The 72,089-nt window shown below is 41.8% G+C and overlaps 6 protein-coding genes and 1 pseudogene across 7 annotated transcripts; all 7 read left to right on the top strand.

Moving 5' to 3' along the window:
• Positions 1–10,241: 10,241 nt before the first annotated feature.
• LOC308155850 (protocadherin alpha-4-like) lies at positions 10,242–13,244 on the top strand (the record flags this gene model as incomplete). The annotated part of the gene is made up of 2 exons (XM_080529220.1): positions 10,242–10,925; positions 11,508–13,244. The coding sequence occupies 2 exons, from the start codon at positions 10,242–10,244 to the stop codon at positions 13,242–13,244; spliced, it is 2,421 nt and encodes an 806-aa protein (XP_080385346.1).
• Positions 13,245–14,350: 1,106 nt separating this feature from the next.
• On the top strand, positions 14,351–22,433 carry LOC308155848 (protocadherin alpha-3-like; the record flags this gene model as incomplete). The annotated part of the gene is made up of 2 exons (XM_080529218.1): positions 14,351–14,467; positions 20,580–22,433. 2 exons carry the CDS (start codon positions 14,351–14,353, stop codon positions 22,431–22,433), a joined length of 1,971 nt encoding a protein of 656 aa, XP_080385344.1.
• Positions 22,434–24,292: 1,859 nt separating this feature from the next.
• Positions 24,293–26,945, top strand: LOC308155847 (protocadherin alpha-2-like; annotated as a pseudogene). The gene is made up of 2 exons: positions 24,293–24,837; positions 25,079–26,945. The product of its transcript is annotated as a protocadherin alpha-2-like (transcript).
• A 1,180-nt stretch (positions 26,946–28,125) lies between these two features.
• LOC308155846 (protocadherin alpha-2-like) lies at positions 28,126–30,519 on the top strand (the record flags this gene model as incomplete). Its single annotated transcript, XM_080529217.1, has 1 exon — positions 28,126–30,519. One exon carries the CDS (start codon positions 28,126–28,128, stop codon positions 30,517–30,519), a length of 2,394 nt encoding a protein of 797 aa, XP_080385343.1.
• An 853-nt stretch (positions 30,520–31,372) lies between these two features.
• On the top strand, positions 31,373–40,738 carry LOC308155845 (protocadherin alpha-2-like; the record flags this gene model as incomplete). Its single annotated transcript, XM_080529216.1, has 4 exons — positions 31,373–31,382; positions 31,729–31,847; positions 32,094–32,168; positions 38,882–40,738. 4 exons carry the CDS (start codon positions 31,373–31,375, stop codon positions 40,736–40,738), a joined length of 2,061 nt encoding a protein of 686 aa, XP_080385342.1.
• A 2,246-nt stretch (positions 40,739–42,984) lies between these two features.
• Positions 42,985–45,372, top strand: LOC308155844 (protocadherin alpha-2-like; the record flags this gene model as incomplete). Its single annotated transcript, XM_080529215.1, has 1 exon — positions 42,985–45,372. One exon carries the CDS (start codon positions 42,985–42,987, stop codon positions 45,370–45,372), a length of 2,388 nt encoding a protein of 795 aa, XP_080385341.1.
• Positions 45,373–46,520: 1,148 nt separating this feature from the next.
• LOC308155843 (protocadherin alpha-2-like) lies at positions 46,521–48,905 on the top strand (the record flags this gene model as incomplete). Its single annotated transcript, XM_080529214.1, has 1 exon — positions 46,521–48,905. One exon carries the CDS (start codon positions 46,521–46,523, stop codon positions 48,903–48,905), a length of 2,385 nt encoding a protein of 794 aa, XP_080385340.1.
• Between the last annotated feature and the right edge of the window lie 23,184 nt (positions 48,906–72,089).

The raw sequence follows: 72,089 nt of genomic DNA, 5'->3' as shown, positions 1-72,089 counted from the left end.
TTCAAATCAGCCCTCAAAACCCATCTGTTCACCAAGGCCCATAGTTTAGTTTTGTCGCTGTCTCTGTGTTTTCTGTTTTGTCTGTTTTCCTGTGAATTTGTAAAGCGACCTTGGGTTCTGTGAAAGGCGCAATATAAAACCAAGATATTATTATTATTATTATTATTATTATTATTATTATTATTATTATTATTATGCTGTTGGGTGACTTTATGCCACTCCTGGCGCAAAAAATCAAGCAGCTCAGCTTTGTTTGATGGCTTGTGACCACCTTCCTCTTGACATCACAAGAGCCAGAGGTTTTCAATGGGGTTCAAGTCTGCCATTCTTTTTGTAGGTGATTTGATGTCATCCTATGGTTGTTGAGTGACATTCGAATGATTGGCGGTCATCCCGGTCAGTGGAGAGTTGTTTTCGCCCTCTGCTGGTCTGGAGCTTTGTTGTCCTGACCTTGTTCTTATGAACCACCATCTTTGACATGTTAAGGATGGAATCCTGATGCTCACTGTATCCCTCTGCCAGTAAAGCCATGGAAGCATCCTGATGCTCACTGTATCCCTCTGCCAGTAATCCTGATGCTCACTGTATCCCTCTGCCAGTAAAGCCAGAATTGAACTTATCTTCCTCACTCAAAACTTTGCTTTTCAACACTTTTGACATGATCAATAGTTCTTTTTTTTTATTTCAACTACTTTTGAGATACTACTAGTTCTGTTTTTGCCATCCAGCTGGTCGTATTGCAAGAGGATAGTGATGACCACAGCAGTGGTTATTATACTTTTCCTTGTTAAATAAGATTTGGTTCAGGTGATCACCTAATCAGTACCTCACTAAGTAGAACTATGGGTGCAAGGACTGACCATTCCTGTTCAAAATCATAGTTTTAACCATGTTTTGAAGCTAAAGTTTACAATAGTTTATAGCTATAGTTTAGAACAACACGCTTATATGTAAGAGCCTGATGGGGTATGACAGTTCAACTAAGCTCATGAGGCATTCATGAGTTATATTCTGCAATAATCAATGGCTATAAGTAAAGTAAAATACTTTTTGCAGCCTGTTCATGTGATACATTTACCCTTTACTGAGTTGTATCAGTTGAACATACAGTATTTTATAGCAGACTAAATGCTGGTACAGCACAACCCATGGATGTAGCACTCATACCTCTTCACTCTGTCGTCCATAAAGCTTTCACCTGATGACTCACATTGCAGAAATCAATACTAAATGGCCTTGGAGAGGGTTAGAGTTTTGATGTTACAGACAAATTAGACCATAAGTATAGAAGATGCACTATTATATACAGTGCCTTGCAAAAGTATTCACCGCCCTTGGCTTTTTACCTATTTTATTACATCAAATAAAAACGTGTACTTCTCAACAACTTTGTCCCGGACTTGTTTGGAGAGTTCCTTGGTCTTCATGGCAGTGTTTGGTTGGTGGTGCCTCTTGCTTAGGTGTTGCAGCCTCTGGGGCCTTTCAGAAAAGGTGTGTATATACTGACAGATCATGTGACACTTAGATTGCATACAAGTGGACTTCATTTCACTAATTATGTGACTTCTGAAGGTAATTGGTTGCACCAGAAGTTTTTAGGGGCTTCATAACAAAGGGGGTGAATACATATGCACATGCCAATTTTCAGTTCTTTATTTTTTTAAATTCTTTTTTAATATATATATATATTTCTCATTTCATTTAAAAACTAACATTATTTTGTGCAGATTCATGAAATAAAATTCTGATTAAAAAAATGTTTAAATTACAGGTTGTAATGTAATAAAATAGGTAAAAAGCCAAGGGGGGTGAATACTTTTGCAAGGCACTGTACATGTCCATTACCGTTTAGACCTAGATATTACAGTAAACAGATAACTAGATTCAAAATCTGATGTAACTGCTTCACATTGTCAGTAAGTTATAATTTGACGCATTGCTAATTTCTTGGTTCCTACCTATTATTCTTATTATTCCTACCAATTAGCGGAACTAATCTGCCACTCCAATGTTCTGCACGTAATTAATAATCAGAAGCACCTTACAAGAAAAGCGCCAAAGTAAATTGTACAAGAAAAGGCTAAGAAAGAATGTTCGGAATGGCATACTAGCATACTACTCATGCTAGATATGACGTAGATTTTTAGTATGCAGTGCGTTCACACTGTACAGTATGCAACATTTTAGTATGCAAGAAATCTAGTATGGATACTAGATTTTCCAGAATCCTTGAGTATGCCTTGACAGCACACTATTCAGCTACTCAATCCCCAAAATGCATTGCATGTCTCTTCAGTCTTGTCAAACTGCGTCATACAAACTCGTCATACAGCTGTTGTTTACATGATCCGAGAGCCTGGAGACCGAAAGCTCGCAATAAACATCATTTCTTGCACAGATTTGAGTGTGCAGATGCTGCATTTTTCCACTCTATTTGATACTCTAAGTCTGATCACGGCTGAGCGGTGGTATTTTCACTATATTGGGAATTTACATGGTGAAATGCATTCTTAGACATGACTACGTCGTCATGATTACAAAGATACCACTTGAAATGCATGAAATCCAAGTTTATTCGTGTCTTACACCCACGTTCACCAAGTATTTGACTGCCTGCAGCCCAGCCATGGATGGGTTAGGGTTAGGGTCCCAGTATTGTAGCTTCAGACGGAGCAAGTTGGTGTTGTATTGTGCTTGCTGTAGCAAGCCCACGATATGTTATTGTCATATATTTATAGAAAAATATATTTTGGGAATATATATGGTTACTTTTTACCTTGCCTGAAAACATATTAAAACTTCATGTTAACAATTTTTTTCAGATTTTTGCCAATGGAGGTTTAAAATTGAGGATTTAAAATCCCTGCTGCCGGCCAGTGTGAAATGCACTCTGGGATGCAGTAAACGGTCGGCTGGTATTGGCATACTTATTATGAATTTAGTAGGCAGTATGCAGTATGCTAGTATGCCATTTCGAACACAGACAATGTCATAAAGGTTTAATCATCAATTATTAGTGTAGCCGGTTAGTTAGGCGACTAGTGAAGACAAGAGCATAACTTAGAGCGTAGATACTACGTTCCGAGAGCATAGTTTAGACCGAGAGGAATAGGCAGGAGCACACCTATTCACAGGCTCGTGTTGGAAATGTTTGGTAAGCAAATATATATTTTAATCTACCTTATTTTAATGGTCTGTAAACTGTGTCAGCCATGCAATAAGGTGCTTTGTTTTTCAGTGCTTGGTTGAAGTCGTCTTGCAGCGTTTCACTGAACTGTGTCGCCAGGGGTATGCTTTTGTGTTTGGCATAGCAGGTACGCAAGTTTTAATATTTGATTGAATACATTACATCTTATTTGTCAAGGGGAAGATGAGAGACACCAGACCCAACAATGCAGACGAGCTGAAGGCCGCTATCAAAGCAACCCGGGCTTCCATAACACCTCAGCAGTGCCACAGGCTGATTGCCTCCATGCCACACCACATTGATGCAGTAATTCGTGCAAAAGGAGCCCAGACCAAGTATTGTATTGAGTGCATAAATTAACATACTTTTCAGAAGGTCAACATTTCTGTTTTATAGATCCTTTTTTTGATTGGTCTTTTATGTAATATTCAAATATTTTGAGATATTGGATTTTTGATTTTCATGACCTGTAATCCATAATAATCAACATTAAAACAAAGAATGCATGAAATATTTCACCTTGTGTAATGAATCTAGAGAATTAAATTACAGAAAATAATGAACTTTTACACGATATTCACGTTTTTTGAGATGCACCTGTACATACATGCATTTCATTTCTTCATTTTTTGTCTCTTAACGCAGTTCTCACGGGTTGGTGTAGGAATAAAGCCCTGTAATTTAAACATGATCTTGTGTCTATTGCTGGAGGGAGCTACATCTGAGATAAAAAAATAAATATTTAAAAATAATACATACATATACTGTATGGTTCTTAGTCAAGTATTTGTTTAATGTTTTAAGGTGTTTATAACAACAGTATAATAACTGCATTATGCTATGCCCATGGATGTTGGATATCTCTGAGATATCAGCAGTGGAGAAGTTAAAGCAAAGATATGGTAAAGGGTCATGTTAAGGTGAGGAGAACTACTGAGCTTCTCTCTTTCTCCCATCTCTTTCCCATTGCTCTTCCTTCCTTCCTGCCTCCCTCAACTGTACTTTCTTTATCTCCACTCTATGACATAATTAGGTAATTTACTGTGTCAAAACTAGACACTATTATATTCCCATCATGATGTAGCTATAATCACTATGCCTGTCATGCAACTATGTTTGAGTATGGCTGTGTGTGGCTTATGAGTTGTGTTTTCTATGCAAACAATGTACCACTTGGGGGAGCTCTTAAGCTGTCTATCACCAAGTGTAGTAGGATGAAACATTCATTCAGTGCTGTAGGCTGTAGTCAGTGCAGTCTGGACTAAGTGTGAATGATTATACCCCCCATAGCTGGCAAAGCTAAATGAATGACTGTTAGCCTACTAGGTTTGTGGTTCAGGTCCATCATGCCCATACTTGACACACATCATCTAAAGGCATGACACAATCTAAAGGCAGATTAGTCAATTTATTGACAACTTTATTTGACTTCTCATGTTTATTTATATATATATATATAATATATATATATACAGTATATATACACACACACACACACACACACACACACACACACACACACACACACACACACACACACACACACACAAGAAAAACACTGAGAATATATATATCGGCTTCCCTCTCCTCTTTCGGTGTATTCTCAGTTATGTGCGACCAGATGTAGCTCTTAATTATAATATTAAAATAAAAATCTGTTTTATGTGTCCATCTCCCCCTTTTAGATGAGCCTCTGTTTTGTCACCCCACAGAATTGTATAACAGCTGAATGCTGCTCTCTATAGGCCTGTAAGTCTTTCTTTCTATGGCTCTTCTCTCTCTCTGCCTATATACAGTGAGCAGGAAGCAGCCAGGATAGAAAGTCTACCCTGAGGAAATGCTGAACACTGCTGATACTGTGCTTTGCTACATGATCATGGCAAATGTGGGCAGATGCAACTTTTGAATATTCCCTGCAGTGCAGACCTGTTGGTGCCTTGTTTCTTTTTATCTGGATATTCACAGCAGGGCCATGTTGACCATGTGATTACAATGATCATAATGTGTGTAATGCCCATTGGAGGCTCTAACTCTAAGCCTGAGCTGGTATGTGCTCGCTACTGTAGCCATTGTTCAGCAGGTTTAGTATTAGGGACACATTCTCAGGTAGACACTGCAGGTTTACTTGAGGGGCCAGAATAGCTGATTTCTGGTTGTTTATTTGCTGGTGTTAGGACCTTTTAGTGTAAAGTGTACCCGAAAGTACCCGAAAACTGCTAACACGACAAAAAGCTTTTTTTTTAAACTGGGCGGATGACAGGTTGGAATTTCGAGTGAAGCAGTCTCGCTGAAATGAATGGAAATCGATGATACAATTTATCAAGCCATTTCATAATCTCCTTTCAATAGTATTTTGGCTGTGGCTTAGGACTTAGAGCGTCTAATGGTGGCAAGGTCAGCGGTTCGATCCCCGGCTGGCTACGTGTTGAGTGTCCCTGGGCAAGACACTGAACCCCAAAATTGCTCCCAATGAGCAGGCCGGCACCTTTTAGTACCTTGCAGCCATTGGTGAGTGTGTGAATGGATAAATGAGAGGCCATTGTAAAGTATTGTATTTTGAAATATCAACTGAAAATATGATTTGCATTACAGAGGCATTAGATCCTGCATGCATATTGGGAGTATCTTGAATAGTAGCCGACTGACTCACTTGTGCACACACATTCACACACGAGCCTGCACACACGAGTGTTGCCCCTCTCAGACAGCGAAGTGAATTCTCCCAACCGTTTATGCTTGTCAACAGATGCTAACTGCATATACACTATTGTTTCTAAGAAGAAAACACAGTTTTCTGCAGCAAGTGTAATGATAACATGAATTAACAGGTAAATGTACACAATGTTGCATTATTTGGGATATTTTGAACAGTTTAATAAATCCAGATCTTATCCACCTCATTTTTCTGGTTTTCTGCTCGAAATGACATGCCCACAGTGAATATAGAATATCTCCACAATCACAAGGGCCTTCATAATGATCTTGTTATCAAATGAAAGCTAACACCTGTGGGGTGGCTGTAGAAGTGTCAGAATCAAAATCTATGTTACTGTGTCAGAGTAAATAGAGCTAGAACATTATAAAACATCTCAAATTCAGTCTCCGCCTAAAAAACAACAGCTTTTACAGTGAATATCACCTTGGAAACCTGATAACCAAGCCCAAATCATCTAGGAATCAGTACTCCAGGGTCTTATTAGTACTTGTGCCAAAGTCGATGCTAGTAATGTGAGCAAATGCAACTTTGTACCTGTTTTAGTACAGGTATGTTTAGGCGGACACCTATATGTTTAGGCCATTTGGAGATATTTTGGCACCATCTTTGACCTTTGACCTTTCTCATGTATCAGATTTCTTTTTTGGGGGGGGATTTTTGGGGGTTGGCCGACCAATGGTATGGAAATTCGGCGTTGAAACCGGACATGACACATTCTCCAGTTGGAGAAAACCGGATGTGACTTAGGCCGTGTTTACCGTCTCTGAAAAAAAATGGTGGCATCGTATAGCATGCAAAGTTGTGAAAAAAATTTGATATCGATGAAGAGAATTGATCGAGGTAAGCTCTTTATATCACTTTCCAACATGGCTATTTTGCCAGACTTAGAACTTTCAACTCGTCCCCATAAAGATAGTATTGCGGCCATAACATTTGACCACGCTACCCTGTGTGCACGCTTTGGTCACCTGACTTCCTGTTTGCCAAAGGTCTCACTTCAGTCGCTTCCCGTTTGGGCCAGAAGTATGTTGTAGTATTCTTGCTGCTCATTCTTTAGGTGTGTTAGTTGCAGCTACAACCTTGTATTTCATCACAAACAGGTATGTTACACTCATAAAAGGGCCATTCCCTAGGCAAGTGAATACTCTGCATTTTACACGTGTTAAAAGGGTACACACATAAACCAGATGAATGCACGGCACTCTAATATCATGTCAAGGGCTTCACACAACGCCCATATTATACATCGTGACGGATGTCATTAGTATGGCATTCTCTATCTGTCTGTCTGTGTGTGTGTGTGTGTGTGTGTGTGTGTGTGTGTGTGTGTGTGTGTGTGTCTCTCTCTCTCTGTTTTCTGCACTCTCTATGTTTTCAACCAGGAGAAACATCTTCCTAGTCCGGGGGCTCCACCCACTTTGGTAATTGGAAATACACCACCAAGCAGCAGGGGTCACCTGGACTAGTGACAGCCAATCCCCAGAGACAGCATGCCTGAGTACCGATCATCTGCAGCTGTTGTGATTATCACATAGTTCCCACCATTTAGGTTTCTGAGCCATGCTGGTGGTTTCGTTTGTTAGTTGTTACTTTGTTTCAGTGATTTAGTTGATACTTTGTGCTATGATTTAGTTGTTACTTTGACTCTGTGATTTAGTAGTCACCTTTATACTTTGAAATTCTGATATGGTGACCCTTTGATTTGTTTAGGAACACATCCTTTGATTTTGTATGAGGCGTTTGTTTGTTATTTCTATTTCTATTCCAATTATTGCAAAAAAAGACCTTAAATTCTCATGGCAAATAAAATACCATTAATGTTTATCTTTTACAACTGTGTAATTTGTTACTACTTTGGTCCCTAGCAAAAAAAACAAAAAAAAACTGTGTGTGGTTCTCCAGCTGCACAGCCGCAGAGAGGAATGCGCTACAGAGAGTCGTGAGATCGGCCCAGAAGATCACCGGCGCCCCCCTCCCCTCTCTGGAAGAGCTGTACAACACACGCTGCCTCAGGAAGGCCTCCAAGATCTCCAGAGACCCATCCCACCCTGGGTACGAACACTTTGCTCGGCTGCCCTCGGACAGGCGGTTCAGGACCATGTTCGCAAGGACAAACAGACTGAAGCTCAGCTTCTACCCCAGGGCCATTCAGGCCCTGAACACAGCAAATACCTAGGTTATAGGCCCTGGACAATCTAGACAATTTGATGGCAGCTACTAGATTGAAATCAAGTGCAACACTGAAACACAACTGTGAACATTTCAAACCTGCAAACTGCGACACTTTAAATGAATGTGCAATAACACTATGTGCAATATGACAACCCTCGGGTACATAAGGTTCAGAGATAGGAAATGTTAGAATAGGTATAGCATAGCATAGAGTACAGCACAGTGTTTTATTTGTATAGTATAGTATAGTGGATAGTGTACATAGCCTTTATTTATGTAAACCAGCTCTTTTCCCTTCTTGTTTTTAGTTTTTTTTTTTCCTAGCACCAGGGGAGCCCCCCCTCCCAAATTTCGTTGTTTGGTACCTGTACTATATCAATGACAATAAAGACCATTCATTTCATTCATAGCAAACAGAACGTAACATACATTCAAACAGGGGCAGGGTTATGAACTCCCACTCTAGCGTAGTTAAGACGCCCACAGAACTCTCACGAATGTCCCCTCCCACAACAGGTTCAGGTTTATGGTGAATGTGAATAAAGGGTGTTGCAAAATTAAGTCATGGATTAATTAATAAAATTAAGTTTATTTTTCATTTTTACACCTGTTAAATGTGAGTGTTTTCAACACTAGATCCGTGTTCATTTCAATTTCCAAAGACTTGACCAGTACAATGGTGTTGAATTCAACACTGGTGTTGATTTTCAGATTTGCTGATGGATTTATTCTCACTCAAACAAATGTGTTTGTGGAAATACATTCACTGGAATGTTGTATTACTGCACCCACTTTGATTAATGATTCAACCGTGTTACGGCTTGTGACATTGATACATATGCAATTTCATAGTTTCAGTTAATACGTTTGTCTGTCTTGATCCACCCAGAAGGAAAAGGGGAATCAGAAAGGCATATCAATTGATTCGTTCCAAACAACCGTATACCAATGTCAAGTTCGTTGTCTTAATATTATATTCATGGTGTGTTAATGACGTGTGTGACTGCAAAACATACAAATTAGGAGGACATAATGGGGGTCGATTGATGATGGCCGTGTGTACCTCGCTGTCGGATGACAATTATACATGTTCGTCATGGATGTGGATGTTCCCCTGTCTGACTCTGGCTGACTGAGTATGTTCCAGTCCGCTACTGTAAATCAATGGCAGGATCATTTTCGCCTCTGCGTGCCGCTCCTGTCTCCGCTGTCGACAGATCGTGTGAATCCTGCGAAATGACGAACATTTGGGCAGCGTTCAACAGCACACAACGTTTTGCAACGTTTAATGAACGAAAACCAGATTGTTTTGAACAACCAGTTGGGAACCGCTAGTAGCGGTTGCCTATGAGCTGCACTATGCATGTCGCCAGCTGTTAAAGCTACAACACCGCCACCAAACGTGAGCAAACAGTTGAAGAGAGAACGCACAGTTAACAGAGACAGAACGTCCTTCAGTTACAAAACGTAGCACAACGTTGGGCCAGCTGAAAGTGGCCCAGATGTCTGTATGGAGCTCTCCATGGTTCTGAAATAGTTAGACTGTATGCTGCCGAGATGTCTCCGTCATTCCCGTTTCGTTTATTAAAGTTAGTCTTTTTTTAATTCTCCTTGATATTTTCTCCTTATATATTTCTATAAAATAATGCATGAAGAAATGTTAAAATCAAATAGATTTCAAGGGATGACAACAGCATTGGATATTAACACCTTAGGCTAATTCACAGTCATGTGAACATAAATCAAACGTAGGCCTAGCCCTGGATAGGCATACTTTCCACTTTAGTTTCAAATGTGTCTGTTGATAAGGGAATGTTAATTTGATCAATGCTATAGCCACCGCGTTTTAGCTAAATGCAGACACTGTTTTTGTTTGCGCTCTTCCGTTCCTTCTCCTGGTCCAGTTCTTATCCACAAGATGTCAGTATCTACCAGCAAAACACAGGCTCACTCTGGAACTCCACCTACGACTAAAGGCCATCCATCGCTGTCTTTCAGTAAAGTCGAAGTGAGGTGGCTGACGGGCAGCTGATATATTTGTCATTTTATACAATGTTAGGCGTTGCTATATCTAGGGTTTGTGTTGCTTAGCCTACTTGTAACGCTGCTACGGTCTTTCTCCGTGTCACCGTGCGTTGGCTACATTCTAAAATGGATTACAAAGCAATGGTTGCGTTCGAGAACCGCAGATGGAGTTGGATTGTGAATCTATTATTTCTGTCTCTTTGTCTTCGGGATGCAGAGTCTGGGCAAATAATCTATTCTGTCTCCGAGGAGGTAAGCCAAGGAACCTTTGTTGGGAATTTGGCTAAGGATTTGAATCTTAAAGTGACTGAATTGGAGACACGAATGTTCCAGATTGAATCAGGATCGTCTAAGAAACACTTTGAGGTGAATTTGAGCACCGGAGTCCTCTTCGTCAGCGAGGCTATAGACCGAGAGGGGCTTTGCTCCAACAGTCTTGTTTGTACTGAAAGCTTGGAAGCCATTGTTAATCACCCGTTAAGAATGTACAGTTTTGAAGTTAATATACTGGACGTTAACGACAATGCACCACTTTTTCCTACAACATCCCAGGTTATTCGTATTGCTGAGCATACTTCACCAGGAGCCAAATTTCCTCTGCCAACAGCTGACGATCCAGATGTAGGGAGCAATTCTGTTGATTCATATAGACTCTCCCCAAATGCTTTTTTCAACCTAGACCAATCGGCCAATCAAGGTTCGTCAGCGGAGTTAGTGCTACAGAAAGCGTTAGACCGAGAGAAACAGGCCGTGATTACGTTGATACTGACTGCTATTGATGGTGGAAAGCCTCCGAGATCAGGGACCATCGAAATAATTGTCAACGTGTTGTGCCTCCTATTCTGACACGCCCCCGTGAGCCTCGTTCTGGCGCCCCCTCCCGGCCGGATTGAGTGGGCCGGATCTCTGGCTCTGTTTGCAGCAGGTGTGGGCTATTACCGTTCAGCCCAGCTGTTCCCAATCACCACCTGGACAGCCGCCTACTTAACCCTGCTACAGACAGAGATCCAACGCTTGAACATAACTTTCTGTATGGACCCCTCTGACTTCTCTCATTTGGATTTCTCTCCCTGGCTCGACCCCTGGACTCCCCTCTGGACTACTCTCTCATGGATCACTCTCCCTGACCCGAAAAGGATCTCGGACTTTGCTCACTAGGGTAGTATCGCAGCACATAATACAACACCCCTGACCTCATACACGCACACACACATAGTATAATTACACACCCCATAACTATCGCCTGCATCACACCTTTTGTTTGTTTTTCCACTAGTTAGTGTAGGGCCTATTTCTTTGTTTATATTTTCCATAATAAATCATTATATATTCTCCTGGCCTCTGTCTCTGTTTCTCTGGGGTTCCACCACATTTGGCTTTCCAGTTTCAAGGTGTGCATAACACAACGTACTCGATGCCAACGATAATGCCCCAGTGTTTTCCAAGGCTCTGTATAAGGCAATGGTCTCAGAGACTGCGCCGATTGGCACTGCTATTATACAACTTAATGCAGCAGACCTAGACGAGGGCGTGAACGGTGAAATACTGTATTTGTTGAGCAAACAGGGACAACGTGGAGTTCAAGATAGATTTGCAATTAACCAGACTACTGGGGAAATAACAGTGGCAGGGTCTTTAGATTATGAGGAGACCGGTGCGTATGAGATCCGTATAGAGGCTCAGGACCGTGGCAGCACGCCTTTGGCCTCACATTGCAAGGTGTTAGTTGAGGTAGTTGACGAGAATGACAACGCTCCAGACATCAAACTATCCTCTCTTTTGGAGAGTGTGAGGGAAGACGCGAAGAAGGGTACGGCAATTGCGCTTATCACGGTTATTGATAAGGATGGTGGTAAAAACGGGAATGTACATTGTACAATGTCCGGCGGGACACCGTTTATTCTGGAATCATCCCAGGGTAAATACTATTCTTTGGTCCTTGGAGCAATGCTTGATAGGGAAATCAACTCTCAGTATAACGTGACTATTATAGCTATAGACGAAGGAAATCCTCCTCTATCAAGTAGCATCGTTATTACTGTTCATGTTTCTGATATAAATGATAATGCACCGTGGTTTCCAGAACCTGTGATTAACGTATTCTTAAAAGAAAACAGTCCAACAGGATCTGTGATATGTAATGTTGTCGCGATTGATCCAGATTCAGAAGCGAATGCTCAAATAGCATATTCTATACTAGAGCCAATAAATGCAGCTGCGCAATTGTCTGTAAATATGAACTCTGTCAAAGGTGAAATACATATCATGCAGTCAGTTAATTATGAAGAGGTAAAAAAGTTCCAGTTCCAAGTTCAGGCCACAGACTCTGGTGTTCCTCCACTAAGCAGCAACGTGACTGTGAACGTTTTTATCCTGGATGAGAATGACAACAGTCCTGTTATTCTCCCGCCCTATTCTGACCACGGCTCCGTTAATTCTGAGAACATTCCCTATTCTGCTGAAGCGGGCTACTATGTGGCCAAGATCAGGGCTGTAGACGCCGACTCTGGTTATAATGCGCTGCTGTCTTATCACATCTCTGAACCGAAGGGGACCAATCTCTTCAGAATTGGAACCAGCAACGGAGAGATCAGGACTAAGAGACGCATGAGTGACAATGACTTAAAAACTCACCCGTTGATCATTCTGGTGTCTGATAATGGAGAACCTTCCCTGTCTGCGACTGTGTCTGTTGATGTTGTGGTTGTTGAAAATACAGGTGACATGCAGACAACTTTCAGACAACTTCCAGTGAAGGAAGAGAGTTTTTCGGATTTAAATCTGTATTTGCTCATCGCCATTGTGTCAGTATCAGTGATATTTCTACTGAGTCTCATAATTTTGATCGCTGTAAAATGCCACAGGACCGACGGCAGTTTCAGCAGGTACAGCGCCCCAATGATCACCACACACCCTGACGGGAGCTGGTCTTACTCCAAATCTACTCAGCAGTATGACGTGTGTTTTAGCTCCGACACAATGAAGAGTGACGTAGTGATGTTTCCTACACCGTATCCACCTGCTGATGCGGAGCTGATCAGTATTAACGGAAGAGACACTTTTAATAGGACGAGAACTCTTCCCAACACTGACAAGGTAAGAAAAACAGCCATACATTTTTTTTTTACAAACAAATATTGGTGAGCAGCCTTAATCCAAAAGAATTCCACCAAGGGCCGGTTTCACAAACAATGATTAAACCTAGTCCTGGGCTAAATCACAGTTTCAATGTACAATCTCCATTGAAAATGCTTTTTAGTCTAGGATTAGGCTCAAGCCTTGTCTGTGAAACCAGTCCTGTATGCCTATTTTTTTTTAGCTAATGCTATTGGCACACTGACCTTCAGTATAGGACATTCATCAAAAGAAAAACCAAGTTGTAACTCCTATCAAATCCGTTTCGACTGTTTTCAGCACCTCACTGGTGGACAGCGACACCGCGACACAGGCGCGTAGACTATTCGGATTTGTATCGGCTACTTGTTTTGTGATAGCCTATAGTAGGCTTGCCATGATTCGCATAAAAATCGTGTTTAGCAATGATGCATTGATTATATTTCTCGTTAAGTTGTTGGGTCACTATCCCACTTGTTAGCACAAGATGTCGCTGTAGACCGTGATTATGAAACGTTTAATTTCTGCGGACTCCTCCTTTCTTGTCTGGCACAGGCATTGCGGGAAGGGTTTTGTCAGTGCTATAGCCTACCTTAATTCGTATAGGAACGATTTGAATTATATAATGGGACTTGCTCTCATCGCCTGCTGAAACTATTTTTTTAAATTCCTTATACTTTCCTATTTTGTGAACATTGGACGTTTCACATGAACCGTGTATAGAAATGGGCCTCCATGGATGTATCTTGTTTCGGATTTCGCTGCTTCTTTGTTTATGGGATTTATCTTCCGGTCAGATTGCTTATTCCGTGTCTGAGGAGGTGAACAAGGGAACCGTTGTTGGGAATCTAGCAAAGGATCTACATCTCAATGTTCAGGAACTGGAGTCCCGTATGTTTCAAATATCCGGATCCAACAAGAAGTACTTTGAGGTAAATCTGAAGACCGGTATTCTGTTTGTGAATGAGAGAATCGATCGGGAGGAGCTCTGCTCAAATACTCCAAAATGCTCCATTTATTTAGAGGCCATTGCTCACAATCCTGTGAGGCTTTACCGTGTTGAAATAATGATTGTAGATGTCAATGATAATTCACCATCATTTCCGCTGAAAGAACACATTTTGAATATAACTGAAATGTCAACTGCAGGAGAGAGATTCTCTCTTCCTATGGCCAGTGACTTTGATGTTGACAGCAATACAGTGAAAACATACAAGCTGAGCCCAAATCAACACTTCTCTCTGGATGTACAAAGCGGTGGAGAGCAGAGTGTATCTGCGGAGTTGGTGTTGCAAAAAGCTTTAGACCGAGAGAAAGAGGCTGTGATCAAACTTACATTGACTGCTGCTGATGGAGGAAAACCTCCCAGATCTGGGACATTAGAGATAATAGTGAATGTTATGGATTTCAATGACAATACTCCAGTTTTTATAAAACCACTCTACAAAGTGAAGGTGAAAGAGAATGTTTCGTTTGGCACACATTTGATTACTCTCTCTGCAACGGATTTAGACGAGGGTCTGAATAGAGACATTGTATATTCTATCATAGGTCACGGAAATAGCAAAGTAAACGAAATATTCTTGATTGATGCCGACACTGGGGTTCTTAAAGTGAAGGGTGCTCTTGATTATGAAGAAACCCCAGCTGTTGAGTTGCGTGTCTGTCACGAGATGAAAATGGGACTAATCAGGGGAGGTTCGCGGGAAATGTTTATGGGCACAGCTGCCCTGGGTTTTGCGATTGACCGCACTAACGAGCGGATTGGCTGCTGCGCCCTTTAAAAACCCTGGACTTTAGAAGAGAAGGAAGGGAGACATGGGGGTCGTATTGTCGTGAGTGGACACATACTGTTTCATATATGACAAACCGATATTGCAGTTAGTGGAGTGCCTGTGTGGCGGATTGACTGCCTGGTCGAGTGGTGGCTGCCGACGGCGGACTACTCGGTGGAGCCGAGCCGACGGTGGTTGCTGACGGGGGACTAGCCGAGCCGAGGACCAGGACTAGCCGAGCCGACGGTGGTTGCTGGCGGGGGGGGGACTCTACTGGGAAATCGCTGGGGAAAATCACTCTACTGCCGAGTCGCTCTGGATACCAGTGAGCTTGGGGATTCTCGGAGGCGGAGCCCCGCCGACGTCACGACGACAGGCCTCGTTTCAACCTCAGGCAAATAGAGACTCTTTGTTTATTTCTTTGGTTTGATTTTTGTGGGGTAGCGTTGAGGAGGAGAGCCTACCCCACGCACCTGAACTGTTGTCGGTCATGTGCGCCTTCCCCCAAACCCTCATTTTAAAGTAGTTAATTTATATAGATTTTAGCAATGTGTAATAGGAAATTTGTAATAAAGATGATTGTTTTCATACGCTCGTCTTGGTCTTCTGTGTGAGGGTGTGTGTTGGAGAATTACATATTCTGTGCCGGGAAGGTTTAGGGGTGTTCACTCTAAACTGTGACATCTCTTTGGGTGGAACAATAACGTTGGATGTGGCCTGGCTGTCCACACTGTAGGCAGATTGGCCTGCCCTGTCGGTCCCATTGGAACGGCCTCCTATTATTGGGAGCAGGGTGATACTGTCCTCTAATTACCTCTCCTCTTGGCCCAGGTCTCGGTGGGGGAAGGGCCTCGGAGCTGATGGTGGTTTGTCTGACTTCTCTCACTAAGGTCTCCGTCAGTGCGGTCAACTGTTCCTTCATCTCTTGCCTTAGCTCAGCCCGCATGGTCTCCTTCCATCTCTCCAAATCGACAACCGTTGGAGCAGCAGCTGTAGGGGGAACAACAACACGACAGGTCTGACAGTCCCGGGACCTCCCCCCTTTGTCCAATGCCTCAGCCTCCGCACTCACTTCCCGAAAAGTTGCCCCCGGCTGACGCCGTACCAACGTCATGAGCTCTCTCTTTACCTCACCCTCTTTTAGGTTCCTAATGAACTGGTCCTGTAGGGTGGATTCATTCTTAGCCGATCCATCTGGCTCTGCCCTTCGCCACCGGGAGAACAGCTCCCGAGATCGGAGGAGGTACTCCGGCACGGACTCGTCTCCCCTCTGGACACAGTTGAAAAAGCGGGACCGGGCCTCAGCTGCCGGGGTAAGGGCCCCAAACCGTTCCTGTAATACCGTCCACAAAGCAGCAGGGGACGCCCTCTGGCCATCACTACCCAACAGGGCTTCCCTCTTAGCGCGGCCATCCAGTGCACTCATGATAAAGTCCACCTGCTGTCTTTCTGTTAATCCTTGGGCCCTCAGTATTGCCTCCATCTGTGCCTGCCATTCCCCAAACCTAACTTCTCCCTCACCAGTAAACTTGGGGACCCAGGGTGAACACATAAACCATGGCATAGTTACTGGGGTGGACTGGGGTAAGCTCATCCCTACTGAACTAGAGCTCCCTGCTGGCTGTTCTGTTCTATTCTCTTCATCCATGATCACTTGTGTAGGAATGTGTGTTAGGAGAATCCTGCCGACAAACGCCAAAAGAGATGTCACAGTTTAGAGTGAACACCCCTAAACCTTCCCGGCACAGAATATGTAATTCTCCAACACACACCCTCACACAGAAGACCAAGACGAGCGTATGAAAACAATCATCTTTATTACAAATTTCCTATTACACATTGCTAAAATCTATATAAATTAACTACTTTAAAATGAGGGTTTGGGGGAAGGCGCACATGACCGACAACAGTTCAGGTGCGTGGGGTAGGCTCTCCTCCTCAACGCTACCCCACAAAAATCAAACCAAAGAAATAAACAAAGAGTCTCTATTTGCCTGAGGTTGAAACGAGGCCTGTCGTCGTGACGTCGGCGGGGCTCCGCCTCCGAGAATCCCCAAGCTCACTGGTATCCAGAGCGACTCGGCAGTAGAGTGATTTTCCCCAGCGATTTCCCAGTAGAGTCCCCCCCCCGCCAGCAACCACCGTCGGCTCGGCTAGTCCTGGTCCTCGGCTCGGCTAGTCCCCCGTCAGCAACCACCGTCGGCTCGGCTCCACCGAGTAGTCCGCCGTCGGCAGCCACCACTCGACCAGGCAGTCAATCCGCCACACAGGCACTCCACTAACTGCAATATCGGTTTGTCATATATGAAACAGTATGTGTCCACTCACGACAATACGACCCCCATGTCTCCCTTCCTTCTCTTCTAAAGTCCAGGGTTTTTAAAGGGCGCAGCAGCCAATCCGCTCGTTAGTGCGGTCAATCGCAAAACCCAGGGCAGCTGTGCCCATAAACATTTCCCGCGAACCTCCCCTGATTAGTCCCATTTTCATCTCGTGACATGTCCAAGCGAAAGATAAAGGCCAACCTGCAAAAAGTACGCAATGTAAAGTCTTAATCGAAGTTATTGATATGAATGACAATGTTCCAGAAATATCAGTGACTACAGTTAATGACATTGTTAAAGAGGACACTAAGCCTGGTGCTGCTATTGCTTTGATTACTGTCTCTGATAAAGATGGCGGTAAAAACGGATTGGTAGATTGTCACATTTCCGATTCAGTTCCGTTCAGATTAGAATCCTCCTACAAAAACTATTATTCGTTAGTAGTGGACGGACCACTGGACAGGGAGATAGCTTCTCAATACAATGTCACAATTACTGCGACAGATGAGGGGAGCCCGCCCCTCTCTAGTGCGAGTGTTATTACTGTACACATTTCTGATGTTAATGACAACCCACCTCGCTTCTCAGAGCCTGTTATGAATGTGTATTTGACAGAGAATAGTCCCGTGGGAGTTCTGGTAGTTCGTGTAAATGCGCATGATTCAGATGAAAAGAATAATGCTCATGTATCATATTCTCTATTAGAAAAAGGCAATGATTATAGGCTTACATCACTCTCCACAATGCTCAACATAAACTCTTTAACAGGTGAAATATACAGTTTGCAGTCATTTAATTACGAGGAGGTGAAAGCCTTCCACTTCCAAGTTCGGGCAACAGACTCTGGCGTTCCTCCACTAAGCAGCAACGTGACTGTGAACGTTTTTATCCTGGATGAGAATGACAACAGTCCTGTTATTCTCCCGCCCTATTCTGACCACGGCTCTGTTAATTCTGAGAACATTCCCTATTCTGCTGAAGCGGGCTACTATGTGGCCAAGATCAGGGCTGTAGACGCCGACTCTGGTTATAATGCGCTGCTGTCTTATCACATCTCTGAACCGAAGGGGACCAATCTCTTCAGAATTGGAACCAGCAACGGAGAGATCAGGACTAAGAGACGCATGAGTGACAATGACTTAAAAACTCACCCGTTGATCATTCTGGTGTCTGATAATGGAGAACCTGTCCTGTCTACGACTGTGTCTGTTGATGTTGTGGTTGTTGAAAGTACAGGTGACATGCAAACAACTTTCAGACAACTTCCTGTAAAGGAGGAGAGTTTTTCAGATTTAAATCTGTATTTGCTCATCGGCATTGTGTCAGTATCAGTGATCTTTCTACTGAGTCTCATCATTTTGATCGCTGTAAAATGCCACAGGACAGACGGCAGTTTCAGCAGGTACAGCGCCCCAATGATCACCACACACCCTGATGGGAGCTGGTCTTACTCCAAATCTACTCAGCAGTATGACGTGTGTTTTAGCTCCGACACAATGAAGAGTGACGTAGTGATGTTTCCTACACCGTATCCACCTGCTGATGCGGAGCTGATCAGTATTAACGGAGGAGACACTTTTAATAGGACGAGAACTCTACCCAACACTGACAAGGTAAGAAAAACAGCCATTTAAAATGTACTAATGAATAGAATTTTGGGGGGATATCAACTATGGAAATTCTTTCCTTTATTTTAAGCTTTTACTGATAACAAGGCTTTATTTCATTTTAATAATCAATCCACACTATCAATCACTTCTAGATAGAATTAGTACAATACATTTCCTACCACTCTCAAACAAACCACTCAATTAGTATGTTTATTGATAAACGATGTGCTCACTCACTGGCACTGTAGATTAGCACGACTTCATGAAACCCGTTTCGTCTCGTTCATCAATCTACAGCGACATCACGAGATAGTCCCTCCAGTAAGTATTCACCCCCTGGATTTAAAAAAATAGTTGGTTGTAATTAACCTGACTTTAAAATAGATGTATGCTCATGGTTAGGGTAACGGTTAAGCTTACGTAGATCATTGCAATGACCTGCTCATAAGGGGCAATCCCAAGAAATGCACATAGCCTACTCTTTATATTATTTTCGGATAGTGTTAATAAATGTCCTCATCGGAGGGAATTAAGCAGGTTCACACGCGATTGCTTATGAAATCAACAGTGCAACAGTACGAGTTTTGTCTTTATTGTCGACTATGATTTACGTTCTCTCGAATATATTTAAGAAACAATACATGAGATGCCATTATTACTTTTTTCTTCTTTCTGTTTAATCATGGCTGTGACGTGGCCATAGCCATTGGGCGAAGGTGCTAAATTAACGTACCAACTTCTTAAACAGCTATCCCATTGTTGTGCGATGTAAAACGTAGACTTCCAGGGATGTGTCTGTGCAAAAACGTTTGGTGGTATTAGGAATGATGCATTGGTTCTGTTTCTCATGGGTCAATATCATGTCCACTAGTAAACACAAGGTGTCGCCGTAGACCATGATTACGAAAATGTAATATAATTTTCACAAAGTCCTCCTTCATTGTCTGGCCCTGGCATCCATTGCGCAGAGGGTTTTGTCAGTGCCATACCGACTTTAATTCGTTACGAAACGTTTGGAATGGTATAAGGGAAGTTGATCTCAATGCCTGTTGAAATGCAATATATGTTTTTTCATATATTCACCTAAGGTGCACATTGGACGTTTCAGATGAACCGTGGATAACAATGGGCCTCCATGGATGTATTTTGTTTCGGATTCTGTTGTTTCTTTGTTCATGGGATTTATCTTCCGGTCAGATTGTTTATTCTGTGTCAGAGGAGGTGAACAAGGGAACCGTTGTTGGGAATATAGCAAAGGATCTACATCTCAATGTTCAGGAGCTGGAGTCCCGTATGTTTCAGATTGTATCTGGATCCAACAAGAAATATTTCGAGGTAAATCTCAAAACAGGTGCTCTGTTCGTCAGTGAGAGAATTGACCGAGAGGAGCTATGTGTGACAAGCAAGACATGTGCCTTAAAACTAGAGGCTCTTGCACACAACCCTCATAGTCTTTATCGAATTGAAATAAATATCTTAGACATAAATGACAACTCGCCATCTTTCTCAGTGAAAACACTTACATTGAATATAAGAGAGCATGTCATTGCAGGAGAGACATTCTATTTGCCTATTTCAAAGGATCTGGATTCTGGCAGTAATTCTGTGAAAACGTACAAGTTGAGCCAAAATGAACACTTTTCTCTCGAAGTACAGAGTGGTGGAGATCAGAGTGTGTCTGCTGAGTTGGTGCTACAGAAATCTTTAGACCGGGAGAAACAGGCTGTGATTAATCTTATACTAACTGCTGTTGATGGCGGAAAACCTCCCAGGACTGGGACTTTGCAGATCACTGTGAATGTGATTGACGTTAATGACAATAGTCCTGTTTTCAGCAAACCTCTTTATAAAGTAAAGGTGAATGAGAATGCCCCAATGGGTACAAAAGTAATTGCCCTTTCTGCTACGGATTTCGATGAAGGAGTAAATGGTGAAATACAATATTCTCTAGTCGGACAAGGAGCTGAAAATGAAGCTAATGTATTCGCAATTGTTCCTGAGACAGGTGTGATTGAGGTAAAGGGACCTATTGATCATGAAGAAAATGCAGCGATTGAATTAAGGGTCCAAGCAAAAGATAAGGGTCTTCCGCCAAGGAGTACACATTGCAAAGTTTTAGTTGAAGTCGTTGATGAGAATGATAACGCTCCAGAAATATCAGTGACGTCACTCATTGACACGGTTCGGGAGGACATGAAAACAGGCACCGCTGTTGCCTTGGTCACAGTTACTGATAAAGATGGTGGCAAAAATGGAATAGTGCAGTGTAACATTGCTGCCTCAGTTCCTTTCAAGTTGCAGCCTTCATATAAGAATTACTACTCTCTATTAGTAGATGGTCCACTGGACAGAGAGCTCGCTTCACTTTATAACGTCACCATCATCGCTACAGATGAAGGGACTCCACCTCTCTCCAGCACCAGTGTTATTACCGTTCATGTTTCTGATGTGAATGACAACGCGCCTGACTTTTCAGAACCAGTTTTTAATGCGTATTTAAAGGAGAATAGTCCCGTTGGAGATCGTATTGCCAGTGTGACTGCGCATGATTCAGACACAAATGAAAATGCTCAGATGTCTTATTCATTGCTCGAAATGAAGAATGGTTTACCCTTGCCTGCAATGATAAACATAAACTCTTTAACTGGGGAAATATACAGCCTGCAATCGTTCAACTACGAAGAGGTGAAACAATTCCAACTCCAAGTTCAGGCCACAGACTCTGGTCTTCCTCCACTAAGCAATAACGTGTCTGTGAACGTTTTTATCCTGGATGAGAATGACAACAGTCCTGTTATTCTCCCGCCTTATTCTGACCATGGCTCTCTTAATTCTGAAAATATTCCCTATTCTGCTGAAGCGGGCTACTATGTGGCCAAGATCAGGGCTGTAGACGCCGACTCTGGTTATAATGCGCTGCTGTCTTATCACATCTCTGAACCGAAGGGGACCAATCTCTTCAGAATTGGAACCAGCAACGGAGAAATAAGGACTAAGAGACGCATGAGTGACAATGACTTAAAAACTCACCCGTTGATCATTCTGGTGTCTGACAACGGAGAACCTTCCCACTCTGCGACTGTGTCTATTGATGTTGTGGTTGTTGAAAGCACAGGTGACATGCAGACAACTTTTAGACAACTGCCTGTAAAGGAGGATATTTTTTCAGATTTAAATCTGTATTTGCTCATCGCCATTGTCTCAGTATCAGTGATCTTTCTACTGAGTCTCATCATTTTGATCGCTGTAAAATGCCACAGGACAGACGGCAGTTTCAGCAGGTACAGCGCCCCAATGATCACCACACACCCTGACGGGAGCTGGTCTTACTCCAAATCTACTCAGCAGTATGACGTGTGTTTTAGCTCCGACACAATGAAGAGTGACGTAGTGGTTTTCCCGACGTCATGTCCACCTGCTGATGCGGAGCTGATCAGTATTAATGGAGGAGACACTTTTAATAGGACGAGAACTCTGCCCAACACTGACAAGGTAAGAAAACAACCATAACAAGTTTACCATCAAACATCATCCTATGCTAGATGGCAGTTCTTTGTGGCACTCCCTTTAAAGCTTATACTGATAACTTTTAATCATAAATCCACTCGCTGTCATTAAAATCTTAGTCGTACAATCAGTAAAAAATAAAAATAAAAATCACTTACTCTGTATATGTGTTCCATAAACTATTTACAGACTCTGACTTTGTACATTATAATACGTGAGTTAAAACCCCAAGTCGAGCATCCTCCTATCAAATCCATTTCCTCCATGTTCAGCACCTCAACAGTGGACAGCGACAACAATGTTTCCATTGGATTGCAATGCAGTAAACTCAGATCATACAATATTAAAATATTAAGAGTGACGTAGTGATTTTCCCGACATCATTTCCATCAGATTTTGCAGAGCAAAAATTTGCCATCCCAATATCATTGTTTTGAAAGTCACCTTTTACGGTACGAGTTAGTTTTTTCCATTTTGTCTTAAGCTTTTACTGATAACCAGCCTTGTAATTTCCTTTTAATAATCAAACCTTACTCCCTATCTTTCGCTAATCTAATTCTGTCACTACATTTCCTTCCACTATCTAAAACACATTTATTCACTTAGTGTGAGTATAATTGAACTATTTGCACACTGACTTTGTAGAGTACCACGTCTTGGCATGAGTCACGTTTTCTCTTATCAAATGTGTTCCGTCTGTGTTCGATCCCTCTTCACTGGACAGCGACACTACGATATAATAGTCGTCACCATTGGTTTGCACTGGAGTAAGCTTCGATCATTGGCTCGTGTATTGGAAAGATAAGTAACGATACCAATAAATTAGTTCACTCCTTCTCTTGTCTTGGAGAGTATAGTCGAACAAGTCCGTTACCAATAACCTCATCTCGGAGGCAATTAAACATGTAAGGATGTTTACATGCTTGCTTACTAAAGCAACAGTGCAGCAATATGCTTTTTGTCTATCTTGTTTAATGTGATTGACTTTCTCTCGAATCTATTAGGCTAGTAATTTAACCCAAACATTATTCTTGAACAGCTATCACATTGTTATGCTACTGATGTAGAATGCTGACTTTTTCAGAGATGTGTGTACATTTGTCAAGCGATTTCCCCCCACATTCAGAGGCCTAAGGCAATGGTTTGTTTCTTACTGTATGCGTTTGATTTGAGTTTTTTTGTAATTCATATCCTATTAATATTTTGCAAAGGGTCCTTTCTCTGAAACAGAGTCTTATGCTATTAGGATTTGTATGCATATGCTACTTGTATCATAATAATCTGGTTCGGTGTAGCACTTTCAGTTTTGTGGATCATTTATCGTCGAATATGATACATTTCTCTCGAATCCACTCCTTTTTTAACCCAAATAATCTTCTTAAAAAGCTATCCTTTTGTTGCTTTTTCAGGGACATTTTCCCCCATCCCAATGATTTCGAAATTCATATTCTACTGATGTTATGTATAAATAGCCCCTTCTCTGAAACCGTCCCCTAGGCTTTTGAGATGTGTATGCTAGGCTACTTGTGTTGTTGTATTAGTTGTGTTAGTTGATTCAATCTGGTTTGTTCGTTTTAGGAATAATGCAATGGTTCTGTTTCTCATCGGGACATTATCGTAGCCAGTAGTCAGGACATGATGTCGCTGTTGACCGTGGTTATGAAACTATAATATACTTTTCACGAACTCCTCCTTCATTGTCTGGCTCTGGCATCCATTGCGGGCAGGGTTTTGCCAGTACTCTACCTCCTTGAAATAATAAAGGAACGTTTGGAATGATATCCCGGCCAACTGAAACATATGTTTTAAAAACATTTCGTATTTTGTGAACACTGGACGTTTCACATTAACCGTGTATAGCAATGGGCCTCCATGGATGTATCTTGTTTCGGATTTTGCTGCTCTTTTGTTTATGGGATTTATCTTCCGGTCAGATTGCTTATTCTGTGTCAGAGGAGGTGAACAAGGGAACCATTGTTGGGAATATAGCAAAGGATCTACATCTCAATGTTCAGGAACTGGAGTCCCGTATGTTTCAGATTGTATCTGGATCCAACAAGAAATATTTCGAGGTAAATCTCAAAACAGGTGCTCTGTTTGTGAGTGAGAGAATTGACCGAGAGGAGCTATGTGTGACAAACAAGAAATGTTCCTTAAATCTCGAGGCTCTTGCACACAACCCTCATAGTCTTTATAGAATTGAGATAAATATATTAGACATAAATGACAACTCTCCATCATTCTCAGTGAAAACACTTACATTGAATATAACAGAGAATGCCATTGCAGCAGAGACATTCTATTTGCCTATTTCAGAGGATCTGGATTCTGGCAGTAACTCTGTGAACACGTAGAAGCTGAACCCAAATGAACATTTCTCTCTCGAAGTACAGAGTGGTGGAGATCAGTAGGGATGCTCCGATTTATCGGCCACCGATTTAAATCGGCCGATTTCACTCCAAATGACTCGATCGGTGATCGGCAAAAATGGCCGATCGCAAAAAAAAAGCTAAAAATATGTAGGCTATCCAGTCAGTAGGCCTACAGTTATGTATTTTTTTTAAAATCGGTATCGGTATCGGTTGATCTTGAGGAAAAAAATCGGTGATCGGTATCGGCCCCAAAAATCCAGATCGGAGCATCCCTAGAGATCAGAGTGTGTCTGCTGAGTTGGTGCTACAGAAATCTTTAGACCGAGAGAAACAGGCGGTGATTAATCTTATCCCAACTGCTGTTGATGGAGGAAAACCTCCACGGACCGGGACGTTACAGATCACTGTAAATGTGATTGATGTTAATGACAATAGTCCCGTTTTCAGCAAACCTCTTTATAAAGTAAAGGTGAATGAGAATGCCCCGATGGGTACAAAGGTAATTGCCCTTTCTGCAACGGATTTCGATGAAGGAGTAAATAGTGAAATACAATATTCTCTAGTCGGACAAGGAGCTGAAAATGAAGCTAATGTATTCGCTATTATTCCCGAGACAGGTGTGATTGAGGTAAAGGGGCCTATTGATCATGAAGAAATTGCAGCGATTGAATTAAGGGTCCAAGCAAAAGATAAGGGTCTTCCGCCCAGGAGTACACATTGCAAAGTTTTAGTTGAAGTCGTTGATGAGAATGATAACGCTCCTGAAATATCAGTGACGTCACTCATTGACACGGTTCGTGAGGACATGAAAACAGGCACCGCTGTTGCCTTGGTCACAGTTACTGATAAAGATGGTGGCAAAAATGGAATGGTGCAGTGTAACATTGCTGCCTCAGTTCCCTTCAAATTGGCGCCTTCATATAAGAATTACTACTCTCTATTAGTAGATGGTCCACTGGACAGAGAGCTCGCTTCACTTTATAACATCACCATCATCGCTACAGATGAAGGGACTCCACCTCTGTCCAGCACCAGTGTTATTACGGTCCATGTTTCTGATGTGAATGACAACGCGCCTCACTTTTCAGAACCCGTTTTTAACGTGTATTTATAGGAGAATAGTCCCGTTGGATCTCGTATTGCCAGTGTAACTGCACATGATTCAGACACAAATGAAAATGCTCAAACTTATTATTCATTGCTCGAAATGAAGAATGGTTTACCCTTGTCTGCGATGATAAACATCAACTCTTTAACTGGTGAAATATACAGCATGCAATCGTTCAACTATGAAGAGGTGAAACAATTCAAGTTCCAAGTTCAGGCCACAGACTCTGGCGTTCCTCCACTAAGCAGCAACGTGACTGTGAACGTTTTTATCCTGGATGAGAATGACAACAGTCCTGTTATTCTCCCGTCCTATTCTGACCACGGCTCTATTAATTCTGAGAACATTCCCTATTCTGCTGAAGCGGGCTACTATGTGGCCAAGATCAGGGCTGTAGACGCTGACTCTGGTTATAATGCGCTACTGTCTTATCACATCTCTGAACCGAAGGGGACCAATCTCTTCAGGATTGGAACCAGCAACGGAGAAATAAGGACTAAGAGACGCATGAGTGACAATGACTTAAAAACTCACCCGTTGATCATTCTGGTGTCTGACAATGGAGAACCTTCACTGTCTGTGACTGTATCTATTGATGTTGTGGTTGTTGAAAGTACAGGTGACATGCAGACAAGTTTCAGACAACTTCCTGTAAAGGAGGAGAGTTTTTCAGATTTCAATCTGTATTTGCTCATCGCCATTGTCTCAGTATCATTGATCTTTCTACTGAGTCTCATCAGTTTGATCGCTGTAAAATGCCACAGGACAGACGGCAGTTTCAGCAGGTACAGCGCCCCAATGATCACCACACACCCTGACGGGAGCTGGTCTTACTCCAAATCTACTCAGCAGTATGACGTGTGTTTTAGCTCCGACACAATGAAGAGTGACGTAGTGATGTTTCCTACACCGTATCCACCTGCTGATGCGGAGCTGATCAGTATTAATGGAGGAGACACTTTTAATAGGACAATAACTCTACCCAACACTGACAAGGTAAGAAAAACAGCCATACTTTTTTTTTTTTACAAATAAATAGATCTTTGGAAAGCAGCCTTAATCCAAAAGAATTCCACCAAGGGCCGGTTTCACAAACAATGATTAAACCTAGTCCTTGGCTAAATCACACTTCCAATGTAAAATCTCCATTGAAAATGCTTTTTAGTCTAGGATTAGGCTCAAGCCTGGTCTGTGAAACCGGTCCTGTATGCCTATTTGTTTAGCTAATGCTATTGGCACACTGACCTTCTAGAGTAGGAGATTCTTTAAAAGAAAAAACAAGTTGTAACTCCTCCTATCAAATCCGTTTCGACTGTTTCCAGCACCTCACTGGTGGACAGCGACACCGCGAGATAACTGATCTCCATTGGTTTGCACTGCAGTAAATTCAGACCAAATAGGAAAGACCAGTTAATGGAAAAACGAGAAAATGCACCTACTCTTTCACTTGGATTCTTGTCGTGGCTATCATGAAACTATGTCCATTTCTAATGCGATTATTTCAGATGGGAATTAAGCAAGTAACATGTGTCTCATATGCTTGCTTGCTTACTGAAGCAACAGCAGAGCTATAAGTTGGATCTATAAGGTACTATGGAATATGATTTATTCTCTCTCGAATCTATTGTAACGGAAACATCCTTAAAGAGTATTGTTAAATTATGTAGAACAGTTGCTTTTTTGGGGAAGTGCGATGTCCAGAGACATATGGCAATAGCTTGTATCATGTATTTATGTGTTTGATTTTAGCCCCCATGCCCGAGGTTTTTATAATTCTTGTTCTATTCATGTTTTATAATGGGCCTTGTGTCTCTGAAACAGGCGCGTAGGCTATTTGGATTTGTATCGGCTACTTGTTTTGTGATAGCCTATAGTAGGCTTGCCATGGTTCGTATCAAAATTGTGTTTAGCAATGATGTATTGCTTATGTTTCTCGTGAAGTTATTGGGTCACTATCCCACTTGTTAGCACAAGATGTCGCTGTAGACCATGATTATGAAACGTTTAATTTCTGCGGACTCCTCCTTTCTTGTCTGGTACAGGCATTGGGGGAAGGGTTTTGTCAGTGCTATAGCCTACCTACTTTAATTCGTATATGAACGATTTGAATTATATTATGGGACTTGCTCTCATCGTCTGCTGAAACTATCTTTTAAATTCCTTATACTTTCCTATTTTGTGAACACTGGACGTTTCACATGAACCGTGTATAGAAATGGGCCTCCATGGATGTATCTTGTTTCGGATTTTGCTGCTTCTTTGTTTATGGGATTTATCTTCCGGTCAGATTGCTTATTCTGTGTCAGAGGAGGTGAACAAGGGAACCGTTGTTGGGAATATAGCAAAGGATCTACATCTCAATGTTCAGGAACTGGAGTCCCGTATGTTTCAAATATCCGGATCCAACAAGAAGTACTTTGAGGTAAATCTGAAGACCGGTATTCTGTTTGTGAATGAGAGAATCGACCGGGAGGAGCTCTGCTCAAATACTCCAAAATGCTCAATTTATTTAGAGGCCATTGCTCACAATCCTGCGAGGCTTTACCGTGTTGAAATAATGATTGTAGATGTCAATGATAATTCACCATCATTTCCGCTAAAAGAACACATTTTGAATATATCTGAAATGTCAACTGCAGGAGAGAGATTCTCTCTTCCTATGGCCAGTGACTTTGATGTTGACAGCAATACAGTGAAAACATACAAGCTGAGCCCAAATCAGCACTTCTCTCTGGATGTACAAAGCGGTGGAGAGCAGAGTGTATCTGCGGAGTTGGTGTTGCAGAAAGCTTTAGACCGAGAGAAAGAGGCTGTGATCAAACTTACATTGACTGCTGCTGATGGAGGAAAACCTCCCAGATCTGGGACATTACAGATAATAGTGAATGTTATGGATGTCAATGACAATACTCCAGTTTTTATAAAACCACTCTACAAAGTGACGGTGAAAGAGAATGTTTCGTTTGGCACTCATTTGATTACTCTCTCTGCAACGGATTTAGACGAGGGTCTGAATAGAGACATTGTATATTCTATCATAGGTCACGGAAATAGCAAAGTAAACGAAATATTCTTGATTGATGCCGATACCGGGGTTCTTAAAGTGAAGGGTGCTCTTGATTATGAAGAAACCCCCGCTGTTGAGTTGCGTGTCCAAGCGAAAGATAAAGGCCAACCTGCAAAAAGTACGCAATGTAAAGTCTTAATCGAAGTTATTGATGTGAATGACAATGTTCCAGAAATATCAGTGACTACAGTTAATGACATTGTTAAAGAGGACACTAAGCCTGGTGCTGCTATTGCTTTTATTACTGTCTCTGATAAAGATGGCGGTAAAAACGGATTGGTAGATTGTCACATTTCCGATTCAGTTCCGTTCAGATTAGAATCCTCCTACAATAACTATTATTCGTTAGTAGTGGATGGACCACTGGACAGGGAGATAGCTTCTCAATACAATGTCACAATTACTGCGACAGATGAGGGGAGCCCGCCCCTCTCTAGTGCGAGTGTTATTACTGTACACATTTCTGATGTTAATGACAACCCACCTCGCTTCTCAGAGCCTGTTATGAATGTGTATTTGACAGAGAATAGTCCCGTGGGAGTTCTGGTAGTTCGTTTAAATGCGCATGATTCAGATGAAAACAATAATGCTCATGTATCATATTCTCTATTAGAAAAAAGCGATAATTATAGGCTTACATCACTCTCCACAATGCTCAACATAAACTCTTTAACAGGTGAAATATACAGTTTGCAGTCATTTAATTACGAGGAGGTGAAAGCCTTCCACTTCCAAGTTCGGGCCACAGACTCAGGCGTTCCTCCACTAAGCAGCAACGTGACTGTGAACGTTTTTATCCTGGATGAGAATGACAACAGTCCTGTTATTCTACCGCCCTATTCTGACCACGGCACCGTTAATTCTGAGAACATTCCCTATTCTGCTGAAGCGGGCTACTATGTGGCCAAGATCAGGGCTGTAGACGCCGACTCTGGTTATAATGCGCTGCTGTCTTATCACATCTCTGAACCGAAGGGGACCAATCTCTTCAGAATTGGAACCAGCAACGGAGAGATCAGGACTAAGAGACGCATGAGTGACAATGACTTAACAACTCACCCGTTGATCATTCTGGTGTCTGACAACGGAGAACCTTCCCACTCTGCGACTGTGTCTATTGATGTTGTGGTTGTTGAAAGCACAGGTGACATGGAGACAACTTTCAGACAACTTCCTGTAAAGGAGGAGAGTTTTTCAGATTTCAATCTGTATTTGCTCATCGGCATTGTCTCAGTATCAGTGATCTTTCTACTGAGTCTCATCATTTTGATCGCTGTAAAATGCCACAGGACAGACGGCAGTTTCAGCAGGTACAGCGCACCAATGATCACCACACACCCTGACGGGAGCTGGTCTTACTCCAAATCTACTCAGCAGTATGACGTGTGTTTTAGCTCCGACACAATGAAGAGTGACGTAGTGATGTTTCCTACACCGTATCCACCTGCTGATGCGGAGCTGATCAGTATTAACGGAGGAGACACTTTTAATAGGACGAGAACTCTGCCCAACACTGACAAGGTAAGAAAAACAGCCATTTAAAATGTACTAACGAATAGAATTTGGGGGGGGGATATCAACTATGGAAATTATTTCCTTTATTTTTAGCTTTTACTGATAACAAGGCTTTATTTCATTTTAACAATCAATCCACACTATCAATCACTTCTAGATAGAATTAGTACAATACATTTCCTACCAATCTCAAACAAACCACTCAATTAGTATGTTTATTGATAAACGATGTGCTCACTGACACTGTAGATTAGCACGACTTCATGAAATCCGTTTCGTCTTGTTCATCAATCTACAGCGACATCACGAGATACAGTCCCTCCAGTAAGTATTCACCCCCTGTATTTAAAAAAAATATTTGGTTGTAATTATGTAATCAACCTGACTTAAAAAACAAATGTATGCTCATGGTTAGGGTAACGGTTGAGCTTACGTAGATCATTGCAATGACCAGCTCATAAGTGGCAATCCCAGGAAATGCACATAGCCTACTCTTTATATTATTTTCGGATAGGATAAGTGTTAATAAATTTCCTCATCGGAGGGAATTAAGCAGGTTCACACGCGATTGCTTATTAAATCAACAGTGCAACACGAGTTGTGTCTATATTGTCGACTATGATTTACGTTCTCTCGAATCTATTCAAGAAACAATACATGAGAGGCCATTGTTACTTTTTTTCTTCTTTCTGTTTAATCATGTGACGTGGTCGTAGACATTAGGCGAAGGTGCTAAATTAAACACGTACCATCTTCTTAAACAGCTATCCCATTGTTGTGCGATGTAAAACGTTGACTTTTTTCCAGGGATGTGTCTGTGCAAAAACGTTCGATGGTGTTAGGAATGATGCATTGGTTCTGTTTCTCATGGGTCAATATCATGTCCACTGGTAAACACAAGATGTCGCCGTAGACCATGATTACGAAAATGTAATATCATTTTCACAAACTCCTCCTTCATTGTCTGGCCCTGGCATCCATTTCGCAGAGGGTTTTGTCAGTGCCATACCGACTTTCATTCGTTAAGAAACATTTGGAATGGTATAAGGGAAGTCGATCTCAATGCCTGTTGAAATGCAATATATGTTTTTTCATATATTCACCTAAGGTGCACATTGGACGTTTCAGATGAACATTGGATAACAATGGGCCTCCATGGATGTATTTTGTTTCGGATTCTGTTGTTTCTTTGTTCATGGGATTTATCTTCCGGTCAGATTGTTTATTCTGTGTCAGAGGAGGTGAACAAGGGAACCGTTGTTGGGAATATAGCAAAGGATCTACATCTCAATGTTCAGGAGCTGGAGTCCCGTATGTTTCAGATTGTGTCTGGATCCAACAAGAAATATTTCGAGGTAAATCTCAAAACAGGTGCTCTGTTCGTCAGTGAGAGAATTGACCGAGAGGAGCTATGTGTGACAAGCAAGAAATGTGCCTTAAAACTAGAGGCTCTTGCACACAACCCTCATAGTCTTTATCGAATTGAAATAAATATCTTAGACATAAATGACAACTCGCCATCTTTCTCAGTGAAAACACTTACATTGAATATAACAGAGCATGCCATTGCAGGAGAGACATTCTATTTGCCTATTTCAAAGGATCTGGATTCTGGCAGTAATTCTGTGAAAACGTACAAGTTAAGCCAAAATGAACACTTTTCTCTCGAAGTACAGAGGGGTGGAGATCAGAGTGTGTCTGCTGAGTTGGTGCTACAGAAATCTTTAGACCGGGAGAAACAGGCTGTGATTAATCTTATACTAACTGCTGTTGATGGCGGAAAACCTCCCAGGACTGGGACTTTGCAGATCACTGTGAATGTGATTGACGTTAATGACAATAGTCCCATTTTCAGCAAACCTCTTTATAAGGTAAAGGTGAATGAGAATGCCCCGATGGGTACAAAGGTAATTGCCCTTTCTGCTACGGATTTCGATGAAGGAGTAAATGGTGAAATACAATATTCTCTAGTCGGACAAGGAGCTGAAAATGAAGCTAATGTTTTCGCTATTATTCCTGAGACAGGTGTGATTGAGGTAAAGGGACCTATTGATCATGAAGAAAATGCAGCAATTGAATTAAGGGTCCAAGCAAAAGATAAGGGTCTTCCGCCCAGGAGTACACATTGCAAAGTTTTAGTTGAAGTCGTTGATGAGAATGATAACGCTCCTGAAATATCAGTGACGTCTCTCATTGACACGGTTCGGGAGGACATGAGAACAGGCACCGCAGTTGCCTTGGTCACAGTTACTGATGAAGATGGTGGTAAAAATGGAATAGTGCAGTGTAACATTGCTGCCTCGGTTCCTTTCAAGTTGCAGCCCTCATATAAGAATTACTACTCTCTATTAGTAGATGGTCCACTGGACAGAGAGCTCGCCTCACTTTATAACGTCACCATCATCGCTACAGATGAAGGGACTCCACCTCTCTCCAGCACCAGTGTTATTACCGTTCATGTTTCTGATGTGAATGACAACGCGCCTCACTTTTCAGAACCAGTTTTTAATGCGTATTTAAAGGAGAATAGTCCCGTTGGAGATCGTATTGCCAGTGTGACTGCGCATGATTCAGACATAAATGAAAATGCTCAGATGTCTTATTCATTGCTCGAAATGAAGAATGGTTTACCCTTGTCTGCAATGATAAACATAAACTCTTTAACTGGGGAAATATACAGCCTGCAATCGTTCAACTACGAAGAGGTGAAACAACTCCAACTCCAAGTTCAGGCCACAGACTCTGGTCTTCCTCCACTAAGCAGCAACGTGACTGTGAACGTTTTTATCCTGGATGAGAATGACAACAGTCCGGTTATTCTCCCGCCCTATTCTGACCATGGCTCTCTTACTTCTGAAAATATTCCCTATTCTGCTGAAGTGGGCTACTATGTGGCCAAGATCAGGGCTGTAGACGCCGACTCTGGTTATAATGCGCTGCTGTCTTATCACATCTCTGAACCGCAGGGGACCAATCTCTTCAGAATCGGAACCAGCAACGGAGAGATCAGGACTAAGAGACGCATGAGTGACAATGACTTAAAAACTCACCCGTTGATAATTCTGGTGTCTGACAATGGAGAACCTTCCCTTTCTGCGACTGTATCTATTGATGTTGTGATTGTTGAAAGTGGAGGTGACATACAGACAACTTTTAGACAACTGCCTGTAAAGGAGGATATTTTTTCAGATTTCAATCTGTATTTGCTCATCGCCATTGTCTCAGTATCAGTGATTTTTCTACTGAGCCTCATCAGTTTGATCGCTGTAAAATGCCACAGGACAGATGGTAGTTTCAGCAGGTACAGCGCCCCAATGATCACCACACACCCTGACGGGAGCTGGTCTTACTCCAAATCTACTCAGCAGTATGACGTGTGTTTTAGCTCCGACACAATGAAGAGTGACGTAGTGGTTTTCCCGACATCATTTCCACCTGCTGATGCGGAGCTGATCAGTATTAATGGAGGAGACACTTTTAATAGGACGAGAACTCTGCCCAACACTGACAAGGTAAGAAAACAACCATAACAAGTTTACCATCAAACATCATCCTATGCTATATGGCAGTTCTTTGTGGCACTCCCTTTAAAGCGTATACTGATAACTTTTAATCATAAATCCACTCGCTGTCACTATAGTCTTAGTCGTACAATCAGTAAAAAATAAAAATAAAAATCACTTACTTTGTATGTTCCATAAACTACTTGCGGACTCTGACTTTGTACATTATGATACGTGAGTTAAAACCCCAAGTCGAGCATCCTCCTATCAAATCCGTTTCCTCTGTGTTCAGCACCTCAACAGTGGACAGCGACAACGTTGTTTCCATTGGATTGCAATGCAGTAAACTCAGATCATCCAATATTAAAATAGTAAGAGTGACGTAGTGGTTTTCCGGACATCATTTCCATCAGATCTTGCCGAGCAAAAATGTTACATACCAATATCCTTGTTTTGAAAATCACCTTTTACGGTACAAGTTAGTTTTTTCCACTTTGTCTTAAGCTTTTACTGATAACCAGCCTTGTATTTCCTTTTAATAATCAATCCTTACTCCCTATCTTTCGCTAATCTAATTCGGTTACTAAATGTCCTTCCACTATCTAAAACACATTTATTCACTTAGTGTGTGTATAATTGAACTATTTGCACACTGACTTTGTAGAGTACCACGTCTTGGCATGAGTCAAGCTTTCTCTTATCAAATGTGCTCTGTTCGGTCCCTCTTCACTGGACAGTGACACAGAGATATAATAGTCGTCTCCATTGGGTTGCACTTGAGTAAGCTTCGATCATAGGCTTGTGTATTGGAAACACCAGTGCATAAGTAACAATACCAAGAAATTAGTTCACTCCTTCTCTTGTCTTGGAGAGTATAGTCGACCAAGTCCATTACCAATAACCTCATCTCGGAGGCAATTAAACATGTAAGGATGTTTACATGCTTGCTTACGAAAGCAACATTGCAGCAATATGCATTTTGTCTATCTTGTTTAATATGATTGACTTTCTCTCGAATCTATTTGGCTAGTAATTTAACCCAAACATTATTCTTGAACAGTGTTACGTCCACATGTGTCCTTGTTGTGTTTCCTTCCATTCTGTGTTCTCCTAAATCATTCTCCATCCAGGTGTTGTCAATTGGCCAATCATTCCCTCATTCATCATCCCACTCCCATCCAATCAGAAGGCTGCCCATTCTCCAATCAGAGGGCTGCCCGTCTGTTTAAATGCTCCTCCTTGTCTCCCATTGTTAGTTGACTGTTTGGTTGTGTTTTGTTTGTTAGTTTGTCAACTCTTAGTTTCTTAGGTTGTTTGTGTTATTTCGTACGTACCTTTTTCATGTAGTTGTTTGTTTAGAGTAAGATTAAGTTTGGTCGTTTGTTTGTTTGATTTAGTATTGACTACAGTTTATTTTCTATTTTTGTATTGTCACACACTAGCCATAGGAAACAGGCGTAGGTGAGATACCCTTGGGTATACATTCCATCACGTAGACTCATCTATGTTAAATACATTAGGCAAAGGAGCGGCTGTCATTATGTAGAATTGTAATCACTGGTAGGGTCTCACGTTATTCTTTTGTTTCTTTGGGTTGACACCGCTCATAGTCTACCTGTTGTCCTATGGCTTGTGTTTTTGTACACCACCATTTGTTTATTAAATCATTGCACTTTAGTTCGTTTGTGTTGTGCCTTTTATTTAGTCTTTTCCCTCCCACACTACAAGTGGCAGCGTACTTACACCCTTTATGTTACGGCTCCCCCTACACCCCCTAGACGTAGAGCCATAAGACCTGGGGTTCGTAACAAACAGCTATCACATTGTTATGCTACTGTTGTAGAATGCTGGCTTTTTCAGAGATGTGTGTACATTTGTCAAGTGATTCCCACACACATTCAAAGACCTAAGGCAATAGCTTGTTTCTTACTGTATGATTTTAGCCCCGCTGCCCAAGGTTTTTTGTAATTCATATCCTATTAATATTTTGCAAAGGCACTCGTATACTTCAGATTGTATCTGGATACAACAAGAAATATTTCGAGGTAAATCGAAAAACAAGTGCTCTGTTTGTGAGTGGTAGAATTGACCGAGAGGAGCTATGTGACAAGTAAGAAATGTTCCTTAAATGTAGAGGCTCTTGTACACAACCCTCTTAGCCTTTATATAAATTGACCTTTTAGTGAATTAGCTTAATGTCACACTGAAAAAAAAAGAGAAACATCCAACCTTTAATTGAAGGTAAATTTATTCTAAGAAAATAATTCTTACAAAACTATGTATGCCACAACTATTGGCACCCTTGCACGTAATACTTTGTACACCCTCCCTGGAATCTGAGACCATTCCTCTTTACAGAATCTCTCCAGATCATCCAGGGTCCTAGGTCCTCTCTTGTGCACTCTTCTCTTCAGCTCAGCCCACAGGTTTTCAATGGGGTTTAGGTCAGGGGACGAAGATAGCCATGGCAGAAACTTGATTTTGTGTTCAGTGAACATTTTTCTGTGTTGATTTGGATGTATGTTTTGGATCATTGTCCTGCTGGAAGATCCAATGACAATCTAGTTTTAGTTTCCTGGCAGAGGCAGCCAGATTCATATTTAAAATGTCCAGGTATTTCATAGAGTTCATGGACTTCATGCAATGTACCTTAACAAGTTTCCCAGGGCCTTTGGAGGAAAAACAGCCCCACAACATCATAAAAACTCCACCATACTTCACAGTGGGGATCAGCTTCTTTTGGGTATAGCCATCCTTCTTTTTACGCCAAACCCACCTTGAGTGTTTGTTGCCAAAAAGCTACAATATTTGCTTCATCTGACCATAGAACACGGTTCCAGTGAAAGTTCCAGTAGCGTTTAACATACACCAGGCACTTACATTTTTAGTGACAAAATAAACTCCTCTTACAGATAAGTTTGTAACAGTTCCAGTTGCTTTGAACTTTTGAAGTATAGCCCTAACTGTAGTTATGGGGATTTTCAGGTGAACAGCTATTTATTTTTTATAACGATTCCCTTACTTATGAAGCTCAACACACTGTTCCCTCATTTGATTTGTGTGTTCTCTTATCTTCCCCACGTTAATGTATGAATATGGGAATATGGACACCTCATAGTTATACCCCAGTGAAACAGGAACTCATGGATTACTGCTTGAATGTTCCTCAACACTGATCAACTTTAAAAAAAAAAAAAAATATAAATGGAAAAAATGCTTCAGTTACATTTTGTTCATAAGAATTTCTTGGGGTGGCTATAATTGTTGCACACATGGTTTTTATAGAAATAATTATTTCTAGATGACAGATGTTTTTTTCTCAGAATACATTTCCTTCAATTAAAGGTTGGATGTTTCACATCTTTTTCAGTGTGACCTCAGTGTGCTAAATCATTTTTTATAACCCTGACATTTTTTATAACCCTGACATTTTTTATAACCCTTTTACTCGTCTTTACCAGGGGTGCCAATAATTGTGGAGGGCACTGTATATATGTCTAGAATCTAGATGATCAAATCCGTTTCGTTTGTTCAGCACCACAGCTGTGGACAGCGACATCGCGATACAACTATAGTCTCCTTTGGATTTCACTGCAGTAAACATCAGATCATATATTAGAAATATCAGTTAATTACTGGCAATACACATACTTTTTCTCTTGGCTTGAAGAGTAGGCTAGTCGACCATGTCCGTTTCGAATCTCTGAGGGAATTAAGCAAATGCTTACTCACAAAAACAACAGTGCAATAGTTAGAGTTTTGTTGATCATATATCGTCGAATATGATACATTTCTCTCGAATCCATTCGTTTTTTCGTCATAAAAACCTATCATTTTGTTGTTTTTTCGGGGACTTTTCGATTTCCCCCCATATTCAGCGATAGGCTTCTCTCGTACTGTAGATCATGCCTTAGGCATTTCCCCCCATTCCAATGATTTCGAAATTCATATTCTACTGATGTTATGTAATAGCCTGTCTGAAACCGTCTCCTTTTGGGATTTGTATTCTAGGCTACTTGTGTTGTTGTATTAGTTGTGTTAGTTGATTCAATCTGGTTTGTTGATTTTAGGAATAATGCATTGGTTCTGTTTCTCATCGGAATATCATCGTAACCAGTAGTAAGCACAAGATGTCGCTGTAGACCGTGGTTATGAAACTATAATATACTTTTCACGAACTCCTCCTTCATTATTCTGGCTCTGGCATCCATTGCGGGCAGGGTTTTGCCAGTACTCTACCTCCTTTAAATCATAAAGGAACGTTTGGAATGATATCCGGGCCAACTGAAACATATGTTTTTAAAACATTTCGTATTTTGTGAACACTGGACGTTTCACATGAACCGTGTATAGCAATGGGCCTCCATGGATGTATCTTGTTTCGGATTTTGCTGCTTCTTTGTTTATGGGATTTATCTTCCGGTCAGATTGCTTATTCTGTGTCAGAGGAGGTGAACACGGGAACCGTTGTTGGGAATATAGCAAAGGATCTACATCTCAATGTTCAGGAACTGGAGTCCCGTATGTTTCAGATTGTATCTGGATCCAACAAGAAATATTTCGAGGTAAATCTAAAAACAGGTGCTCTGTTTGTGAATGAGAGAATTGACCGAGAGGAGCTATGTGTGACAAGCAAGAAATGTTCCTTAAATCTCGAGGCTCTTGCACACAACCCTCATAGTCTTTATCGAATTGAAATAAATATAATAGACATAAATGACAACTCGCCATCATTCTCAGTGAAAACACTTACATTGAATATAACAGAGAATGCCATTGCAGGGGAGACATTCTATTTGCCTATTTCAAAGGATCTGGATTCTGGCAGTAACTCTGTGAACACGTACAAGCTGAGCCCAAATGAACATTTCTCTCTCGAAGTACAGAGTGGTGGAGATCAGAGTGTGTCTGCTGAGTTGGTGCTACAGAAATCTTTAGACCGGGAGAAACAAGCTGTGGTTAATCTTATACTAACTGCTGTTGATGGAGGAAAACCTCCCCGGACCGGGACGTTACAGATCACTGTGAATGTGATTGATGTCAATGACAATATTCCCGTTTTCAGCAAGTCTCTTTATAAAGTAAAGGTAAATGAGAATTCCCCGTTGGGTACAAAGGTAATTGCCCTTTCTGCAACGGATTTAGACGAAGGCGTAAATAGTGAAATACGATATTCTCTTGTCGGACAAGGAACTGAAAATGGAGCTAACCTGTTTGTTATTGTCCCCGAGACAGGTGTGATTGAGGTAAAGGGACTTATTGATCATGAAGAAAATGCAGCGATTGAATTGAGAGTCCGGGCAAAAGACAACGGCCATCAGCCAAAGAGTACACTCTGCAAAGTTTTAGTTGAAGTCGTTGATGAGAATGATAACGCTCCTGAAATATCAGTGACGTCACTCATTGACACGGTTCGGGAGGACATGAAAACAGGCACCGCTGTTGCCTTGGTCACAGTTACTGATAAAGATGGTGGTAAAAATGGAATAGTGCATTGTAACATTGCTGCCTCGGTTCCCTTCAAGTTGCAGCCCTCATATAATAATTACTACTCTCTATTAGTAGATGGTGCATTGGACAGAGAGCTCGCTTCACTTTATAACGTCACCATCATCGCTACAGATGAAGGGACTCCACCTCTCTCCAGCACCAGTGTTATTACCGTTCATGTTTCTGATGTGAATGACAACGCGCCTAATTTTTCAGAACCAGTTTTTAACGTGTATTTAAAAGAGAATAGTCCCGTTGGAGATCGTATTGCCAGTGTAACTGCACATGATTCAGACACAAATGAAAATGCTCAAACCTCTTATTCATTGCTCGAAATGAAGAATGGTTTACCCTTGTCTGCGATGATAAACATCAACTCTTTAACTGGTGAAATATACAGCATGCAATCGTTCAACTACGAAGAGGTGAAACAATTCAAGTTCCAAGTTCGGGCCACAGACTCTGGTGTTCCTCCACTAAGCAGCAACGTGACTGTGAACGTTTTTATCCTGGATGAGAATGACAACAGTCCTGTTATTCTCCCGCCCTATTCTGACCACGGCTCCGTTAATTCTGAGAACATTCCCTATTCTGCTGAAGCGGGCTACTATGTGGCCAAGATCAGGGCTGTAGACGCCGACTCTGGTTATAATGCGCTGCTGTCTTATCACATCTCTGAACCGAAGGGGACCAATCTCTTCAGAATTGGAACCAGCAACGGAGAAATAAGGACTAAGAGACGCATGAGTGACAATGACTTAAAAACTCACCCGTTGATCATTCTGGTGTCTGACAATGGAGAACCTTCCCTGTCCGCGACTGTGTCTATTGATTTTATGGTTGTTGAAACTACAGGTGACATGCAGACAACCTTTACCCAACTGCCCGTAAAGGAGAATATGTTTTCAGATTTAAACCTATATCTGCTCATTGCCATCATCTCAGTATCGGGGATCTTTCTACTGAGTCTCATCAGTTTGATAGCTGTAAAATGCCACAGGACAGACGGCAGTTTCAGCAGGTACAGCGCCCCAATGATTACCACACACCCTGACGGGAGCTGGTCTTACTCCAAATCTACTCAGCAGTATGACGTGTGTTTTAGCTCCGACACAATGAAGAGTGACGTAGTGGTTTTCCCGACGTCATGTCCACCTGCTGATGCGGAGCTGATCAGTATTAATGGAGGAGACACTTTTAATAGGACAAGAACTCTTCCCAACACTGACACGGTAAGACAAACAGCCATTTAAAGTGTACTACCCAATAGACAATTTGGGGAAATTAGCCTAGGCTATATTACTGGACTTCGTTGTGGCACTTTCTTTTAAGCTTTTACTGGTAATCAGGCTTCATTCATTTTTAAAACCCCCTACCTGTCATTCACTTCTAATGATATTCGTAGGATATTCGTCACTTATGTCATTTATTTAACCCCAGCGCTAATCTGTAAAGTCAATGTCTAAATAGGCCTACACGAAAAAATGTATAGCGTAGATAGATTATCAAAATTCGTTTCGTCTGTTCAGCACCACTACTGTGGACAGCGATATCGCAAGACAAATAATATGGTCTCTTTTGGATTGCATTGTAGTATGATCCGATCATATGGAAATACCAGTTAATTACTGGCAATACACTTACTCCTTCGCTTGGCTTGGAGAGTAGACTATAGTCGACCATGTACATTTCGAGGTAATTAGGCAAGTAAGTAGGTGATTGCTTACAAAAGTAACAGTGAAACAGTCTTTCAGTGTTTTGTCCATATCATCGATATTATTATTTTTCTCTCGAATCTATTCGTTTTTTTTACCCAAATCTTCTTCAGAAACAGCTACCACATTGTTGCTTTTTCAGGAACTTGTCTGCATACTCTGTGCGACCCCCCCCCCCCCCCTATTCAGGGATATAGCTTCAGGTTTGATTGATTGATTGATTGATTGAGAATGTTTATTTTGGTCCCCTATGCAATTCACAATACAGATATAAAAAATAATAATATAGATTATAATAATAAATATGCACACAGTCACAATTCATAACACTAGGACCAAAAAGGTGTAGGCTGAAGCCGTGGCTTATTGCGCCTACCCTTGTTACATGTATGCATGTCCCCCCATGAATGCATAATCAAAACATTGAAACTTTTATAAACAAAATTTCACTTACGCATGTCAACAAAAAGTTCAAAAAATACCAAACAAAAACTATATTTAAACCTCTGTTTTATACTTGTTAATCATCTTATTTTTAAATAATTTTTAAAATCCTTTTAGTGTACTACACATTTTCATTTCCTTTTCAAAAGTATTCCATAAATTAACTCCTTTAACTGTTATACATCTTTGTTTTGCATTTGTTCTAATCTTTGTTTTCATAAACATACATATTCCTCTGAGTTCGTAACTACTCTGTCTAACTTGAAATAGTCTCTGGATACAGTCTGGAAGCATCTTATTTTTTACTTTATACATTACTTGTGCCATTTTGAAGTCCACCAATTCTTTAAATTTGAGATCATAGGTGTTTATGAATAATTTGTTAGTTGGTTCTTGATAGGCAGCTCTGTTTATAATTCGTATAGCTCTTTTCTGTAGTAAATAAATTGGATTTGTGATTGTTTTGTATGTGTTTCCCCACACTTCCACACAGTAAGTTATGTATGGAACTATTAGAGAACGGTACAATATGTGTAATGAATTTGGATTAAGTATGTCTTTCGTTTTATGCAGTATTGCAATAGACTTTGATATTTTAGTCTTTAAGTAGTTTATGTGTGTTTTCCAACATAGTTTGTGGTCTATAACAACTCCCAAACATTTGTTTTCATAAACTCTTTCAATTTCAACATTATCTATCTTGATTTGTACTTGACTATTCATTTTTCGATTTCCAAATATCATAAGTTTAGTTTTTTCTAAGTTCAATGAGAACTTGTTTGTGTCAAACCATCGTTTTATAGTTTTTAGTTCCGTTTCCACTGTATCCAGAAGCTGCTCCAAATCTTTGCCAGAGGTATGTCACATGTCATGCTTTAGACATTTTCGCTCATCCCAATGATTACGAAATTCATATTCTACTGATGTTTTGTAATCGATCGTTGTATGAAACAGCCACGTATTTTTGAGAAGTGTATGCTGGGCTACTAGTGTTGTTGTGTCAGTTGGGTTAGCGTTATTCAAACTGATTCGGTGATTTTGGGAATGATCCGGTTCTGTTTTTCATCAGAACATTATCATGCCCACTAGTATGCACACGATGTCGCTGTAGACCGTGGTTATTAAACTGTTGTTTAATTTCTACAGACTCCACCTTTCTTGTCTGTCACAGGCAACCATTGCGGGCAGGGTTTTGTCAGCACTATACCTACTTTAATTCTTAAAGGATCATTTGAAATAATATGAGGCGAATTTATCTCACTGCTTCCTGAAATATCGGACTTTTTAAACCTGTTCTTTGTTGAACGCTGGACGTTTCATGTGAACCGTGGACAGCAATCATGTCCCTCCATGGATGTATTTTGTTTCGGATTTTCGTTCTTCTTTGTTTATGGGATTTATCTTCCGGTCAGATTGCTTATTCTGTGTCAGAGGAGGTGAACAAGGGAACCGTTGTTGGGAATATAGCAAAGGATCTACATCTCAATGTTCAGGAACTGGAGTCCCGTATGTTTCAGATTGTATCTGGATCCAACAAGAAATATTTCGAGGTAAATCTAAAAACAGGAGCTCTGTTTGTGAGTGAGAGAATTGACCGAGAGGAGCTATGTGTGACAAGCAAGAAATGTTCCTTAAATCTCGAGGCTCTTGCACACAATCCTCATAGTCTTTATCGAATTGAGATAAATATTTTAGACATAAATGATAACGCACCATATTTCTCAGTGAGTACACTCACATTAAATGTTACAGAGCATGCCATTGCTGGAGAGACATTCCTTTTGCCTATTTCAAAGGATCTGGATTCTGGCAGTAATTCTGTGAAAACCTACAAGCTGAGCGCAAATGATTTTTTCGCTCTGGATGTACAAAGCGGTGGAGAGCAGCGTGTGTCTGCGGAGTTGGTGTTACAGAAAACTTTAGATCGAGAAAAACAAGCTGTGATTAATCTTATACTAACTGCTGTTGATGGAGGGAAACCTGCCAGGACCGGTACGTTACAGATCACTGTGAATGTGATTGATGTCAATGACAATTATCCCGTTTTCAGCAAACCTCTTTATAAAGTAAAGGTGAATGAGAATGCCCCGTTGGGTACAAAGGTAATTTCCCTTTCTGCAACTGATTTTGATGAAGGAGTAAATAGTGAAATAAAATATTCTCTTGTTGGACATGGATCTGAAGATGGAGCTAACTTGTTTGCTATTGTCTCTGAGACAGGAATCATTGAGGTAAGGGGACTTATTAATTATGAAGAAAATGCTGCGATTGAATTGAGAGTCCTAGCAAAAGATAAGGGTCTTCCGCCCAGGAGTACACATTGCAAAGTTTTAGTTGAAGTCATTGATGAGAATGATAACGCTCCTGAAATATCAGTGACGTCACTCATTGACACCGTTCGGGAGGACATGAAAACAGGCACCGCTGTTGCCTTGGTCACAGTTACTGATAAAGATGGTGGTAAAAATGGAATAGTGCAGTGTAACATTGCTGCCTCGGTTCCTTTCAAGTTGCAGCCCTCATATAATAATTACTACTCTCTATTAGTAGATGGTCCACTGGACAGAGAGATCTCTTCACTTTATAACGTCACCATCATCGCTACAGATGAAGGGACTCCACCTCTCTCCAGCACCAGTGTTATTACCGTTCATGTTTCTGATGTGAATGACAACGCGCCTCACTTTTCAGAACCCGTTTTTAACGTGTATTTAAAAGAGAATAGTCCCGTTGGAGATCGTATTGCCTGTGTAACTGCACATGATTCAGACACAAATGAAAATGCTCAAACCTCTTATTCATTGCTCGAAATTAAGAATGGTTTACCCTTGTCTGCAATGATCAACATCAACGCTTTAACTGGGGAAATATTCAGCATGCAATCGTTCAACTACGAAGAGGTGAAACAATTCAAGTTCCAAGTTCAGGCCTCAGACTCAGGTGTTCCTCCACTAAGCAGCAACGTGACTGTGAACGTTTTTATCCTGGATGAGAATGACAACAGTCCTGTTATTCTCCCGCCCTATTCTGACCTCGGCTCCGTTAATTCTGAGAACATTCCCTATTCTGCTGAAGCGGGCTACTATGTGGCCAAGATCAGGGCTGTAGACGCCGACTCTGGTTATAATGCGCTGCTGTCTTATCACATCTCTGAACCGAAGGGGACCAATCTCTTCAGAATTGGAACCAGCAACGGAGAAATAAGGACTAAGAGACGCATGAGTGACAATGACTTAAAAACTCACCCGTTGATCATTCTGGTGTCTGACAATGGAGAACCTTCCCTGTCCGCGACTGTGTCTATTGATTTTATGGTTGTTGAAACTACAGGTGACATGCAGACAACCTTTACACAACTGCCCGTAAAGGAGGATATGTTTTCAGATTTAAACCTATATCTGCTCATTGCCATCATCTCAATATCGGGGATCTTTCTACTGAGTCTCATCAGTTTGATCGCTGTAAAATGCCACAGGACAGACGGCAGTTTCAGCAGGTACAGCGCCCCAATGATCACCACACACCCTGACGGGAGCTGGTCTTACTCCAAATCTACTCAGCAGTATGACGTGTGTTTTAGCTCCGACACAATGAAGAGTGACGTAGTGGTTTTCCCGACGTCATGTCCACCTGCTGATGCGGAGCTGATCAGTATTAATGGAGGAGAAACTTTTAATAGGACAAGAACTCTTCCCAACACTGACAAGGTAAGAAAAACAGCCATTTAAAGTGTACTACCCAATAGACAATTTGGGGAAATTAGCAGGCTATATTACTGGACTTCGTTGTGGCACTTTCTTTTAAGCTTTTACTGGTAATCAGGCTTCATTCATTTTTAAAACCCCCTACCTGTCATTCACTTCTAATGATATTCGTAGGATATTCGTCACTTATGTCATTTATTTAACCCCAGCGCTAATCTGTAAAGTCAATGTCCAAATAGGCCTACACGAAACAAATTATAGCGTAGATAGATTATCAAAATTCGTTTCGTCTGTTCAGCACCACAACTGTGGACAGCGACATCGCAAGTCAAATAATTATGGTCTCCTTTGGATTGCATTGTAGTATGATCCGATCATATGGAAATACCAGTTAATTACTGGCAATACACTTACTCCTTCGCTTGGCTTGGAGAGTAGACTAGTCGACCATGTCCATTTCGAGGTAATTAGGCAAGTAAGTATAGGTGATTGCTTACAAAAGTAACAGTGAAACAGTCTTTCAGTGTTTTGTCCATATCGTCGATATGCATTTTTTTCTCTCGAATCCATTCGTTTTTTTTAAACCCAAATCTTCTTCAGAAACAGCTACCACATTGTTGCTTTTTCAGGAATTTGTCTTCATACTCTGTGCAACCCCCCCCCCCCCCTATTCAGAGATATAGCTTCAGGTATGTCACATGTCATGCTTTAGACATTTTCGCTCATCCCAATGAATACGAAATGCATATTCTACTGATGTTTTGTAATCGATCGTTGTATGAAACAGCCACGCATTTTGAGAAGTATATGCTGTGCTACTAGTGTTGTTGTGTCAGTTGGGTTAGCATTATTCAAACGGATTCGGTGATTTTGGGAATGATCCGGTTCTGTTTTTCATCAGAACTTTATCATGCCCACTAGTATGCACACGAGGTCGCTGTAGACCGTGGTTATTAAACTGTTGTTTAATTTCTACAGACTCCACCTTTCTTGTCTGTCACAGGCAACCATTGCGGGCAGGGTTTTGTCAGCACTATACCTACTTTAATTCTTAAAGAATAATTTGAAATAATATCAGGCGAATTTATCTCACTGCTTGCTGAAATATCGGACTTTTTAAACCTGTTCTTTGTTGAACGCTGGACGTTTCATGGGAACTGTGGACAGCAATCATGTCCCTCCATGGATGTATTTTGTTTCGGATTTTCGTTCTTCTTTGTTTATGGGATTTATCTTCCGGTCAGATTGCTTATTCTGTGTCAGAGGAGGTGAACAAGGGAACCGTTGTTGGGAATATAGCAAAGGATCTACATCTCAATGTTCAGGAGCTGGAGTCCCGTATGTTTCAGATTGTATCTGGATCCAACAAGAAATATTTTGAGGTAAATCTAAAAACAGGTACTCTATTTGTGAGTGAGAGAATTGACCGAGAGGAGCTATGTGTAACAAGCAAGAAATGTTCCTTAAATCTCGAGGCTCTTGCACACAACCCTCATATTCTTTATCGAATTGAGATAGATATCTTGGACATAAATGATAATGCACCATCTTTCTCAGTGAGTACACTCACATTGAATATAACAGAGAATGACATTGCAGGAGAGACATTCATTTTGCCTATTTCAAAGGATCTTGATTATGGCAGTAACTCTGTAAAATCCTACAAGCTGAGTCCAAATGAACACTTCTCTCTGGATATACAAGGCAGTGGAGAGCATAGTGTGTCTGCTGAGTTGGTGCTTCAGAAACCTTTAGACCGAGAGAAAGAAGCTGTGATTAAGCTTGTACTAACTGCTGTTGATGGCGGAAAACCTCAAAGAACCGGGACGTTGCAGATCACTGTCAATGTGATTGATGTTAATGACAATAAACCAGTTTTTAACAAGGCTCTTTATAAAGTAAAGGTAAATGAGAATGCCCCGGTGGGTACAAATGTAATTTCTCTTTCTGCGACGGATTTGGATGAAGGACTAAATGGCGAAATAACATATTCGATGGTCGGACAAGGAGCTGAATATGGAGCTCGTGTGTTCTCTGTTGTTCCTGAGACAGGTGTGATTGTGGTAAAGGGGCTTATTGATCATGAAGAAAATGCAGCGATTGAATTGAGAGTACGAGCACAAGATAACGGCCACCCACCAAAGAGTACACTCTGCAAAGTTTTAGTTGAGGTCGTTGATGAGAATGATAACGCTCCTGAAGTATCAGTGACGTCACTCATTGACATCGTTCGGGAGGACATGAAAACAGGCACCGCTGTTGCCTTGGTCACAGTTACTGATAAAGATGGTGGTAAAAATGGAATAGTGCAGTGTAACATTGCTGCCTCGGTTCCTTTCAAGTTGCAGCCATCATATAAGAATTACTACTCTCTATTAGTAGATGGTCCACTGGACAGAGAGCTCGCCTCACTTTATAACGTCACCATCATCGCTACAGATGAAGGGACTCCACCTCTCTCCAGCACCAGTGTTATTACCGTTCATGTTTCTGATGTGAATGACAACGCGCCTCACTTTTCAGGACCCATTTTTAACGTGTATTTAAAAGAGAATAGTCCCGTTGGAGATCGTATTGCCAGTGTAACTGCACATGATTCAGACACAAATGAAAATGCTCAAACCTCTTATTCATTGCTAGAAATTAAGAATGGTCTACCCTTGTCTGCAATTATCAACATCAACGCTTTAACTGGAGAAATATTCAGCATGCAATCTTTCAACTATGAAGAGCTGAAACAATTCAAATTCCATGTTCAGGCCACAGACTCTGGTGTTCCTCCACTAAGCAGCAACGTGACTGTGAACGTTTTTATCCTGGATGAGAATGACAACAGTCCTGTTATTCTCCCGCCCTATTCTGACCATGGCTCCGTTAATTCTGAGAACATTCCCTATTCTGCTGAAGCGGGCTACTATGTGGCCAAGATCAGGGCTGTAGACGCCGACTCTGGTTATAATGCGCTGCTGTCTTATCACATCTCTGAACCAAAGGGGACCAATCTCTTCAGAATTGGAACCAGCAACGGAGAAATAAGGACTAAGAGACGCATGAGTGACAATGACTTAAAAACTCACCCGTTGATCATTCTGGTGTCTGACAATGGAGAACCTTCCCTGTCTGTGACTGTGTCTATTGATGTTGTGGTTGTTGAAAGTACAGGTGACATGCAGACAACTTTTAGACATTTGCCTGTAAAGGAGGATATTTTTTCTGATTTCAATCTGTATTTGCTCATCGCCATTGTCTCAGTATCAGTGATCTTTCTACTGAGTCTCATCAGTTTGATCGCTGTAAAATGCCACAGGACAGACGGCAGTTTCAGCAGGTACAGCGCCCCAATGATCACCACACACCCTGACGGGAGCTGGTCTTACTCCAAATCTACTCAGCAGTATGACGTGTGTTTTAGCTCCGACACAATGAAGAGTGACGTAGTGGCCCCGACATCATTTCCACCTGCTGACGCGGAGCTGATCAGTATTAATGGAGGAGACACTTTTAATAGGACAAGAACTCTTCCCAACACTGACAAGGTAAGACAAACAGCCATTTAAAGTGTACTACCCAATAGACAATTTGGGGAAATTAGCCTATTACTGGACTTCGTTGTGGCACTTTCTTTTAAGCTTTTACATTCACTTCTAATGATATTCGTAGGATATTCGTCACTTATGTCATTTATTTAACCCCAGCGCTAATCTGTAAAGTCAATGTCCAAATAGGCCTACACGAAAAAAATTATAGCGTAGATAGATTATCAAAATTCGTTTCGTCTGTTCAGCACCACAACTGTGGACAGCGATATCGCAAGACAATAATGGTCTCCTTTGGATTGCATTGTAGTATGATCCGATCATATGGAAATACCAGTTAATTACTGGCAATACACTTACTCCTTCGCTTGGCTTGGAGAGTGGACTAGTCGACCATGTCCATTTCGAGGTAATTAGGCAAGTTAGTAGGTGATTGCTTACAAAAGTAAAAGTGAAAGTCTTTCAGTGTTTTGTCCATATCGTCGATATTATAATTGTTCTCTCGAATCTATTCGTTTTTTTAACCCAAATCTTCTTCAGAAACAGCTACCACATTGTTGCTTTTTCAGGAACTTGTCTCCATACTCTGTGCGACCCCCCCCTATTCAGAGATATATAATTTCAGGTATGTCACATGTCATGCTTTAGACATTTTCGCTCATCCCAATGATTACGAAATTCATATTCTACTGATGTTTTGTAATCGATCCTTGTATGAAACAGCCACGTATTTTGAGAAGTGTATGCTGGGCTACTAGTGTTGTTGTGTCAGTTGGGTTAGCGTTATTCAAACTGATTCGGTGATTTTGGGAATGATCCGGTTCTGTTTTTCATCAGAACATTATCATGCCCACTAGTATGCACACGATGTCGCTGTAGACCGTGGTTATTAAACTGTTGTTTAATTTCTACAGACTCCACCTTTCTTGTCTGTCACAGGCAACCATTGCGGGCAGGGTTTTGTCAGCACTATACCTACTTTAATTCTTAAAGGATCATTTGAAATAATATGAGGCGAATTTATCTCACTGCTTGCTGAAATATCGGACTTTTTAAATCTGTTCTTTGTTGAACGCTGGACGTTTCATGTGAACCGTGGACAGCAATCATGTCCCTCCATGGATGTATTTTGTTTCGGATTTTCGTTCTTCTTTGTTTATGGGATTTATCTTCCGGTCAGATTGTTTATTCCGTGTCAGAGGAGGTGAACAAGGGAACCGTTGTTGGGAATATAGCAAAGGATCTACATCTCAATGTTCAGGAGCTGGAGTCCCGTATGTTTCAGATTGTGTCTGGATCCAACAAGAAATATTTCGAGGTAAATCTCAAAACAGGTGCTCTGTTCGTGAATGAGAGAATTGACCGAGAGGAGCTATGTGTGCCAAGCAAGAAATGTTCCTTAAATCTCGAGGCTCTTGCACACAACCCTCATAGTCTTTATCGAATTGAGATAGATATTTTAGACATAAATGATAACGCACCATATTTCTCAGTGAGTACACTCACATTGAATGTTACAGAGATTGCCATTGTAGGAGAGACATTCATTTTGCCTATTTCAAAGGATCTGGATTCTGGTAGTAATTCTGTGAAAACCTACAAGCTGAGCGCAAATGAATGTTTCGCTCTGGATGTACAAAGCGGTGGAGAGCAGCGTGTGTCTGCGTCGTTGGTGCTACAGAAAACTTTGGACCGAGAGAAACAGGCGGTGGTTAATCTCATACTAACTGCTGTTGATGGAGGGAAACCTCCCAGGACCGGGACCTTGCAGATCACTGTGAATGTGATTGATGTTAATGACAATATTCCCGTTTTCAGCAAGCCTCTTTATAAAGTAAAGGTGAATGAGAATGCCCCGATGGGTACAAAGGTAATTTCCCTTTCTGCAACGGATTTGGATGAAGGAGTAAATAGTGAAATAAAATATTCTCTTGTTGGACATGGATCTGAAGATGGAGCTAACTTGTTTGCTATTGTCTCTGAGACAGGTATCATTGAGGTAAGGGGACTTATTGATTATGAAGAAAATGCTGCGATTGAGTTGAGAGTCCAAGCAAAAGATAACGGACATCCACCAAGGAGTACACATTGCAAAGTTTTAGTTGAAGTTGTTGATGTGAATGATAACGCGCCAGAAATATCAGTGACGTCGCTAATTGACACCGTTCGGGAGGACATGAAAACAGGCACCGCTGTTGCCTTGGTCACAGTTACTGATAAAGATGGTGGTAAAAATGGAATAGTGCATTGTAACATTGCTGCCTCGGTTCCCTTCAAATTGGAGCCCTCATATAAGAATTACTACTCTCTATTAGTAGATGGTCCACTGGACAGAGAGCTCGCTTCACTTTATAACGTCACCATCATCGCTACAGATGAAGGGACTCCACCTCTCTCCAGCACCAGTGTTATTACCGTCCATGTTTCTGATGTGAATGACAACGCGCCTCACTTTTCAGAACCAGTTTTTAATGCGTATTTAAAGGAGAATAGTCCCGTTGGAGATCTTATTGCCCGTGTGACTGCGCATGATCCAGACACAAATGAAAATGCTCAAACTTCTTATTCATTGCTCGAAATTAAAAATGGTTTACCCTTGTCTGCAATGATAAATATTAACTCTTTAACTGGGCAACTATTTAGCATGCAATCGTTTAACTATGAAGATGTGAAACAATTCCAATTCCATGTCCTGGCCACCGACTCTGGTCTTCCTCCACTAAGCAGCAACGTGACTGTGAACGTTTTTATCCTGGATGAGAATGACAACAGTCCTGTTATTCTCCCGCCCTATTCTGACCACGGCTCCGTTAATTCTGAGAACATTCCCTATTCTGCTGAAGCGGGCTACTATGTGGCCAAGATCAGGGCTGTAGACGCCGACTCTGGTTATAATGCGCTGCTGTCTTATCACATCTCTGAACCGAAGGGGACAAATCTCTTCAGAATTGGAACCAGCAACGGAGAGATCAGGACTAAGAGACGCATGAGTGACAATGACTTAAAAACTCACCCGTTGATCTTTCTGGTGTCTGACAATGGAGAACCTTCACTGTCTGTGACTGTGTCTATTGATGTTGTGGTTGTTGAAAGCACAGGTGACATGGAGACAACTTTCAGACAACTGCCTGTAAAGGAGGATATTTTTTCTGATTTCAATCTGTATTTGCTCATCGCCATTGTCTCAGTATCTGTGATCTTTCTACTGAGTCTCATCAGTTTGATCGCTGTAAAATGCCACAGGACAGACGGCAGTTTCAGTAGGTACAGCGCCCCAATGATCACCACACACCCTGACGGGAGCTGGTCTTACTCCAAATCTACTCAGCAGTATGACGTGTGTTTTAGCTCCGACACAATGAAGAGTGACGTAGTGGTTTTCCCGACATCATTTCCACCTGCTGATGCGGAGCTGATCAGTATTAATGGAGGAGACACTTTTAATAGGACGAGAACTCTGCCCAACACTGACAAGGTAAGAAAAGCAGTTTACTGACGAATATAATTGTTTTTGGAAACCAGCCTTTATTACCGGAGTTCGTTCGTGTCATTTTCTTTTACGCTTTTACTGATAACTAGGCTTTATTTCCTTTTAGTAATCATCCACTCATTATCTACAATACATTTCCGACCACTCTCTAAAACAAAACCAATCACTATGTGTATTAATAAACTATTCGTACACTGGATTTTTAGATTAGCACAACTCGGGTGAAAGTCAAGACTCCTTATCGAATCCGTTTCGTGTAATTCAGCACCACATTACTGGACAGCGACACCGAGGGACAACTGTCAACTGTGGTCTCCTTTGGATTGTACTGCAGTAAACTCATATGATATTGTGAATGCAATCTTATAATTGGCAATAGCAGGACATGCGTCTTCTATTATTTTGGAGAGTAGTCGGCCATGTTCATTTTCGTCATCGTAGGAAATTAAGCAAGTAAGGATTTTTACATGCTTGAATCTATTAGTTATAAGTTGGTAAAGTGGAACGTCGCTGGATACACCCAGAACAATCGCGCAGCAGTGTAACACTGACACGATAATGTTGATATGTGGCTGTCAAACATGATCACACCGTAATCAAATGTACAAGTGTTTATTATTTCGCTTTCCCAATCATTCCAAAAACGGAGACAGGGTGAGAAACTGCGCAGGTTAGAAGATTTCTTTTTCAACGGTTTTCAGCTATTATAGAGGCTATTGGCGACTTGCCACCTTCGCTACTAGTAAGACACTCCCAAGCACAGACAAGGTATGTATGTAGCCTACACTAACTGACTTTGATTATTTGAAATAGTGGCTCCCTTTTTACCGTCCGTGTGCCGAAATGCACTTCTGCTGTTTGCATACTCTGCGTTATTACGCACAACCTTTCCACGTTGCCGAATTGTTATAGTCTTTGACGTCTTGTAGACTAGGATATTTGTTCTTGTTTCATAATGCGTTGTGATACAATAAGATAACAATAGCCTATACCCTTTTCTTATCACGAGTGTTTCATTAATGGTCACAGTGATGGGAAGAATTAATGAACAATAGGCCTATATTTGTCAATCTTATTTTAGAAGATAATACATTTAGAAGTCACAGGATGTCGCTGTTGACCATGAAAGTTATTTCTATGACTAAAATCTTGAGCTCCTCCCCTGGTGAATGAATATTAATGTTTTATAACGCCATCGATATTGGGCTTTTCGAAGAGAGAAGAACGAATGTCTGTCTGCGATAGTTTCCTCACATGGGATAGAACAGCAGTTATAGCTATTGTGTTAATATTGTCAGTATACTATCCAGTATTGTGATCAGCGCTTATTCATACAAAGATGGACCCTTGTGACGATAAGAGACGTCTTTGGATACAGTATGTGTTGCTGCTTTGTTCTATGGCATTTTGCTCTGGACAGTTCGTGTATTCCGTGTCAGAGGAGGTGGATAAAGGAACATTTGTTGGGAATATTGCCAAAGACCTTAATCTAAATGTTTTGGAACTGGAATCAAGAGATATTCAAATCGTAACCGAGTCAAAAAAGAATTATTTTGATATCGACAAGAAGACTGGTGCTGTTTCGGTTAATGAGAGAATCGACCGAGAGACACTCTGCCCTAACTCAGTAAAATGTTATTTAGATGTAGAGGCGATATTGCACAATCCCATGCATATCCATCGTATTGAAGTGAACATTTTAGACATTAATGACAACCCACCATCATTTAGAGAGCGCATTCATGTTGTCAATGTGACTGAATCTTCTCTTCCGGGAGATAGGTTCCCATTACCGTCTGCCAGTGATGCGGATGTTGGCAGTAACTCGGTGACAATCTACAAGCTGAGCCCAAATGAACACTTCTCTCTGGATGTACAGAGCGGTGGAGAGCAGAGTGTGTCTGCTGAGTTAGTGCTACAGAAAGCTTTAGACAGAGAGAAACAGGCCGTGATTAAACTTACACTGACTGCAGTTGATGGAGGAAAACCTCCCAGATCCGGGACATCACAGATAGTAATTAACGTGATCGACGCCAATGACAATACTCCGACTTTCGGTAAACCTCTGTATAAAGTGCGTGTGTCAGAAAACGTTGCAACGGGATCTCCAATTCTCACCTTAAACGCAACAGACTTAGATGAAGGTGTGAATGGTGATATTGAATACTCATTTACAGGTAAAAGAGAGACGGACCTTCATAATATGTTTGCAATTAACCCGGACACAGGTGAAATAACAATAAAGGGGGTTTTGGATTATGAAGAGAACTCGGCGTTCGAAATCCGCGTACAAGCTAAAGACAAGGGCAATCCACGAAGGAGTGCCTATTGTAAGGTCCTAATTGAAATACTTGATGTAAATGACAACGCGCCAGAGATTGTAGTAACATCACTTCCTGGGTCTGTCAAGGAGGATGCTGTGAAAGGAACAGTTGTGGCTTCCCTAAATATGCGAGACAAAGATGGAGGGGAAAATGCACTAATCAAGTCCGACATTGTAGGAGCAGTTCCTTTTAAAATACAGTCGTCCTATAAAAACTATTATTCCTTGGTAGTAGACGGACCTCTGGACAGAGAGAGTTGTTCTCTTTATAATGTTACCATTCGAGCTACTGACGAGGGGAACCCGCCTCTGTCTAGTACCAGTGTGATTACTGTACAAATCTCTGATGTGAATGACAACGCGCCACGCTTTCCAGAGGCCATAGTTAACATGCATATGAAGGAGAATAGTCCAGTGGGGATTCGTGTTGGCATCGTAGTAGCGAATGACCTCGATATCGACGAAAATGCTAAAGTGACGTATACACTATCAAAGAACAATGATCCAAAGTTGTCAACATTTCTTAACCTAAATGCTCTAACTGGTGAAATATACAGTTTGCAGTCATTCAATTACGAGGAAGTGAAAACATTGCAGTTCCAAGTTCAGGCCACAGACTCTGGTGTTCCTCCACTAAGCAGCGACGTGACTGTGAACGTTTTTATCCTGGATGAGAATGACAACAGTCCTGTTATTCTCCAGCCCTATTCTGACCACGGCTCCGTTAATTCTGAGAACATTCCCTATTCTGCTGAAGCGGGCTACTATGTGGCCAAGATCAGGGCTGTAGACGCCGACTCTGGTTATAATGCGCTGCTGTCTTATCACATCTCTGAACCGAAGGGGACCAATCTCTTCAGAATCGGAACCAGCAACGGAGAGATCAGGACTAAGAGACGCTTGAGTGACAATGACTTAAAAACTCACCCGTTGATCATTCTGGTGTCTGACAACGGAGAACCTTCCCACTCTGCGACTGTGTCTATTGATGTTGTGGTTGTTGAAAGTGCAGGTGACATGGAGACAACTTTCAGACAACTGCCTGTAAAGGAGGAGAGTTTTTCAGATTTCAATCTGTATTTGCTCATCGCCATTGTGTCAGTATCAGTGATCTTTCTACTGAGTCTCATCAGTTTGATCGCTGTAAAATGCCACAGGACAGACGGCAGTTTCAGCAGGTACAGCGCCCCAATGATCACCACACACCCTGACGGGAGCTGGTCTTACTCCAAATCTACTCAGCAGTATGACGTGTGTTTTAGCTCCGACACAATGAAGAGTGACCTAGTGATGTTTCCTACACCGTATCCACCTGCTGATGCGGAGCTGATCAGTATTAACGGAGGAGACACTTTGAATAGGACGAGAACTCTTCCAAATAGTGATAAGGTGAGCCTTGTTTTACTACATACGCAATGAATGATTGTCTGTAAGAATGACTTACGAGTTGTTGCAGTTCATTATTTATCAACATATACTGTATGTAGATGTGTGTTCGTGTGCGTCTGTGTGTGTGTGTGTGTGTGTGTGTGTGTGTGTGTGTGTGTGTCTGTGTGTGTGTGTGTGTGTGTGTGTGTGTGTGTGTGTGTGTGTGTGTGTGTGTGGAGCAGGGGTTCAGCACCTTCTGTGCTGGACAGAGTCACCTTTCTCACCAGCAACTTTAGCTGCGCTCCTCCTATATTCGCCTGATGATTCTCAAACGAGACAATGAATCTGAGCCTTTCCCTTTCTACACCATTAGTGAACGATTATATTAAACTAAGTGCATACGTTACCTTTGGCTACTCATACTACTACAGAACCTTTCCCACGACATTTTGGTTGCCATGCAAACATGTTCTCTCCCTCTTTTTTTTTTTTACTTTGAGGTACACTCATTTGTTTGTATGACTTTGGTTGGTGACATTCTGTAAGTTATGCTAATGCTTTGCAAATGAGTTATTATCAATGGGGGAGATACGTTTAATAGGCCAGGCATGTTTCCAAACATTGAGAATGTATTTAGTTCCAGTTTTGCACTTTACACTATTCCTACTTTTATCCATCCTTGGATACTTGGAGAGCACTGGAGTTGCCTGAAGTACTAAAAACTATAAAACGTAGATAATGTTGAAATTGAAAGAGTTTATGAAAACACATTTTTGGGAGTTGTTATAGACCATAAACTACTTAAAGACAAAAATATCAAAGTCTATTGCAATACTGCATAAAACAAAAGACATACTCAATCCAAATGCATTACACATATTGTACCCAGGGTGCGAAATAAGGGGGAGCTCGGGGAGCTATAGCTCCCCTAGTGGTGACATGAGCTCCCCTGGAAACATGGTTTGCGAAATTTTGGGGGAGCTCTAAAATATTGATATGATAGCCAAATAAATGCTATTTTGGTCATGGTTTTTCCTCAAAGGTGTAAAATAAGGGGAAAATAATAATAAAAATATGTTTTTATGATTCATGAAAAAAAAAGATTCTAGCCTCGAGCCGCTCGGAGCGTGGGGGCGCTGTCTGCAGGCATCCACTACCCACTAACGAGCTTGTTTACTACGTCACCTGCGCGCGCCATTGTTGAAGAAAAGATGTCGAAAAGAAGAAAGCAACTCACCTTGGGCGATTTCTATCCAAAGAAGTCCAAACAAAACGATGAAGAGGAAAATCCATCTGTAGTTGGTGGTGGTAGCACATCTGTAGCTGCTGGTGGCACATTGGACGTGGGGACTGATGCTGCTACAACAGAGCCGAGAGGAGAGACAGCTAACATTAACTTGGTAGCTAATGCTAACTTGACAGCTAACGTTACTGTGGGGGCTGAAGAGACACATGACAAGCCAAGAGAAGAATCTAACGTGGAAACTAACGTTAGGAAGACAACAAAAAAAGAGGTCGGAGGAGATGAGGAAGAGGATGATGATGATGATGATGATGACCACCCGCTTGTTGCTGGAGATGGGGGGTGCGAAGATGCTGGGGTCCCTCTGGCTGGCTGGACCAAAGAACAGTGGAGTGACTGGACCAGACGTCTCCCGTGGCTGTTCTCAAAGAATAGTTGCTTAGGCTGTACTGTATGCAGGGATGCCAAAAGCCTTCTCCTCACTGATAACGTTGGAACGCACTTGTCAGAAGAGTGGATGAACGGGGACGTAACCAGTAACAGACAGAACAACTTGCGTAAGAAAATCTACAAGCACCGGGATAGTGTGGCGCACAAACGGGCAGTTGAACTGGCAGAAACAAGACAAAAAGAAATAATGCCAAGCAGGATTCTCTCTATCAACGCAAAGTTGTTCGAGGAAACATCAATCGCGTTCAGATCCGCCTATATGGTAGCCAAGGAAAGGATGGCTTTTAAAAAACTTCCACCCGTCATGCAGCTCCAAGAGATCAATGGGGCAAAGGTAGGCCCTGTACACAGATCCGATAAATCCTGTGCTGAGATTATTCACCACATTTCACACGAAATGTGCAAAAAGTTTGTTGTTAATGTTAAAAAGGCCCAGTCAAAAATAAGCATCACTATTGATGAGAGCACAGTGCACGGACGTGCGTATATGATTTTATATGTGAGATGTGACGTGACAGGAAAAGGGGATGTGGACAATGTCTATTTAGACCTCACAGAGCTAACGCAGGGCACAGACGCTGAGTCCATCTACAACAGCCTGAGAGAGGCTCTACGTAAAGCAGGTTTTGATGATGAGTTTTTGGCTAATAATCTCATCAGCATAGCCACTGATGGTGCTTCTGTCCTCACGGGCAAAAACAGTGGAGTCATTGCTCGCCTGAAACAGGATTTCCCAAATATACTGTCTGTACATTGCCTTTGCCACCGTGCAGAATTGGCAGTCCATGACGCTCTAAAACTTGTTGCTGGATGTAACCACTTTGAGTTTTTTATTTCAAAACTGTACGCTTTGTATCACCAGTCCGCGAAGAATGCCAGACTACTCGAGGAGGCAGCAAAGGAATTGAACGTGCAGGTTTTGAAAATCGGGCAGATTTTTACCATAAGGTGGGTGGCAAGTAGTTTTAGAACTGTCAAAGCCGTCTGGAACAACTACCCTGCGTTAGCGAGACACTTTAAAACCGCAAGTGAGGATCCGTCTCGAAGTGACATTGAGAGGAAGAAATTCCTTGGGCTCCACAAACGGCTCTCAAACGCTGGATTTGTAGCCGATCTGGCTTGCATGAAAGACATGCTTCGTGAACTGCAGGCCCTGTCACTAAGGTTGCAGCAAAGGGACATAGATATAGTGAGTGCCAGTCGTCAGATTCAGCAGTGCATTGATGTAATTAACGCTATGAAAGTGGGTGGAGGTAAATCAGCACAGAAGGCTGAGGAACGCATGTCACAAGGATTGTTCAAAGGTGTGGAGCTAGTTGAGAGTCTGAGCAGCGGTAAGATTAAAAGGGGTCAATTCTACCAGGCTGTTATCGACAACCTTACGAAGCGAATGCCAGAGTCAGATCTCGTTCATATGCTCAAACCCCTCTACAAGCGCTTTTGGCCACAGGACCGCAACGCACTCATCCTTTATGGAGAAAAAGAAATACGGGCTATTGCGAAAAAACTTGGCGAATCTGCCAGTGAAGCAGTGCAGGAGTTTCGTGACTGGAAGCTGCAAGATGCTGCACCAGGGAAAGTGCTGGAGAAGCTGTCCATAGCAAGCAGAACATACCTGCCCACGTCATCGGAGTGCGAGAGGGGCTTTTCAGCTGTAAATGACACTGACAGTAAGATTCGCAATAGACTGCGTGAACCCAGCCTCTCGTCACTACTTTTTGTGGACCTTAATGGACCTCCATTGGAGAGATTCGATCCAATGCCTTTCGTCACATCTTGGCTTAAATCAGGTCATCGCCTGTCCACATCATGGGCTCCTGGACGTAGAGCAAAGGCAGCTGAACCCAGGCCTCTGTGGTCGCTTCTGTGTTAAGGTAAGACCCGCTTTATATACTTGGCTTCTGCTGTGTTGTAGGCCTATGGATTGCTGTGTTATAATGAGAAGGGCTATGTGCATGGTTGTTGTTAAAGGAGCATAGTCTACTACTTGCTACTGAGATGCTAACCCGACGGATTGTCCGGTTGAGGCGCCGTGCGTCCTAGTTTGATGTGTTGCTGTTGGTTATACAAGATCCGTAGTCGTTGGTTTGCTGCATAATAAACATTTATTGTGTTACTATGTGCCATCAATGGCTTAATCACTGGTACAAACAATAACAATAACAAACTTAGCGCCGAAAATCGCACGCGCGCGTTGCGCACGGAAAGCCACCGGCCCCGATTTGGGCTTTTTTTTTGTTGTCGTGGGCTTTTTCCGTGGGCTCCCCCGCACACCGTGATGTAATTCGCACACTGATTGTACCGTTCTCTAACAGTTCCAAGAGTAAATCTCTCCTGACAAGTAAATCATCTCCCTGGCTGTGGAGATGTAGCATCGGATTGGCTGTGGAGATGTAGCATCGGATTGGCTGTGGAGATGTAGCCCAGGTGAACGCCCTCCCACCTTTGCAAGTATGCAACTCTGTTTGAGCAAAGACGTGAGATAGTGTCAAAAAGATGATTGGCTGTGGAGATGTAGCATCGGATTGGCTGTGGAGATGTAGCATCGGATTGGCTGTGGAGATGTAGCATCGGATTGGCTGTGGAGATGTAGCCCAGGTGAACGCCCTCCCACCTTTGCAAGTAAGCAACTCCTTTTCAGCCAAGACGTGAGATAGTGTCGAAAAGTTGTAAGCTTGTACTTGGGATTCGTAGTCTTTTTTTGTAAATACAACTATTCTGCAAATCTTTTTTGCAACTACAACTCTCAAGATGCAACTCTGCAAATCTGTTTTGCACCGACAACTCTCAAGATGCAAGTCTGCGAATCTGTTTTGCACCGACAACTGTCAATATACAAGTCTGCGTATTTGTGATATCGATATCATTCCATATACATGGGTGGCTTAGTATAATCTATGCTTTGTATAGCCAGTGTTTTATTCTTTCAGATTTTGACAACCATAGGCTATAGTTACTTTACGTGATAACATCTATAGAGTTGCTGAAAACGTTGTTGATGTGATTACTATTACACGTGACCCAATCATCTTGACTATTTTTTTTGTATCGTGATCGAAGATGCTTTCTGACCATATGTTGAATTGTGTATTTATAATACTAGTCCACGTCATAGATTATATATTTGTCACCATGTATTGTATTAACAGTAACAGCAGTAAACACCAACTTCAGAACCTGACCAAGGTTAGACGTTCATAAAAACACAGGATGTCGCTGTTGACCATGAAAGTTATTTGTCTGAACAGATAATGCTGGACTCCTCCTCTTGTGAGTACAATACTCTAAATAGAAATCGAGTTGTAATCGGAGATATGCTTTTCGAGGAGAAGGAACCGGGGAAATTGTGTCTACGATAACGCGAATTGTAGGCCTACTTGGATTTTTGGATAGACGGAACTATCATGGTCATATTGTCCGTTTGATTCTACAGTATAATTCGGATTCGCTTTGGCTTGTGCAGCGATGGCCCTGTGTGATCTGTTGACACTCGTGTGTATGCAGCATGTTGTGCTGCTTCTATCGCGGGGTTTGTGTTCCGGACAGATCGTGTATTCCGTGTCAGAGGAGGTGGACAAAGGCACGTTTGTTGGAAATATTGCCAAGGACCTCAATCTTAATGTCCGCGAACTGGAATCGAGAGATATTCACATTGTAACCAGGGCTAAAAGGAAGTATTTTGATATCGACACGAAGAGTGGTTTTCTCTATGTTAATGAAATGATTGACAGAGAGGCTCTCTGTCCAAATTCTATTAAATGTTCTGTAGATGTAGAAGCGATTTTGAATAATCCCATGCATGTCCATCGTATTGAAGTGGACATTATAGACATAAATGATAATGCACCATTATTCCAAGAGCGTATACATGTTATCAACATCACAGAATATGCTTTTCCGGAAAAAAGATTTCCGTTACCGTCCGCCAGTGATGCAGATGGGGGCAGCAACTCTGTGAAGATGTACAAACTGAGCCCAAACGACCACTTCTCCCTGGATGTACAAAGTGATGACGAACAGAGCGTGTCTGCTGAGTTGGTGCTACAGAAAGCTTTAGACCGAGAGAAACAGGCTGTGATAAGGCTGACACTAACTGTCGTAGATGGGGGAAAGCCTTCAAGGTCCGGGACTCTACAGATAGTGATCAATGTGATAGATGTGAACGACAATACTCCGATTTTCAGTAAAACTCTCTATAAAGTGCGAGTGTCAGAAAATGCTGCATTTGGAACTGTAATTCTCACCTTAAACGCAACAGACTTAGACGAAGGTGTGAATGGTGATATTGAATACTCATTTACAGGTAAAAGAGAGATGGACCTTCATAATATGTTTGCAATTAACCCGGACACAGGTGAAATAACAATAAAGGGGGTTTTGGATTATGAAGAGAACTCAGCGTTTGAAATCCGTGTTCAAGCGAAAGACAAGGGTCATCCACCAAGTACTTCCCACGGAAAAGTCCTGATTGAAATACTTGATATTAATGACAATGCCCCAGAGATTGAAGTTACATCAACGACAAGTTATGTCAAAGAGGATGCCAAGAAAGGAACTGTTGTGGCTTCACTGAATATTGGAGATAAAGACGGGGGTAAAAATGGACTTGTCACGTCAAATGTAATCGGGAATGTTCCGTTCAAGATTCAGCTATCCTATAAGAATTATTACTCCTTAGTTGTTGACGGTCCTTTGGACAGAGAGAGCTTCTCTGTATATAATGTAACTATCAAAGCCACTGATGAGGGGACCCCGCCTCTCTCTAGTACCAGTGTGATTACTGTACACATTTCTGATGTGAATGACAACGCGCCACGCTTTCCAGAACCAGTAATGAACGTGTATTTAAAGGAGAATAGTCCAGTGGGGAGTCGTGTTGGTAGCGTGCTAGCGAATGACCTCGATATCAATGACAATTCTCAAGTGATGTACACATTATCTAAAAACAATGATCCAAAGTTATCAACATGTTTAAACTTAAATTCCCTAACTGGTGAAATATACAGTTTGCAGTCATTCAATTACGAGGAGTTGAAAACATTGCACTTCCAACTTCAGGCCACAGACTCTGGTGTTCCTCCACTAAGCAGCAACGTGACTGTGAACGTTTTTATCCTGGATGAGAATGACAACAGTCCTGTTATTCTCCCGCCCTATTCTGACCACGGCTCCGTTAATTCTGAGAACATTCCCTATTCTGCTGAAGCGGGCTACTATGTGGCCAAGATCAGGGCTGTCGATGCCGACTCTGGTTATAATGCGCTGCTGTCTTATCACATCTCTGAACCGAAGGGGACCAATCTCTTCAGAATTGGAACCAGCAACGGAGAGATCAGGACTAAGAGACGCATGAGTGACAATGACTTAAAAACTCATCCGTTGATCATTCTGGTGTCTGACAATGGAGAACCTTCACTGTCTGCGACTGTGTCTATTGATGTTGTGGTTGTTGAAAGTACAGGTGACATGGAGACAACTTTCAGACAACTTCCTGTAAAGGAGGAGAGTTTTTCAGATTTCAATCTGTATTTGCTCATCGCCATTGTCTCAGTATCAGTGATCTTTCTACTGAGTCTCATCATTTTGATCGCTGTAAAATGCCACAGGACAGACGGCAGTTTCAGCAGGTACAGCGCCCCAATGATCACCACACACCCTGACGGGAGCTGGTCTTACTCCAAATCTACTCAGCAGTATGACGTGTGTTTTAGCTCCGACACAATGAAGAGTGACGTAGTGATGTTTCCTACACCGTATCCACCTGCTGATGCGGAGCTGATCAGTATTAACGGAGGAGACACTTTTAATAGGACGAGAACTCTTCCAAATAGTGATACGGTGAGCCTTGTTTTATTACATACACAATGAATGATTGTCTGTAAGAATTACTTACGAGTTGTTGCAGTTCATTATTTATCAACATACTGTATGTAGATGTGTGTGTGTGTGTGTGTGTGTGTGTGTGTGTGTGTGTGTCTGTGTGTGTGTGTGTGTGTGTGTGTGTGTGTGTGTGTGTGTGTGTGTGTGTGTGTGTGTGTGTGTGTGTGGAGCAGGGGTTCAGCACCTTCTGTGCTGGACAGCGTCACTTTTCTCACCAGCAACTTTTGCTGCGCTCGTCCTATATTCGCCTGATGATTCTCAAACGAGACAATGAATCTGAGCCCTTCCCTTTCTACACCATTAGTGAACGATTATATTAAACTAAGTGCACGTTACCTTTGGCTACTCATACTACTACAGAACCTTTCCCACAACATTTTTGTTGCCATGCAAACATGTTCTCTCCCTCTTTTTTTTTTTTTTTACTTTGAGGTACACTCATTTGTTTGTATGACTTTGGTTGGTGACATTCTGTAAGTTATGCTAATGCTTTGCAAATGAGTTATTATCAATGGGGGAGATACGTTTAATAGGCCATGCATGTTTCCAAACACGGAGAATGTATTTAGTTCCAGTTTTGCACTTTACACTATTCCTACTTTTATCCATCCTTGGCTACTACTTGTAGAGTACTGGAGTTGCATTTGTCTGAAGTACTATATCATTACAGTGTCATAGTATCATCTATGCTTTGTATAGCCAACAGTATTTTATTCTTACAGATTTTGACAACCATAGGCTATTGCTACTTTGCGTGATAACGTCTATAGAGTTGCTGAAAATGTTGTTAATATGAATACTTACACGTGACCCAATCATCTTGTCTTAGTTGTTTTGTATCGTGATCGAAGATGCTTTCTGACCATATTGTAACCTCCAGTAATTCCAGGTTCCCCTCAACAAAGAGGCACTGAGAGCGTCTTATAAAAAAGTTCAAGTTTATTACACAGTTGTAATAAAAGGTTGTTCTCAGTTAGCAGATCAGGTGCTGTGTGCTACGTGCTAGGTTCTTAGCTCCAAGGAAACAGTGACATGGCTAATGAGATCTATTAGATCACAACAAACAACATTAGACATACTATATTACGGCCACATTCCACAATACAAGACACTGACATTTCCCCATACATACATCAATCCCGAATGTCTACGTTCCACAGATCAGCACATCACATCAGCACCTCTTATAACCCTCCAACCATACATAAACAATACAATACATCAAAATACATCAACATGTTCTACTCAAAGATAGCCCCCGAACACACTGAACAAACAATGCGCCGTGTTGTGACTGCTACTCGGCGTGCACACCGAATTTCAGACTTCTCAAACTGGCGCTCCACTTCCTCCTTTTAACCCTCCTGTTTACCGTAATCCCTTGACTAGGAGCGCACGGGTCACAATATGTTGAATTGTGTATTTATAATACTAGTCCACGTCATAGGTTATATATTTGTCACCATGTATTGTATTAACAGTAACAGCAGTAAACACCAACTTCAGAACCTGACCAAGTTTAGACGTTCAGAAAAACACAGGATGTCGCTGTTGACCATGAAAGTTATTTGTCTGAACAGATAATGCTGGACTCCTCCTCTTGTGAGTACAATACTCTAAATAGGAATCGAGTTGTAATCGGAGATATGCTTTTCGAGGAGAAGGAACCGGGGAAATTGTGTCTACGATAACGGGAATTGTGCTTTGATATTTGGATAAAAGGAACTATCATGGTCATATTGTCCGTTTGATTCTACGGTATAATTCGGATTCGCTTTGGCTTGTGCAGCGATGGCCCTGTGTGATCTGTTGACACTCATGTGTATACAGCATGTTGTGCTGCTTCTATCGCGGGGTTTGTGTTCCGGACAGATCGTGTATTCCGTGTCAGAGGAGGTGGACAAAGGCACGTTTGTTGGAAATATTGCCAAGGACCTTAATCTTAATGTCCGGGAACTGGAATCGAGAGATATTCACATTGTAACCAGGTCTAAAAGGAAGTATTTTGATATCGACGCGAAGACTGGTTTACTCTATGTTAATGAAATGATTGACAGAGAGGCTCTCTGTCCAAATTCTATTAAATGTTCTATAGATGTAGAAGCGATTTTGAATAATCCCATGCATGTCCATCGTATTGAAGTGGACATTATAGACATAAATGATAATGCACCATTATTCCAAGAGCGTATACATGTAATCAACATTACAGAAAATGCTTTTCCGGAAGAAAGATTTCCTTTACCGTCCGCTAGTGATGCGGATGGGGGCAGCAACTCGGTGAAGATGTACAAACTGAGCCCAAACGACCACTTCTCCCTGGATGTACAAAGTGATGACGAACAGAGTGTGTCTGCTGATTTGGTGCTACAGAAAGCTTTAGACCGAGAGAAACAGGCTGTGATAAGGCTGACACTAACTGTCGTAGATGGGGGAAAGCCTTCAAGGTCCGGGACTCTACAGATAGTGATCAATGTGATGGATGTGAACGACAATACTCCAGTTTTCAGTAAAACTCTCTATAAAGTGCGAGTGTCAGAAAATGCTGCATTTGGAACTGTAATTCTCACCTTAAACGCAACAGACTTAGACGAAGGTGTGAATGGTGATATTGCATACTCATTTACAGGCAAAAGAGAGACGGACCTTCATAATATGTTTGCAATTAACCCGGACACAGGTGAAATAACAATAAAGGGGGTTTTGGATTATGAAGAGAACTCAGCGTTCGAAATCCGCGTTCAAGCGAAAGACAAGGGCAATCCACAAAGGAGTGCACACGCAAAAGTCCTGATTGAAATACTTGATATTAATGACAATGCCCCAGAGATTGAAGTTACATCAACGACAAGTTATGTCAAAGAGGATGCCAAGAAAGGAACTGTTGTGGCTTCACTGAATATTGGAGATAAAGACGGGGGTAAAAATGGACTTGTCACGTCAAATGTAATCGGGAATGTTCCGTTCAAGATTCAGCTATCCTATAAGAATTATTACTCCTTAGTTGTTGACGGTCCTTTGGACAGAGAGAGCTTCTCTATATATAATGTAACTATCAAAGCCACTGATGAGGGGACCCCGCCTCTCTCTAGTACCAGTGTGATTACTGTACACATTTCTGATGTGAATGACAACGCGCCACGCTTTCCAGAACCAGTAATGAACGTGTATTTAAAGGAGAATAGTCCAGTGGGGAGACGTGTTGGTAGCGTGCTAGCGAATGACCTCGATATCAATGACAATTCTCAAGTGATGTACACATTATCTAAAAACAATGATCCAAAGTTATCAACATGTTTAAACTTAAATTCCCTAACTGGTGAAATATACAGTTTGCAGTCATTCAATTACGAGGAGGTGAAAACATTGCAGTTCCAAGTTCAGGCCACAGACTCTGGTGTTCCTCCACTAAGCAGCATCGTGACTGTGAACGTTTTTATCCTGGATGAGAATGACAACAGTCCTGTTATTCTCCCGCCCTATTCTGACCACGGCTCCGTTAATTCTGAGAACATTCCCTATTCTGCTGAAGCGGGCTACTATGTGGCCAAGATCAGGGCTGTAGACGCCGACTCTGGTTATAATGCGCTGCTGTCTTATCACATCTCTGAACCGAAGGGGACCAATCTCTTCAGAATTGGAACCAGCAACGGAGAAATAAGGACTAAGAGACGCATGAGTGACAATGACTTAAAAACTCACCCGTTGATCATTCTGGTGTCTGACAATGGAGAACCTTCACTGTCTGCGACTGTATCTATTGATGTTGTGGTTGTTCAAAGCACAGGTGACATGGAGACAAGTTTCAGACAACTTCCTGTAAAGGAGGAGAGTTTTTCAGATTTCAATCTGTATTTGCTCATCGCCATTGTCTCAGTATCAGTGATCTTTCTACTGAGTCTCATCAGTTTGATCGCTGTAAAATGCCACAGGACAGACGGCAGTTTCAGCAGGTACAGCGCCCCAATGATCACCACACACCCTGACGGGAGCTGGTCTTACTCCAAATCTACTCAGCAGTATGACGTGTGTTTTAGCTCAGACACAATGAAGAGTGACGTAGTGGTTTTCCCCACACAATTTCCACCTGCTGACGCGGAGCTGATCAGTATTAATGGAGGAGACACTTTTAATAGGACGAGAACTCTTCCAAGTAGTGACAAGGTGAGATTTTGTTCAATGGCTCAATGGTGAATGATTTCGTTCTGTTGTTTCTGAATGATTCGTTTGTTTACTATGACCACATATTTATTTCAGTCAGTGCAACACGTTGGCTCTTACGTGTGTAGTGATTTATGATATTGATTTGTTCATTAGATGTTTTTGTATTATTATTTATTGTAACTCAATATGAGCAATATTAGCCTACGTAATTCCAGGACCATGGACAGCGGTTGAACACCAGCAGTCAACTATGTTGTTCTGTCTTGCTGCATGGCGTGGATCAAATCATCTTTTCTATCTATTTTGATTCTTTCGTTTGGATCCCTTTCATAGCCTAGTCATGAATAGTTCATTCCAAAATCTTTTGACAGCATGTTCATGCATAAAGGGTGCAGGCATATCCTCGTAGAATGCATACACGTTACTCTTTTGCTATGAATGGGGTTCGTCATGATCATTTGGTCCGCATGTCAGCAACCAAACCAATCAAAATGTTCGGACTTTTCTTTTGAAACATGTTCTACGTTACGTTGTTGAGCATCACTACACAAACTCGCTAGTCAAGCCAAAATACTGCAACGAAATGGATTCGATGAGTAATCCCCACTACTACCTATAACTATAACCAGGGGTGCACATAACTTTTTGGGGCCAGTGCTCAGGGGAGCACCTAGGGATGCTGCTTGGTGCTCCCCGAGCTCACGAGTCACGACCCGTCCCACAGGATGGATAAAAAAGGGATACATGGATAACTTATATTAGCAAAACGACATTTATTCAAAAATAAGATGAACGAACAAATGATTGTGTGCAAAACAAAAGAAACAAATGAAAAATCAAATGACTGCTCTTTAAGCATGAAAGTCTGTCAGACTCCTTTAAACACAATGAAATCAACTGACATCTCTTTAAGCACTAACTGAATGTCTGTTCTTTAAATACAATGAAATCAACTGATATCTCCTTAAGCACTGCTCTGTTCTGTAAACACTGAAATCAACTTTCAACAAAAAGTTACAGCCTAAGCATTTACTTATGCTACAAGCTTAATCATCATCATCACTGCTCTCTTGACTGTTGTTAATACTGTCCTCAATTTCAACCATGGTAGAGGATGTTGTCTATCACTTTAAATAGCTCATTATTTTGATTGTGCAACAAAGTCTTTTTTTTTTCCTTCTAATATAATTCCCAACCATATTCCCTGGGTCAGGGGTCGAGGTGCGATAATGAAGCTGTAAAACAAACGTCTGAACGTTTGAAAGCTTCAGAGAAAAGAAACGTGAAGTGCCTTGGTGTTGTTTTTCCTTTTAGCGACGAGTCGTTCGGGACTGAATTTTCACGTGTCGGCGTGATAACCATGCGATGCGCGATACGCGGAATGAAAGTACAAGTTACGATACTTTCCGAATGTTTTCGTGAGGGGAGTCGCCGTGGTCGTCGTCGGTGGGTACATTGTGGTCATGAAAGGATATGGTATTGGTATTAACGGGCAGTCAGCAGTTAGCAGTAGGAGTTTTGAGGAAGTCAATTCCTCTCCCAGCGCTTCCAGCTGTTGGTGCGCAAGAGCGCGTTCATGCCGCTGATCCTCCGCGCAACATGCATTTTGGCGACGCATGCGCACTGGCGCACCAGTTATGTGCACCCCTGACTATAACACTACTTTACATTGTTAGCAGACTCACAAAACAAGCTGTGTTAGTTGACTAGCGAGTGTGTCATTGATTTTCAACAACGTGGACATATTCACATTTTTCGAAAGAAAAGTCTGAACATTAGATCGGATCCTGACATGAGGACCAAAGCATTAGAATGTGTCACATATCATGACACCCCTATCTTCTCCTGGTTAGAGGAATTATACTGTTCTCGTCCGTCCACGATTCTCTAATTCCAAGCGTTCAATAATCACATGGTTCCGTTTTTTCTACAGTTTAGGTTCCGAAAACATTTAGAATTACAAGTTAAAGTTGCCCTAACATGCTGTCTTTGGTCAACGGAATAGGGATTGCCTGCAGAGGAGATACAGGGAGATCATGTTAATACGATGATGACGATGATGATGATGAGGATGATGATGATGATGAGGAAGAGGATGATATCGCATTGGAAGTAATCTAGTTACTGCACCAATATTATACTCTAGCTTACTGTATTTATGTTTGGACTCAAAATCATAACAACCCACACGATGTCACTGCAGACCATGAATGGTAATCTACCCAGTTGACTCCACCTCTAACGACATTATCAGCGCAGTGGCCTTCTCGGGGAAATAAAACACAAGAGTGCATGGGCAAACTGGGAAAGATGTGTTTTAGTGTCACGTCTTGGAAAAAGTCAACGTCGGTTCACTGGGGAATTGCATCTTACATCTGAGTTACTGTTACGTTGCTCTGTTGCTTGCTTTGGGGGAAATGGCTACCTTCAAGTTTGACTGCCACTTGCGGATTTTTTGCTTGCTCCTTCTGTGTTTCGACGTGCGAGCCTCCTCTGATCAGATTGTGTATTCTATTTCCGAGGAGGTTAAGCAGGGTACGTTCGTTGGAAATTTGGCAAAGGATTTGAACCTTAATATACAGGACATGGAGTCTAGAATGTTTCAACTCGTTTCTGCATCAAAGAAGAGCTACTTCGATGTTAATTTGAAAACGGGCGTGTTGTATGTGACCGAGAGAATCGACCGAGAGGAGCTTTGTCCACATATTCGTTCATGTTCCTTACAGTTAGAGGCCATCGTTAACCATCCCCTGAGCCTGCATCGAGTGGAGATAAATATTATCGATATCAATGACAATTCTCCCACCTTCCCAGTGAAATCACGGGTCTTTAATATATCTGAATCTGTGGTTCCTGGTGCCCGGTTCTCGTTGATGAGTGCATTTGATCCCGACGTTGGCACAAACGGGATAAAAACCTACAAGCTGATCTCAAATGAGCATTTCTCTCTGGATGTAACGAGCGGTGGTGAGCAGAGTATGTCTGCTGACTTGGTGCTACAGAAAGCTTTAGACCGTGAAAAACAATCTGTAATCAAGCTGGTACTGACTGCCATTGATGGAGGAAAGCCAGCCCGATCCGGAACATTAGATATTGTAGTTAACGTGCTTGATAACAATGACAACAGTCCCGTTTTTACCAGTCCCCTTTACAAAGTCCGTGTGAATGAAAACGTAGCTAGAGGAACTAAGATAATAACACTGAACGCGACCGATGTGGATGAAGGTCTAAATGGCGAGGTTTCATATTCATTCAGCCGACATGGTCAGGAAAAAACGTTGGATACATTTCATATTAATCCAGATTCAGGTGACATCACCGTCAAGGGGGATGTCGATTTTGAAGAGACTGCTTTTTATGAAATTAGGGTTGAGGCTCAGGATAAAGGCCAATCGCCAATGGCTGCGCATTGTAAAGTGCTGGTCGAAGTTGTTGACGTTAACGACAACGTGCCAGAGATTAGTGTCACTTCATTGTTACCCACGGTTAGAGAAGACGCCAAAACTGGCACTGCTATCGCACTCGTTACTATTACAGATAAAGACGGAGGAAATAATGGTAAGGTCAGCTGTAGATTAATTGGAGAATCACCCTTTAAGCTTCAAACTTCGTACCGTAATTATTTCTCTGTTATTCTCAATGGAGCATTAGACAGAGAGACAGCCTCACAGTACAATGTCACCATCATAGCAACAGATGAAGGGACCCCCCCACTGTCTAGCACGAGCGTTACCTCTGTTTATATATCAGATGTCAACGATAACGCCCCTCACTTCGAAAATGAAGTGCTTAATGTGTATTTGAAAGAAAATGCACCCGTTGGAACGCTCATACACAGTGTGTCCGCAAGTGATCCGGATTCAAATGAAAACGCCAAAGTGTCGTATACTGTTTTGGATAGCAACTTAAAGGCTGCTCATCTTATAAACATTAACTCATTAACTGGTGAAATATACAGCGTGCAATCTTTAAATTATGAAGAGTTGAAAACGTTTGAGTTCCAAGTTCAGGCCACGGACTCAGGTGTTCCTCCACTAAGCAGCATTGTGACTGTGAACGTTTTTATCCTGGATGAGAATGACAACAGTCCTGTTATTCTCCCGCCCTATTCTGACCACGGCTCCGTTAATTCTGAGAACATTCCCTATTCTGCTGAAGCGGGCTACTATGTGGCCAAGATCAGGGCTGTAGACGCCGACTCTGGTTATAATGCGCTGCTGTCTTATCACATCTCTGAACCGAAGGGGACCAATCTCTTCAGAATTGGAACCAGCAACGGAGAGATCA

This window comes from Nansenia antarctica, assembly GCF_963989245.1.
Source record: "Nansenia antarctica genome assembly, chromosome: 4".
Classification (NCBI taxonomy): domain Eukaryota; kingdom Metazoa; phylum Chordata; class Actinopteri; order Argentiniformes; family Microstomatidae; genus Nansenia; species Nansenia antarctica.
Note: the sequence above shows the minus strand (reverse complement) of the source record. Positions and strands in the feature narration are given on the sequence as shown.